Source organism: Dioscorea cayenensis, chromosome 9, assembly GCF_009730915.1.
Source record: "Dioscorea cayenensis subsp. rotundata cultivar TDr96_F1 chromosome 9, TDr96_F1_v2_PseudoChromosome.rev07_lg8_w22 25.fasta, whole genome shotgun sequence".
Taxonomy (NCBI): Eukaryota; Viridiplantae; Streptophyta; class Magnoliopsida; order Dioscoreales; family Dioscoreaceae; genus Dioscorea; species Dioscorea cayenensis.
The window spans coordinates 803,722-872,511 of record NC_052479.1 but is presented as its reverse complement, the minus strand read 5'-3'; the positions used below and the strand labels follow the sequence as shown (position 1 = coordinate 872,511).

The 68,790-nt window shown below is 36.1% G+C and overlaps 6 protein-coding genes and 1 long non-coding RNA gene across 13 annotated transcripts in view; 4 read left to right on the top strand and 3 right to left on the bottom strand.

Annotated features, from left to right (window-relative positions):
* The first annotated feature begins 9,123 nt into the window (after nucleotides 1–9,123).
* LOC120268809 (DNA damage-binding protein 2) lies at nucleotides 9,124–13,656 on the top strand. Its single transcript, XM_039276076.1, has 11 exons — nucleotides 9,124–9,551; nucleotides 9,652–9,742; nucleotides 9,832–9,959; nucleotides 10,250–10,372; nucleotides 10,485–10,573; nucleotides 10,653–10,773; nucleotides 11,734–11,825; nucleotides 12,259–12,388; nucleotides 12,541–12,789; nucleotides 12,907–13,103; nucleotides 13,224–13,656. Exons 1-11 carry the CDS (start codon nucleotides 9,288–9,290, stop codon nucleotides 13,453–13,455), a joined length of 1,716 nt encoding a protein of 571 aa, XP_039132010.1. The 5' UTR covers nucleotides 9,124–9,287; the 3' UTR covers nucleotides 13,456–13,656.
* A 1,516-nt stretch (nucleotides 13,657–15,172) lies between these two features.
* Nucleotides 15,173–27,045, top strand: LOC120268808 (ABC transporter G family member 31). 2 transcript variants are annotated; one of them, XM_039276075.1, is made up of 24 exons: nucleotides 15,173–15,554; nucleotides 16,037–16,157; nucleotides 16,379–16,467; nucleotides 16,901–16,985; nucleotides 17,850–18,012; nucleotides 18,263–18,336; nucleotides 18,446–18,590; nucleotides 18,708–19,009; nucleotides 19,088–19,369; nucleotides 20,015–20,331; nucleotides 20,410–20,570; nucleotides 20,701–20,804; nucleotides 20,899–21,055; nucleotides 21,214–21,312; nucleotides 21,414–21,547; nucleotides 21,634–21,966; nucleotides 22,040–22,330; nucleotides 22,440–22,523; nucleotides 23,357–23,490; nucleotides 23,582–23,803; nucleotides 24,254–24,425; nucleotides 24,507–24,594; nucleotides 25,400–25,566; nucleotides 26,357–27,045. In XM_039276075.1, the coding sequence occupies exons 1-24, from the start codon at nucleotides 15,229–15,231 to the stop codon at nucleotides 26,621–26,623; spliced, it is 4,317 nt and encodes a 1,438-aa protein (XP_039132009.1). In that variant the 5' UTR covers nucleotides 15,173–15,228; the 3' UTR covers nucleotides 26,624–27,045. The 2 variants fall into 2 exon arrangements, with proteins under 2 accessions (XP_039132009.1, XP_039132008.1); XM_039276074.1 differs by having other exon boundaries at nucleotides 20,896–21,055.
* Nucleotides 27,046–28,145: 1,100 nt separating this feature from the next.
* On the bottom strand, nucleotides 28,146–32,962 carry LOC120268810 (protein root UVB sensitive 5). Of its 2 annotated transcripts, XM_039276077.1 has the most exons (15): nucleotides 32,766–32,962; nucleotides 32,634–32,687; nucleotides 32,388–32,545; nucleotides 31,987–32,087; nucleotides 31,786–31,844; nucleotides 31,324–31,370; nucleotides 31,169–31,247; nucleotides 31,014–31,086; nucleotides 30,667–30,756; nucleotides 30,305–30,364; nucleotides 30,086–30,199; nucleotides 29,529–29,589; nucleotides 29,331–29,446; nucleotides 28,990–29,085; nucleotides 28,146–28,912 (listed from the first exon to the last, which is right to left on the bottom strand). In XM_039276077.1, the coding sequence occupies exons 1-15, from the start codon at nucleotides 32,918–32,920 to the stop codon at nucleotides 28,682–28,684; spliced, it is 1,494 nt and encodes a 497-aa protein (XP_039132011.1). In that variant the 5' UTR covers nucleotides 32,921–32,962; the 3' UTR covers nucleotides 28,146–28,681. The 2 variants fall into 2 exon arrangements, with proteins under 2 accessions (XP_039132011.1, XP_039132012.1); XM_039276078.1 differs by lacking the exons at nucleotides 31,169–31,247; nucleotides 31,324–31,370 and having other exon boundaries at nucleotides 28,147–28,912.
* A 13,504-nt stretch (nucleotides 32,963–46,466) lies between these two features.
* LOC120268812 (inositol 3-kinase) lies at nucleotides 46,467–50,086 on the top strand. Its single transcript, XM_039276079.1, has 2 exons — nucleotides 46,467–47,554; nucleotides 49,668–50,086. Exons 1-2 carry the CDS (start codon nucleotides 46,526–46,528, stop codon nucleotides 49,824–49,826), a joined length of 1,188 nt encoding a protein of 395 aa, XP_039132013.1. The 5' UTR covers nucleotides 46,467–46,525; the 3' UTR covers nucleotides 49,827–50,086.
* Nucleotides 50,087–51,899: 1,813 nt separating this feature from the next.
* Nucleotides 51,900–53,631, bottom strand: LOC120268813 (L-type lectin-domain containing receptor kinase IV.4). Its single transcript, XM_039276080.1, has one exon. The coding sequence runs from the start codon at nucleotides 53,334–53,336 to the stop codon at nucleotides 52,236–52,238; it is 1,101 nt and encodes a 366-aa protein (XP_039132014.1). The 5' UTR covers nucleotides 53,337–53,631; the 3' UTR covers nucleotides 51,900–52,235.
* A 474-nt stretch (nucleotides 53,632–54,105) lies between these two features.
* On the top strand, nucleotides 54,106–55,477 carry LOC120268814. Its single transcript, XM_039276081.1, has 3 exons — nucleotides 54,106–54,442; nucleotides 54,544–54,586; nucleotides 55,170–55,477. Exons 1-3 carry the CDS (start codon nucleotides 54,182–54,184, stop codon nucleotides 55,292–55,294), a joined length of 429 nt encoding a protein of 142 aa, XP_039132015.1. The 5' UTR covers nucleotides 54,106–54,181; the 3' UTR covers nucleotides 55,295–55,477.
* Nucleotides 55,478–65,232: 9,755 nt separating this feature from the next.
* LOC120268815 overlaps nucleotides 65,233–68,790 on the bottom strand; it is an 8,216-nt gene continuing 4,658 nt past the window's right edge. For 3 of the 5 annotated variants that reach the window (XR_005539040.1, XR_005539044.1, XR_005539043.1), the window contains 2 exons: nucleotides 66,688–68,790; nucleotides 65,233–65,395 (listed from right to left, as the gene is read on the bottom strand). The exon at nucleotides 66,688–68,790 is cut by the window's right edge and continues 641 nt beyond it. This is a non-coding gene — a long non-coding RNA (uncharacterized LOC120268815). The remainder of the gene's footprint in view (nucleotides 65,396–66,687) is intronic. The other 2 variants (XR_005539042.1, XR_005539041.1) reach the window with 2 other exon arrangements.

The following is a 68,790-nucleotide window of genomic DNA, read 5'->3' as shown; positions in this document are numbered from 1 at the left end:
CAACAGGCGTTATAGTCATGAATATTTTCTCCGGGGCCCCCCGGATGGCAGTCCGAAGGTTACACGATACAAGTTTCATATTTCAAACGAGATTTTTCGCGGGCCTTGCCGATCAGCCCCACAACACCAGCCATGATCTCCTGCCTGGCGCCCCGCCTCGATCGTGCCCGAGGCCGATGCATGGTTCTGCCTCCCACTGCTGGGTCCGAGCCTGCACCACCCTTAGCATTTCATCGAGAACTCCAGACCTGTGTAACATGGCCTTGCAGATTACGCCTCAACGACAATCAACTGGCCGTGCCAGATCACTATAGCCCGCACCCGTCTGAATCAACGACGTCGAGTTGATGTTATGAATTTAAAGTTTAGTTATATTTTTAAAGAATCGAGATTTTGTAATGAGCATATTTGGAAGCTGGACCCATGTCTCTTAATCACTGCCAGACATTTCCTCTCCCTCCACATCCACCCAGGCCCTCCCCACCTCTGTTCAGCCCAGCCGGAGTCATGAATGGGACTCACAGTCTTTTCCCTGTGACCATTTGCATTCCCCAGCGTTAACCTGCACCTTATTTCTTTATTTGCAACAAAGAGCCTTGAAAACAGCAGCCTGACCGTGAGATTTTGTAACAGCTGCAGGTTCAATCTTTGGCCGACAACCATTGAACTCAGACCTCACGCACCATAGCCTCCCAGTCTCCGACAAAACCGACCCTGACGCATACCCCAACGTTTGTTTTCCTCGATACTATTTCAGTAATTTCTATTTACACGATAAACATTTCCTCCACCGAAAAACTATGCTTTTTAGCGGGGTTCTTTGAGAACGTGAGATTTTTGTAACAGCATTTTTGTAGTGAGCCTAACGATGGGGTTCTTTTCACAAAGCCAGAGATTTTCCCTTGCTGTCTGGCGAAAATTTTCCCTGCCTCACTGACCCAGTTCGAGCCGAGCCGCGCCCAGCCCCAGCCTGTCACATTTCACAATGCCTTGTAATCATGGGCCCACTGTCACCTTAACGATACCCTCACTGGCTCCGGGCAAAGATTCCCTCACCAGAACCCATGGTACCCAGCAGTTCTCGACGATCGTGTCTGTCAGCACAACCTGTTCACTAAAGATAATCAATTCCATTCCATATCTGATCAGGCCCTTATTTCATTTAAAAAGAAACAGCCTGACGTGAGACGGAAACACCTACCATAGTTCCAATCAATAAAGTCAGATCTTCCATCATATCCATGATGAGTTTAGGCCTCGACATCAAAATCGAGTCGATGCCGCTGCAACCCCAAGCCTGCTCAAGCCCAGCCCAACGAGCGCGCCTGGTCACCATCATCAACCCAAAGCCAGATCCTCCCCTGTCATAGCTCACAAACCGCCCCTCGATCATAAACTGAAGCTGACACTGCATGTGTCCTGTGCCTGTCTCCTGTCACCGAGCAACTGATCTGGCACCCTTACTAACATCAATGCTCACTAAAATTCATTTTTTGTTATATTTATTGAGACTTGAGATTTTTTAAATATAGGGTTTCTTTTTGTAGATTGATTTTTAATGATAGCCACAAAGCCAGAGTTTTTGCCTGCCACTCCAGTCTCACCACGGTCAGGCTGGTGCCGATGCCTGTTAGCCTCGGGAGTTTGTTACAGCTCTTTTTCAAGAATTATTTTTGTAATATAACACTTTTGTAGGTTAATTTTAATGACAAATTTTCAACAACAAAACTACAGATTTTTTAAATAAAAATAAAAATTTTTGATCGTGTAAAAAATTGGAAATTGCAAATTGTTTATCTTTTTAGAAAACAAAACTTTAAATTTTTATACCTTTAAACTTAAATTTTGTTATCGAAATTTAGCGAAATTTTGATAGATTCTAATAAGTTGAAATTTTTTACTTTTGTTATTGAAAATTTATCATTAAAATTAACCTACAAAAATTATATATTACAAAAATATCTCATTCTTGAAAAATATATAACAAAACTTTCAATTTGTATAAACATCAACTTTAATTTTGTTATTGAAATTTGAAAAAAAAATTTCATAGGCTATAGCAAGGTAAAATACCTAACTTTTTGTGATTGAAAATTTATCATTAAAAATCAATCTACAAAAATTATATATTTAAAAAATCTCAAATTCTCAATAAATATATACTAAAAAAATAGATTTTTAAATGAAAATATTAACTTTTTATTGTGTAAAAAAAATAAAAATTGCAAATAGTTTATATTAACGAGAAAACAAAACTTTAAATTTTTATACATGTCAACTTCAATTTTGTAATCGAAATTTGAGAAAGTTTTTATAAGCTATAATAAGGGAAGATCTCTAACTTTTGTGATTGAAAATTTATTATTAAAATTTAACCAACAAAAATTATATATTGAAAAAACTTTCTCATTCTAAAAAAATATATAACAAAACTTAAATTTGTATAACTATCAACTTCAATTTTGTCATCGAAATTTCGGCATATGTTCATAGATTATAATAATGGAAAATCTCTAACTTTTGTGATTAAAAATTTATAAATAAAAATTAACCTAAAAAAATCTCACATCCGAAAAAACATATAACAAAAAAAAAGATTTTTAAATAGAAATAAAAATTTTGATCGTGTAAAAAATTAGAAATTGAAAATTGTTTATCTTTTTAGAAAACAAAACTTTAAATTTTTATACCTTTCAACTTAAATTTTGTCATCGAAATTTTGCAAAATTTTCATAGGTTCTAGTAAGGGGAAATCTTTTACTCTTGTTATTGAAAATTTATCATTAAAATTAACCTATTAAAATTATAAATTACAAAAATATCTCATTCTTGAAAAATATATAACCAAACTTTAAATTTGTATAAACATCAACTTCAATTTCGTCAATGAAATTTGGGAAAATTTTCATAGACTATATAGCAAGGGAAAATCTCTAACTTTTGTGATTGAAAATTTATCGTTAAGAATTACACTACAAAAATTATATATTACAAAAATCTCACATTCTCAAAAAAAATTTACTAAAAAAATAGATTTTTAATTGGAAATATTAACTTTTTATCGTGTAAAAATAGAAATTGCAAATAGTTTATATTAATGAGAAAACAAAACGTTAAATTTTTATACGTGTCAAATTCAGTTTTGTAATCGAAATTTGGGAAAGTTTTCATAGGCTATAGTAAATGAAAATCTCTAAGTTTTGTGAATGAAAATTTATCAATAAAAATTAACCTACGAAAATAATATATTACAAAAATCTCACAGTCGAAAAAACATATAACAAAAAAATATATTTTTAAATAAAAATAAAAAATTTTGATTGCGTAAAAACTTAGAAATTGCAAATAGTTATTTTTTTAAGGAAAAAACTGTAAATTTTTATTCCTGTCAACTTAAATCTTCTGAACAAAATTTAGGGAAATTTTCATTGGTTATAGTAAGAGAAAATATCTAACTTTTGTGATTAAAAATTTATGATTAGAAATTAACCTCCAAAAATTATATATTACAAAAATCTCTGATTCTTAAAAAGTATATAACTAAACTTTAAATTTGCATAAACATCAACTTCAATTTTGTCATTGAAATTTGGGCAAATTTTCATAGGCTATAGTAAATGAAAATCTCTAACTTTTGTGATTGAAAATTTATCATTGAAAATTAATCTACAAAAATTACATATTACAAAAATCACAAATTCTCAATAAATATATACTAAAAAAATTGAAATTGCAAATAGTTTATATTAATGAGAAAACAGAACTTTAAATTTTTATACATGTCAACTTCAATTTTTTGATCGAAATTTGGGAAAATTTTTATAAGCTATAGTAAGGGAAGATCGCTAACTTTTGTGATTGAAAATTTATTATTAAAATTTAATCAACAAAAATTATATATTGAAAAAATCTCTCATTTTGAAAAAATATATAACAAAACTTTAAATTTGTATAAATGTAACCTTCAATTTTGCCATCGAAATTTGGAAAATATTCATGAGCTATAATAATGGAAAATCTCTAACTTCTGCGAATGAAAATTTATCAATAAAAATTAACCTAAAAAAATTATACATTACAAAAATCTCACACCGAAAAAAACATGTAACAAAAAAATAGATTTTTTAATAAAAATAAAAATTTTTGATCGCGTAAAAAATTAGAAATTGCAAATTGTTTGTCTTTTCTAGAAAACAAAACTTTAAATTTTTTTACCTTTCAATTTAAAATTTGTCATCGAAATTTGGCAAAATTTTGATAGGCTATAATAAGGGGAAATCTTTTACTTTTGTTATTGAAAATTTATCATTAAAATTTACCTACAAAATTATATATTACAAAAATATCTCATTCATGAAAAATATATAACAAAACTTTAAATTTGTATAAACATCAACTTCAATTTTGTCATTGAAATTTGGGAAAATTTTCATAGGCTATATAGCAAGGGAAAATCTCTATTTTTTGTGATTGAAAATTTATCGTTAAGAATTAAGCTACAAAAATTATATATTACAAAAATCTCACATTCTCAAAAATATATACTAAAAAATAGATTTTTATATGAAAATATTAATTTTTTATCGTGTAAAAAAATAGAAATTGCAAATAGTATATATTAATGATAAAATAAAACTTTAAATTTTTATTCGTGTCAAATCCAATTTTGTGATCAAAATTTTTGAAAATTTTCATAGGCTATAGTAAGGGAAAATCTCTAACTTTTGTGATTGAAAATTTATCAATAAAAATTAACCTGTAAAAATTATATATTACAAAAATCTCACAGTAAAAAAAATAGATAACAAAAAAAATAGATTTTTAAATGAAAATAAAAATTTTTGATCGCTTAAAAAAATTAGAAATTGCAAGTAGTTTATCTTTTAAGAAAAAAAACTTTAAATTTTTATACCTGTTAACTTAAATTTTGTGATCAAAATTTTAGAAAATTTTCATAGCCTATAGTAAGGGGAAATATCTAACTTTTGCGATTGAAAATTTATCATTAAAAATTTACCTACAAAAATTATATATTAAAAAAATCTCTGATTATTAAAAAATATATAACAAAACTTTGAATTTGTATAAACATCAACTTCAATTTTGCCATTGAAATTTAAGAAAATTTTTATAGGCTATAGCAAGGGAAAATCTCTAACTTTTGTGATTGAAAATTTATCGCTAATAATTTACCTACAAAATTTATATAGTACAAAAATCTCACATTCTCAAAAAATATATACTAAAGAAAATAGATTTTTAAATGGAAATATTAACTTTTTATCGTGTAAAAAAATAGAAATTGCAAATAGTTTATATTAATGAGAAAACAAAATTTTAAATTTTTATATGTGTCAAATTCAATTTTGTAGTCGAAATTTGGGAAAATTTTCATAGGCTATAGTAAGGGAAATCTCTAACTGTTGTGATTGAAAATTTATCAATAAAAATTAACCTACTAAAATTATATATTACAAAAAAGGCAGACAACATCATACTACTAGCTGTGATACCACTACTAAAATAAAAAACACAAACAGCAACAACAGAAGGCAAAAACAACAAGAGTGCGTAAAGACATGCTTCCTCCAGCCCCACTCCAAATAAAACCCTAGCTCGTGCTCTAACCCTAAACCTCCTCTGATGTCGGAGCCCTACTAGCCTCCTCCGCTCGAGGTCCTAAAAACTCCAGGCTTTCGTATGGTCAAAATGGAATCCTCCAGCTTCACTCTAGGCCCCTCTGTCACTACTGAGAACCAGGACAAAATCATACAATTAATCTTCAAGATAAGTACACGTGTTGGCAAGACATTAGCATTAAAGATTTGATTATTTCTAAAAAGACAAATATTTCACACAAGCGCCTTTACAACTAAATGAAAAACTAGTATGCCCTACAAAAGCCAATTTTAGTTATTGTTTAATAATAAAATAGTTTTATTTTATTGTATACATAATTATGGGTGTTGTGTTATTCATGTTTGATGATATATTATTTTGTGCTTGCATTGTATAGAGTTCAAATTAATGATAGAGATTATTAAAGTGAGACATGATTATCTATGTTCCTTGCAACCAAAATAGTTCACAACCTATGAGATAAAATATAATTTTGTATTCATTATTGGTTATCACATGATGTACTATTATATGTGATAGAGTGGTATGTCTTAGCCACTAGAGTGGAGACTTTTAGTAACATTGTGGATATTTGTAGTTGATAAATATTAAACTGGACCATACAAAAATTTTAGACCAAACACTATCATAGAATAAAAGAGTTACTACAGAAAATCTTTATTACCTGAAAATATTATTAAATCTTATGTACAAATAATATTACTTTGATAGTGTCAACCAGTAAATTTTTTGAAAGTATTTTATTATATATAAAATATATATTATTATACATGTTTTTTAAAAATCATTTTATGTCTAATAGTATAAGGAAAGTGGGGATCCACAGTGTCATGGTGGTCTAATCATAACCACTTATATGGAATATTTATTAATAGAGGAACTAATATGTAAAATATTATATTGGGTCTCACTCACATATGAATATCTCTAATCCTTGGAATAAATTGCAATTTGCTGATGGACATGATTATGATTATTAAAATTAGTTTGAACTAATTTGCTGAAGATGTAGTGATCCTAAACGTGTCCCACGCTAAATGTTCTAACCTTATCTCAATATATACTCCCTAAAAATATATCTGATATAAGATTGGGGTTTTTGAACTAATTTGTGATTGCCACAAAGACGACTACGACAAAACCCCTAATATTCACATTAGTTTCTTGGAGCAAAAGAAGCCATCACTTCTTCCATATGATGAAAAGTTCGAGAACATTGTGTGCGCGCGTTGGAGGATTTTGCGCTTGTGAAATCTCTATGAGGCAACCTTGATCTATCACATATATTCATGTGTTCATGTGTTCGATCCTTGATGATTAATAAATTGTTGATTAAATTTCAATTAATTGTAATTGATAGTCCTAGTTTGATTAGAACGATTTTTTTTAACCCTAATTTGATTAGATTGATTATTACTAACACTAAATCCCCCATGTCCCTCCTTGACGGTCTCACTAGCGACCTCTAGGATCCCCAAATGTGGTGTATAGACATAGGCGGTTCAGGCAGCCAAAGAAGTCAAACACAATAATCTCACACCTGCCTAGTGAAAGAACACTGAATGAAAAGATGGTCAAAAAATTCTATCCCTGAGGGGCACATCACACACGTTGCTGTCAGAAGTCAATTGCATCTTCTTTTCTCGAGATTCTCAAGGAAAAGAACCTTTTTTTGCAGTCTTGATATTTGCTTCCAATAAATCTCTTCTTGTTTACGGAACTTCCCCAAATTCTCAAAAAGAACCTGCTCCGGTCAAGACTCCAAAAGTGTTTGCTTCTTGATTCCTTTGCGATGTCCAATGCTTCCACCTCTTGTAGCAAAACTAGATTCCTAAGCTTAGAAGAGCCGAAGCTAAATTTAGCCCACCGCCTTTTTAAAAAAGATAAAGGTGCCATAGCCAATAGGTGGTAACTCCGTCCACCACTATTACACTAACTCTTGAAATCCTTCCATTATGGACTAGGTCAATTCATATCGGAAAGGTTTTGGGTTAGAATAGTGATTGCCAACTTCCAGACAAATTGGCACATGGTCAAATCCTAATCTCGGAAGACTGTTCATAATCATTTTTGGGAAGTAATCCACCCCACGCGCTATTAACAATGAAACGGTCTAAGTTAACCCAAATCGGATCAGTTTGCACATTTGTCCAGAAAAATCTTTTACCAATTGAAAGGGACTCTAAGGCTATGTTTGATTGCCCTTTTTTTCCCTGGAAAAATTTTCTACGAGTCATTTTCCAGCTAAATAGGGTGTTTGTTTGCCAAAATTTTCCGTGGAAAATTTTTCCACAAACTCTGTCATGTGACCCTATTTTCTCTCAAATCAGCAGAAAATTTTTCTTGTCTCCACCCTGGGAAAAGTTTTTCAGGGAAAACGTAAGGGGCTATGTGAAAAATAACGTGCGATTGAAATATTTAAAATAACTTTTTTTTTAAATTTAAAAGAAAAGTTTTTTCTTTTCTTTCAAATTTTTTTAAAAAATAGATAAATTATATAATTTGATAATATTTTAAATAAATTTATCCAGATTAGTGAACAGATCCCGCGATGTTTTGATGGTAAGATTCAATTCTACTTAAAATAACTTTTCTTTTAAAAATTTAAAAAAAAAGTTTTTTCTTTTCTTTTAAATTTTTTTAAAAAAGATAAATTATATAACTTGATAATACTTTAAATAAATTTATCTAGATCAGTGAACAGATCCCGCGGTATGTTGATGGTAAGATTCAATTCCACATAGCGTTGTTTATAATTTTAATGATTTTTTAAAAAATTTCCATGGAAAATGTGACTTTTTCCAAGGAAAATTGATGCAATCAAACAACAAATGAGGGTTTTTCCATGAAAAATGTTTCATTTTCCGTGAAAAATAAGATCAATCAAACAACAAAATCTGAATTTTCTATGGAAAATTTTTGATTTTCTAGCTAGAAAATAATGCCAATCAAACGACTATTTTTTTATTTTCCATGTAAAATTTTTTCATGGAAAAATATTCCATAAAAATTTTTTTTTCCAACTATTTTTCATGTTGCTAATCAAACACAGCCTAAATGTCCTCCAGGTATGAAGTGGGGATTACATATGAAAAAAGAAATGAAACAGTAACCAAAAAAATGGTAAAAAAAAAAAGGGGTAACGTTGTTACCCTGTTTATGGGGGTTAGTGGCTCTTTTTTTTATTTTAAAAAAGGGAAAGCTCGAGATGCTCATCCCTTTTAGTATTTAAAAAATATTTTTTTCCGTTTTTTAAAAAAATGCGTATTTTGATCAATAATTTTAAAAATAGGTAATTTTGTAAAAAAAAAATTACAATATTCTTTAAAAAAAAAAAAAAAACCGCAGTACCACAGTTAATTAGGATAAAAAATGTGAGACTATGGATATGACACGTCGCGTGGCGAGTAATGTGGCCATCGTGACGCTCACATTTAGAAAGCAGAGGTAATTTAATGCAATGCAATGCGTCCCTTGGATTAATCTAATCTCCCAATAAAATGGCCACCGAGAAGAAGGAGACGGCAACTGCCAGCCAGGGACCAGGGTAGGGTTTAATTACTACTAATTAGTAGGGGAGAGTAATCTCTGTGGCTGTGTGCCTGTGTGTCATTGTTCCACTCGGCCGTTGCTCCTCCTTGGTAGAAATGGCCCCGCTTACCAGAGCCAAGGCATCCTCCTCTCGTGTTGCGCCAATCCTCATCCAAAGGGACTCCGACGACTCCGACCACTACCACTCTTCTTCCTCTGATTTTGATGACGAGGAACAAGTTGGAGCAGGAGACTCTTCCGACGACGAGGACATGGGAACCAATGGACTGCCTACCTCGGAGGAACTTCACCATGAACCTCCCAATACAACCAGCAATGCCCCTCCGCGCATCACCATCAGCCTCAAGAAAATCTGCAAGGTTTCTTCTCCTTCTTCTTCTTCTTCTTCTTCTTCTTCTTCATCATTCCTTCGGGGACTATCTTTTCCTTTAATTGGATTGAAATGGTGCCGCTTGGCAGGTGTGCAAGGGAACGGGCCATGAGGCTGGCTTTAGTGGCGCCACCTACATCGATTGCCCCAGGAAGCCCTGCTACCTTTGCAAGATGCCTGGTAATCTTGTTTTGCTGCACGATTGTCTTTCATGAGATAACCCTTTACCCTGATTGGAAGAAAAATACCATTTTTATTCCCAATTGCAGGCCATACAACCATGTCGTGCCCACACCGAGTGGCTATGGAACATGGTGTTGTCCCAGCTCCCCGAAGGAACACCAGCACCACTTTGGATTATATTTTCCAGCGCCAGCTCAATCCCAACATCCCTATGGTATGATTTCATCAACTCTTCTTCTTAAGCAGCCTTCTGTTTAATATGTGTGATTTCTAATGCCCTTGTCATTCTATTCAGTATTCTGTGATTTTATAACTTACCTTGTAATACTACTGCTGCAAAGCCTGCAATCATGCTTTGGAAGTTAGGCCACTAGACTTGCTCATTGTCTTCAGAATGCCATCCTTTTATTGCATGCAAGGGTGATATCGATATATTTATTTGTGGCTTACCATTGATTGAACTATGCTGCCAATGATATTGACAGGGTCTTGTTTGTTTTCTAGATCAAACCAGCATTCGTGATCCCTGATCAGTTAACTTGCGGAATTATCAGATTTCATAGTAGGCGTGTAACATGCTTGGAGTTTCATCCAACCAAAAACAGTGTTCTTTTGTCTGGGGATAAGGTATTCTACATTCATATCTAGGTCTCGAGCATTTAGTCCTCTGAAACATTACACCGAGCATTTTCTAGTCTTTGCTCACTGCTGGCCTTTTTTTTTGTGCCGTTTTGAGAAGAAAGGGCAAGTTGGAATCTGGGACTATAGCAAGCTGCATGAGAAGACAGTTTACAATTCCATACACACCTGCATAGTTAACAACATCAAGTAAGATATTCTTCAAAACTTGCTTGATACTATCAGATTTTCAATTAGCAGTAGATGGTGTTCATCCTTCTTCTTCCAGGTTTAATACTGATAATGATGGAACAATGTATGCTTCATCCTCAGATGGGACTGTCAGTTGCACTGACCTTGAGACTGGAGTCCCATTTGTTATGTTGGATCTTAATCCAAATGGCTGGATAGTAAGTATTTTTCCTCTATGTAGGACTAACTGTACATGCATGCTTTTATTCTGGTTTATCGTTGCAACTGAATTCTTGTGATCTCCATGCGTGTGATACTGCAGTCAGTGAGTGTTGTTGTAGATCATAGGTTCTAATGTGTATTCATTACTTCATAATTCTTGCTTAAAATTATATGTGGATTTAAGTTGCAGTTATTTTCTTTGTTCTTCCATTTCCATACCAAAGGCTTGATATTAGGAAGTTTTCCCCATGGTCACTTAATTCATGACATTTGGCAAGTTTTCTCTTAATGCCAATACAGCTTCCTATTTGTACGGGAAAAGATCTTGATGATCTTTTATGGTGGAACCTCTTTATTCTTCAAGTGTGTTACTACTCATATCTTGTTGAATACCTAATTGTTGTTGTTCTTGTTGTTGTTTTTACCTGTTTGTTATTAAGTTTGATGGCCTTATGATGTTGTTTGTTGATTTATTTTTTGTGTAGCTCTGTATTTATTTTAAGACATTGAGGATACTTCCCTCTTCTTATGAGTGATATTCTAGTTTCTCGTTTGATAATTCTGTTAAACTTTGATAAGTCTCTGTTCAAGCAGATTTCGTTTGGGACTAGAGGATTTTATACAGGAGATTTAATATGTAACTTAAAATAAATGGACAAGAATGATTGCTTTATCCAAAGTGTACCAATGTTTTGCAGAGTTGGTTTTGTTTCCACGGCGATGTATTCTTTTGTAAAGCGTTTATCTTAATTTTCTAAACAAATGGGATTCGAATGTTTTTTTTAGCTGCCAGACTAAGCATCTCATTCTATTTGATTTAAGATGGTGCAGGCTTTTCATGCCATGCTTTGAAGATTGAATACATGCTTTCCTTATGGCTATGTACTTTCCATATTTAATTTGCTGAAGATGCACCATGACTACTGTACTGACTCTCATCTAAACCTGGTTTGTAGGGCCCAGCAGCATGGCGGATGGTTTATGGCATGGATATTAACACAGAGAAAGGTCTCGTGCTTGTAGCTGATAACTTTGGGTGTCTTTACTTGTGAGAGTTATTTATATATGCATTGCTTATTCTTCTAATTTTTCTTCCTTAATATAATCGGCATCATGCTAAGATATGCTAATTGCTTGCAGTTTGTGAGCATACACAATTCTGAAATGGATAGATTTTTTTAATAAAAAAGCAATTGCTTTCAATGCAGAGAGGAGATAGCACCGGGATTCTTTTCAAGAAAAAGCAAGAATAGTCTTCTTTTTATTAAATATCACATCTCTGTGACTTTGTACATACTTCAGCAAACTCCCATATGCTGTTCCTTACATTTCTAATATTGATTTGTGTTAGTATTTTCTTTTGGAGGGCAACATCCAATGATCTTTCTTGGTTTTTCCATTCAACTGAATATTTATGAGTCCATCCGTTTCTAGTTTCTACAATAAGTCTAATATTTCTTTTACATTAATACCTTTTTAAGTTTGGATACACGGTCAAGGACAAGAGCTGGAGGACCATTTCTAATTCATAGAAAAGGCACTAAGGTCGTGGGACTTAACTGCAATCCTGTTGAACCAGGTCTTCTTCTGAGCTGTGGAAATGACCATTTTGTGAGTTCCTCAAATCAATGCATTTATATTGATATGTTTATGTCCAATGTAGATGAAATTGCTCTTCCCTCATATGTCCCTCAAACCACATGTTCTAGATTCTGTATCTTGAAATATTTTGAGACTTTACTTTTGTATTTTATGATGTTCAGGCTCGGATCTGGGATATCCGTCGCTTGGAGGCTGGATCTTCTCTTGATAATCTTCGTCATGGTCGTGTTGTCAACTCTGCATACTTTTCACCAAGAACTGGAAGCAAAATCTTGACGACATCTATTGACAACCGAATTCGAGTTTGGGATTCCATCTTCACCAATATGGAATCCCCCAGCCGAGAGATTGTCCATAGTCAAGATTTTAATAGACATTTGACTCCTTTCCGAGCAGAGTGGGACCCAAAGGTGTTTGTTTGTTTAAGTCCAACGCTCAGTTCCTGTATCCAGCAAGGGGTTTTGCCTTTTGCTTGGATGTGATTATTACCTTAATTCCTCTGTAATCGAGAAGAAAATCTTCTGCAGGATCCTTCAGAATCACTAGCTGTTGTTGGTCGGTACATAAGTGAGAACTACGATGGAGTTGCATTACATCCCATTGATTTCATCGACACAGCTTCAGGGAAGCTTGTTGCGGAGGTGATTGAGCCGGACATAACAACAATTAGTACAGTAAACAAGCTACATCCTCGGGATGATGTTTTGGCAACTGGCAGCTCAAGGTATGGGTGTTGGTGTTGTGTTGGCAGTTTGCTTTGTGAATTATGTGCTATTTAAATGAGTTTGTAGGCTATAATTTGTTTGTTCCACACAATCTTTTGAAGTCGTGTTGTTCTTTTCAGGTCATTGTTTATTTGGAGGCCAAAGGAGGACATTGAACGCATGCAAGAGCAGCCGGGAAGGAAGGCCAAGGAGTTCATCATCCGCATGGGCGACAAGAAATCTAAGGGCAAGGGCAGCATTGACAGTGATGACGATTCTGATCTTGGTTTCAAGGGGAAAACATCCAAAACCAAAAAATATGAAAAATCCTACACAAGTGGCAAGATCAAGAAATCCAAAGGAGTCTGTTAAAAAGGCTCATTTGCATGGTTTGCTCGAGTTTTGTGATGGTCAATGTATCAGATTTTGAGCACTCTCAGCAATGAAACATAGCCTAATATTCTGGGCGAGCTACTTTTCTAACTTTTTTTTGTTTGTATATTAATCGCTGTACATGTCATATATATATATGGCCTCATATATTTATACAGACCGAGTTTACAGCCTTCCTCATCTCGTTGCATGTGCCTTTCTCATTTCATGTGATTTGGCTGGTAGTTTGATTTCGTTATCAAGAAGTTGAATGGTTGTAGTTGCATGGGGAGCACGTTGAAGGTTCATTAATTTTTGGTAGAATTCAAAAAAACCTTTGGGAAGGAGTGTTTTGATTTGGTATCATAATTAATTTGATTTTATCTTGTTACTTGAAAGGGTTTCTCTGTATTTCACTTCATTATCACGGGATATACTATCCCTTCCGTCACTATAATCACGGAATTCACGCTGTTTGTATAAAAAATAATCATCTTATTTCTATTGAATAAACCACCATAATATCCATTATTTATGATAATTTCAAAAACCAAACGAGAAAAGTCGAGATAAATTAAATAAAGTGACCAACATGTGTTGAACTATGAACACGCTACGTTAGGGGTATTTATGGTATAATAAATATATATATATATATATATATGATATGATAGATTAAAGTTTTGTGATTGATTGATTAATAATTCTTTTTAATATTACCTTCATGTTAAAAAAATAGTAATTGTTTCTCTTGCTAGTGAAAGGTTGGAAAGGTTGAAAGATCAAACTTCTCTTAAAACATAAATATTCATTTTATAAAAAAATTATGTTAATTTAATCCATAGGTGGGGAATTTGGGATAAAATGATTCCAAACTTATTGTTAAAAATAAAAATAAAATAATGAAAAATAGATATGTGTGAACTGATAAAGTTATATTAAAATAAAATATTGTTATGATAAATATAAGCTGTCTGATAAACAAAAAGCTCATATATTACTTAATAGTGACTTTATATTTATTTCAAATGTATGTTACTTACATTCATAAAAAAAAACCAAGTAATATTCATTTATGCCAACGACCATTTTGAGTACATTGACGTCGGGCCTCACTGCGTGAGGGTGTTCGCTCGAGTGTCGGGCGTGGGCTCCCCGAGTTCGATCCCCGTCTCGCAGTGAGTGAGGACGGTTCGGTGGTGGCGTTCCTCCCACGTGTTCGTCCCCAGGTTTCGCGACTTTGTCGCCTTTTCTATAAAAAAGTAATATTCATTTAAACTATTTTTTTTTAAATATCCCATGATTCTATCTTAATCCTATATAAGAAAAGGCTCTAATCTTTAGTTTTTCTTTTTGAATAAAGCGGATAAAACACGGCAATCCTCAAAAATTTTTTTTTTTTGAAAAAAAGGATAAAGATCACATTTATTAGAAAGAAATTTAAAAAAAAAAAAGAAAATCTTTAGAGTTTGTAATGATTTTTAATTCCAAATCAGTTAAGAAATATAAAAAATAATTAGATAAAACGAGTGTTGAAGGAGATTGTGGTAATTTGAGATGCGTAAGATTCTGTTCCCCAGTTGGCGGGAGACCTTTTCTGTTTCTCTTGTTTCTCTTATTAATATTCATAACCGTCTCATCATCATCGTTCTTCTATTCCAGTCTCTCTCTCTCTCTCTCTCTCTCTCTCTCTCTCTCTCTCATTCGGATAGACCAAACCAAGTGCCTGAAGGACAACGGCAGCGAGCTCTCGATCTTGTGTTCTAGAAATCAATGGCCGCTCCGAACGGCAGTGAGTTCTTCGACATCGATGTCGAGCAAGGTCTATCCGACCCCTTTGGTCGGCCATCGAATGCCGAGGTCGTCCAGGAAGACGAGGATGAGCTCCTTTGGGCCGCCATTGAGCGGCTGCCCTCCCATAAGCGCCTCAACTACGCCATCGTCCGCCGGAACTCCACCCGCGACCCCGTGGAACCCGAGACCATCGACGTCACCAAGCTCGATCGTCAAGGTCGAGAGCGGCTTGTGCGCAAGGCTCTCGCCACCAACGACCAGGACAACTACAATCTCTTGTCCGGCATCAAACAACGCTTCGACAGGTGCCTCAATTGCTTTCCTTCTCTGACTCGCTCTTTGTGGAATTGAAATCACTCCTTTAGTTCCCTATGATATTCTTCATGAATCTTGTGCTTTGTGATGCGCTGTACTCTTTAATGTAGTCATGAGGACAACTGGTCTATGATTTTAATCTGCCATTGCTATTCATCACCGTCATGGTCATTTTAATTAATGGTTTTTATCTAGCAATCCAGTTCTTATGATTTTAGGGCTTTGCTTCCTCTGATGAATAATAATAGCCCGATCAATGCTTAGTTAATCTAATGAGTTTATGGGATTAGTATCATAGTTATGGATGGAGCTATTACTTTATTTATTTATTTGGTAGGTAGGATAATTGTCTCATCTTATTGTGTTCTTAAATATCTTGGAATGCAATGATCTTGAGTCTTGACTAATTGACTTGCTTCTTGTATGAATTAACTGCAATTTGATATCATTTACTGTTATTTGCAACAAACAGGGTTGGATTGGAGTTGCCCAAGGTGGAAGTGAGGTTCCGGGGCCTTACTGTTTCCGCTAACGTTCATGTTGGCCGCAGAGCTTTGCCTACTCTCCCCAATTTTGTCCTAAACACTGTTGAGGTAATACCAAGTTGAAATGACTGTTTATTAACCACTCTGCATAAGCCATCTCCACAATCGTCAACCAATCTTTGTCCATGTTTCTGAAGCCAAGTTCCTTCTTTTCTTTCCTTTGAGCTACTGCTGCAAGAGTTAACATCAAAGACCTACTCACGGAGATTACTAACTATTTTGATTGTTCACTTTTGATTTGTTGTTTTCCTTCTTTTAATGAATTGCAGAGATTGTTCACCTCCTTGAGGATACTTCATCCTAAAAAGCACTGCCTCACCATATTGAATAACGTCGGAGGAGCTGTGAAACCTGGAAGGTGGTATTAAAGAGCTATTTCCTTTTCTCCTGTGGTTTGACTTGCAAAAATTAAATTCAAGCGTTTGTTCTTAGTTGAAGGATAAAATTAAACAAATCTAGCAATGCTGATAAATGCTACTATTGCTATCAATCTAGAGTGGTATCAAAGAAGTATTTCCTTTTGCTTTTCCTTCTACATTTGATTTACAACAATTAAACTTAAAGCATCATTGCTTATCTTGAGGAAAGTAAACCAAATGTTCTGTTTAATTTCCAAACCTAATTCATCCTCCTATTTATCACTATTTGTTTCAGCCTTTTGTCGTGAAGTCATAGCAAATTCAATATGCAAATATATAAGGGTGTATTTCTGCTAAGCTTTTCCAGTATAGAATTAAAGATCATATATATATATATATATATATATATCTGGTTTCATGGTTTGTTGGCAGAATGACTTTACTGTTGGGACCGCCTGGATCTGGGAAAACCACATTGCTTTTGGCTCTATCTGGTAAACTGGATTCCAGCTTGAAGGTATCCTTTTCTTTCTTGTTCTTCATTTTGTATTAAACACCGAAAGAGCAAAATAGTGCATGCGTGTTGCATGGTCTTAGTAGTTTCTTGATGTTCATCCCTTTGAGTTAATTTATTTTATCATAAGTACATATGCCACTTTCAATCTAATCACCGTAGTTGAAAGTATGGAAAATAAGGATGCTAGTAGATAAAAAAGACGAGGAAATTGAAAGTGAACTTGAACTACTACTTTTGAGACACCCATTTTCATATGTGATTCCAAAATATATGACAAAATGTGTCTGCAGCGAACATTTCACTTTTCTTCATATCCTTGTTGATAAATATTTTTTATATCTCAATCTACAGTGTTTAGTTTTTTTTTTTCTATAAAAATGTAAACAATTTTAGTCAAAATAATTATAGTGCAATTTCCTTGTTAGGTTTTGACCTTGGATTGGATGTCCTTAAACTTGTATGCCTGACATCCAATTGAAAGTGTTTGTGTTCTGGGTTTCTTTGATGTGCTAACATATCTCTGATTCTATAGTTTTTGTTTTACCATTTTGTTATTAAGAATTCTATTACTTAATCTCCAGCCACATATTAGGATCACAGAACTTAGAAAAGAAACATTATACCATTTTATGAGTCTCTGAATATCCAACAACTACGACTATTCCTCGAGTAACTTACCACTTACCACTTATTTTGTGATCTTTTTTACTTTAATAATTAGGATAAATGCTGAAAACGGCCAAGATAGCCACCATACGTATATGTATACACATAAATATGTATAAAAGCACCTTGTTGTCACAAGGAACACACCAGTCTGCTCTTGCAGGTCTCTGTTCATATCCTATGAATTATTTTTCTCAGGTAAGTGGACAAGTGAGGTACAATGGCCAAGATCTTGATGGATTTTACGTTCATAGAACATCTGCATATATCAGCCAGACAGATAATCATATCGGAGAGCTAACTGTTCGAGAAACATTAGATTTTGCAGCTAGATGCCAGGGCGCAGGCAGTAACTTTGCAGGTTTTTTTACGTTACCTACTTGACCACTTATTTATTATAATCTTAGACAGGGCTTACCTATGAAGAGAATTCTAGTTCTTGTTTCCTTTACGAGTTTTATCTTGTGACAAGATTTTATACTTCTCTCCAAATTCATATTTACATAATATGTAACTGATGCAGATACGTATCTGCCTCTAGATTATTCATATACATTAAATGACGTATATGATAATTTGTTTTTACTCTATTCTTTTGCTTCTCATTTTAGATTTGGAAAGTCTGGCAAGGCTTGAGAAGGAAAAGAAAATACATCCAAATCCAGAAATTGATGCGTTTATGAAGGTTGAAAGTCATCTCCTTGCATTTGATAAACATAAAATCCCTATTGTGGGAATGTAAATGTGTTATGTATTCCTACAAGTTCTTAAGCTTGCACATTTTGATTGAACAGGCAAGTTCTGTGGAGGGTAGGAAGCACAGCCTAATCACAGATTACATCTTGAAGGTGCTGGGCCTTGACATATGTGCGGATACTAAGGTTGGAAGTGATATGGTTAGGGGTGTTTCTGGTGGTCAGAAAAAACGAGTAACTACAGGTAACCATTCCTTTTGGTGTTTTAACAAATCTGCCAACGTCCCAATGATGGTTTTTTTGTGTTAAAAAGTCGTAGATTTTCTTGAGCACTGTCCCAATGAATATTTATTTTTTCCAGGGGAAATGATTGTTGGGCCAAGAAAAACTCTTTTCATGGATGAGATATCTACTGGTCTTGACAGCGCTACAACCTATCATATCGTGAAGTGCATGCGGAATTTTGTTCATGAAATGGAAGCTACAACGCTGATCTCCCTCCTGCAGCCTGCACCAGAGACATTTGACCTTTTTGATGACCTAATACTATTATCTGAAGGTCATATCATTTATCAGGGGCCCTGTGTAAATGCCCTTGAATTCTTTGAATCGCTAGGTTTTTCATTGCCACCTCGCAAAGGACTGGCTGATTTTCTTCAAGAGGTGTGAATTTTTTGAGCCATAAGCATTTACTGGTGGTTTTAAACTTACACTGCCTAAGCCTGCTATCTGTACTTTCAGGTTACTTCCAGAAAGGATCAGGGCCAGTACTGGTCCCATCAATCAAAGCCATATGTCTTTCTTGCTGCTTCAAAAATCGCCGAGGAATTCAGAAATTCAAGATTTGGAAAATCTATAGAGTCTGATCTCGCTGCGCCTGTTGATGAAGCCGAGTTTCTTCCAACAGCGCTTGCAAGAACCAAATTTGCTATATCAAAACGGCAACTATTTAAGGCTTGCTTTTCTCGAGAAGTTCTTCTAATCGGTCGGCATAGCTTTTTATACATTTTCAGAACGTGCCAAGTACTACTCTATCATCTCATAGCACAACTTCTTAAATTTTTGTCTGATATTGACTTGCTGAAAGGCCTTACTTTTTAAGGATGTTTTCCATATTATCCAACTTTCCGCCTAGCTGTTTAGTTTTAAGCTTTGAATTAGAATGGATTTCATTAACCATTTATATATACAAAGGCATACATAAGTTTTGATGGATCTGCATGAATTTTACCAACATGATCATTATTTCAGCCCAATGGCCTTATTTTTTTCAAGCTGATTTATGGCATCATTTTGTTTAAAGCAGGCGGACCACATACATGGGATCTATCATGTGGATCCTTCAGAAAAATATCCGTCACTTCCATTCTTGTCTTCTTTTGTCCCATGGCAAATGAGGAGATTCCATTAAGCAACACCTAGGCTGTTAAATTTTGGCACTATATTTGACTCTGAGGAATGATTAGTCAAAATTTTGTCACATGCTTGTTTGAAATTTTCTTTTCCTGTAAAATGAAACTTAAAAATTATACAGCTTTACACATGCGCACATTAATAATCCTACATAATCAAGTTTTTCATAATTGATAGAATGAAAAATCTAAATGATTTTGTTTGTTTCAAGTATGCATTTGTTGCATAATATGAACTTTTTTCGCCCTCATGCAGGTAGCAATCATTGGAATTATCACATGCACAATATTTCCTCGAAGTAGGATCCATCCCGGTGATGAGATAAATGGGAACCTCTACCTTTCTTGTTTGTTTTTTGGACTAGTGCACATGATGTTCAATGGGCTCACTGAGCTACCAATAACAATTTCTCGTCTGCCAGTTTTTTATAAGCAAAGAAACAGTTACTTCTATCCTGCTTGGGCCTTTTCCATCCCTAGTTGGATTTTGCGCATTCCCTACTCCATTGTTGAAGCTGTAGTATGGTCATGTGTGGTATATTATAGTGTAGGTTTGGCCCCTAGTGTTGGCAGGTATGCATTGACATATTACAAGAATCTGTTTATTTATTGGAATTGAAAATATACTGCTAACTAATTTACTTTTTCCAGGTTTTTCCGCTTCATGCTGTTAATGTTTTCTATACATCAGATGGCTTTAGGTCTCTTCAGGATGATGGCTGGTGTTGCACGAGACATGATTGTAGCCAATACATTTGGATCTGCGGCACTGTTAGCCATCTTTCTTCTTGGTGGATTTATTGTTCCTAAAGGTTGGGCCCCTGAATCTTGCAAACTGAATAATTGGAATATTACCTAGCTTAAGCGCATGATCTCATACTTAAAAGTATTACTCTGTCCAAGTTGTAAACGTCTTGATCTAGATTGTATCTTTGAAAACAGATATGATAAAGCCATGGTGGATTTGGGCCTTTTGGATTTCACCATTAACATATGGTCAAAATGCAATTTCAGTTAATGAGTTCACTGCCACTAGATGGATGGAGGTATGTTTGCATTCTTTTCATAATTATATTATTAGATCCAAAAGGATATTTTCTCTGGATTGATGTTCTGGTTTTGTATGCTGTCGTGTAGCAGAAATCTAAATATGGAAATTATTCTGTTGGGAGCAATGTTCTCCATGCACATGGTCTACCTACATCGAAGCACTGGTATTGGCTCGGCATTGGTGTTCTATTATCTTATGCTATCCTTTTCAACATTTTGTTCTCCTTTGCCTTGGCTTACCTTAAACGTAAGTTTTTTGAATAGTATCTGTTCTATTAAATTGACATTCCTTGGTGATATGGATGGTAAAATATATCACTATATCTCTTCATCTGCTTGCAATTAGACCTTTTTTATATTAACTTCCGGTGTCTAACAAAATTTTAATCGTCAATCTCATTAAAGCATTAGGAAAGGCCCAGGCAGCGGTTCCAACCGATGACATAGAAAACACTGCTGATGATGCAAGGGCTCAAGGAGCTCTTTCTGAGCTCCCTGTCCATGGTATTCCATTAAACGCAGATGATTCCTGTACTGCTGATCCATGTGATATTTCACAAGGATAATCAATTTGAAAATCCATGACCTTATTTTTCCTTTCGCAGTTAGTACAGAGAATTTGGAATCACATCAGAGGAATACTGTGAAAGAACAAAATACAAAGAGAGGAATGATACTTCCTTTCACACCATTGACTATGACATTCCATAACGTCAATTACTTTGTTGATATGCCAAAGGTATATAACTCAAAATAGCTTTTTTCTTTTTCTAAATGTTAGGCAATCATTTGTGCCTTCTCATTGTGTCCTTCATACAACCTTAGGAAATGAAACTGCAAGGAGCTCCGGAAAAGAAGTTGCAGTTACTATCTGATGTGAGTGGGATATTCAGACCAGGAATTCTTACAGCATTGGTCGGTGCAAGTGGTGCTGGGAAAACCACACTCATGGATGTGCTTGCTGGAAGAAAGACCAGTGGATACATAGAGGGTGACATTAGGATTTCCGGACACCCTAAGGAGCAGAATACCTTTACTAGAGTTTCAGGATATGTTGAACAAAATGATATACATTCACCTCAAGTGACAGTTGAAGAGTCCCTATGGTTTTCATCATGCCTTCGCCTTCCAAAAGAAGTTAGCAAACAAAATAGACGGGCAAGTTGCCTAACATATTCCTTATTTCGCTGATTATTGTGTTTGGTAAAATAGATGACAATTTACTCTACAGGTATTTGTCGAAGAGGTGATGGCATTAGTTGAGCTTGATACTCTACGGCATGCATTGGTTGGTTTGCCAGGAAGTACTGGTTTATCAACTGAACAAAGAAAGCGTCTTACCATTGCTGTGGAGCTTGTTGCTAATCCTTCAATTATTTTTATGGATGAACCAACGTCTGGTCTAGATGCCCGTGCAGCAGCAATTGTGATGCGTACTGTTCGAAACACTGTTGACACAGGAAGGACTGTGGTTTGCACAATACACCAACCAAGCATTGACATATTTGAAGCATTTGATGAGGTTTTTAACAATTTAGTGTTTTCTCATGCATCTTATTGTATTTTTACACAAACATGTCTTTCCACTGAAAAATGATCGGAACGCATATAACTGCCTTTTTTCTCTGCAGCTTCTCCTTATGAAGCGAGGAGGAAGGGTGATATATGGAGGCTTGCTTGGTGTGAACTCCCAGGTTATGGTTGATTACTTTCAGGTATGTTGTATATATATACATATATTGTTGAACATTTTCAGTTGTGGTGATGTGGGTCATAAAGAGAGCAAACATTCTCGACATGCTATTGAGAAGTACACACCCCCATTAGAACAGACTGCTTATGTTAGTGATTTGAATAAAGATAATTTTTCACTATCTTTATATTTTTTGTTTTAAGAACTAGTATTCCTGAAGCAATGGGTTGGGATAGTGCACTGGATCATTTAACTAAAACAACACACACAGAAAAAGGTGGTGGATGGAATCGATTGTTCTTCTACTAGTTTTATAGTTGGGATTATGAGTTATATACTCCTTAAGTCCTTAACTCAATATTTACTTGAGTTACTGGTACATTCTATTTTAGGACTTTGGTAAGAAACAAGCCACCGCTGATATGATTTCTTTCCTATGCTCATTGCTCAAAGCTTAAGCTGGTTGGGGCAAAGTTCAGTGCAATTTCTTGCTTCTTGAGTTCTCCACACTTAAAATTTACTAGCACGACGGTAGTCTTCCATTTGCTCACCCTAAGATTTACATAATTATGTGCATGTTTTTTCTGCAACGTTGCCACAGTTGTTTATTATTCTATGGATTTGATGATGCTATATAGTTAAACGACCTCTAGAGAGGGAAATTTGTAATTCTTAAAACGACCTCTAGAGAGGGAAATTTGTAATTCTTTCACTGTATCACTACAGTGGCAGTCACGTTCACAAATGTGAACCAAGTTTGTGTGCGTGTGTGTGTTTGTATATATAAAGTGGATATTTGGGCTCATATATAAAACTAAAGCTTTATGTTCCTCTGTCACTTGTAACTTCATTTAGAGAATAGATGGTGTTCCTCCAATTCCCGTTGGTTATAATCCTGCAACTTGGATGTTGGAAATTAGCACTCAAGCTTCTGAAGAAAGGCTGGGCCAGGACTTTGCAAATGTGTACAAGAATTCACATCAGTTCAGGTGCAGCTTAACCCTATAATCTGACAATTATGTTCTTTCATCTCATGTTATGATACATGAAGACTAGACTGGTAATTTGTTTGCTTTCCAGGGAAGTGGAAGAGTTAATTCAACAAGCAAGTGTAGCTACCATGGAGCCATTGAAATTTTCATCAAAGCATCCTCAAGACAGTTTAACACAGTTCAAAATTTGTTATTGGAAACAGAATCTTGTCTATTGGAGAAGCCCAAAATACAATGTTGTGCGGTTATTTTTCACTACATTTGCTGCATTTATATTTGGATCAGTGTTCTGGAACGTTGGTTTGAAAAGGTACTTTCTTAGTTATAACATGCTTGATTATGCCATGGACAAATTTTGGCTTTCTGTTGTTCTGCGTGACCACTATTATTTGCTGAGCTATTTCATTTATTATTGTCTTTTCTATTGTATTCCTACATATCATATGATTAAATTCTTATTCATCAATTTTTTTATTTTTTAAATTGTCTGAATACTTGCCAACTTTAATGTGAGATTACCACTTTCTTCTTTGTTGCCCTATATTTTTTAAATATTTGTATCCAAATTAAACAGGTTAATCACTAAGTTGTTAATTAACAAGTCATTCTTGTTCAGGTGTATAAATATTTAAACAAAAAATCTGTGAATTACTATTCATGTTTGACGCTGCATTAAGCATGTGATAGATTTTTATAGAAGATAAATTTTATATATTTGGATAGTCCATAATAGTTCGTAAGAAATCAAACTTTTGTGCAGGGAAACAACAAAAGACTTGTTTGTTGTTATGGGTGCTCTGTATTCTGCTTGTTTATTTCTCGGAGTTAATAATGCTTCAACAATTCAACCTGTAATTTCAATTGAGAGAACTGTGTACTATAGAGAAAAAGCAACTGGAATGTATTCCGCATTTCCTTACGCATTTGCCCAGGTTTGTTTTCCTTGTTTCTTTCATCTATCATGCGTTTGTTGACAAAAATTTCTTATATTGGTTTACCTCTGAAATTTGCAGGGCCTTGTAGAGCTTCCATATATTGCCTTGCAAGCAATTTTGTATGGTTTAATCACTTATTTCATGATCAATTATGAGAGAACATGGGGTATGCCATATATCTTTATTTGTGTTTTTATTTTGTCATTCTATGTTCACTATTTGAAAGAAACCAATGGCATTAACCACTACACGTTTGTTATAATTGATTTAAAAAAAACTGCTTTGATTTTTTGCATTTCTTTTTTTTTTTCTTGATTGAAATGTTGCATAAAAACTAATGGTGCATTAAAAAACTTTAGAGTTGATGACATCATTTAATTCACTTTATTATTTGTATTAAACTATGAACTAATAGGTCCACCATTTGTGTGGATCCTCTTTTTCTCATGGCAATTTATGTAATTGTTTTTTAAAGATGAAATATGAAGCAAATTGAAAGTGAAAGAAAAAGGCAGAATGATTCACAACTGAAACTCATCTTCGTTGGTAGATTGAAAGTTAATTTCACTGAAACAGTTTTGACATTGAATATGGACACTAAAACATTGCTGGCCTGAGAAATAAGCAAATAGGAATTTTAGACATTGACTGCATGTTATAATAAGGCTTCATTGTTATGTGAAATATTACATTAGCTGACTACAAATAATTTTGTCTGTTCAAAATGCAGTAACAAGCATATCATATTGTAAATCATCAGGTTATTCATAGGTTCTTGTGCTACGTCTATAAATGAAGACCTGACATCTTTTCTATTGTTTGTTTTGGGCTAACCCTCCTCTTGATTTGTATGTCTCAACTTTGTTTTAATATTAATGGAATGATTTATCTATTTTACTAGAAAAAAAAAAATGTATACCTGGTGTTGATGCAAGACTCTCACAATTTTGTTTTTAAATTTTTTTATACAGGGAAGTTTCTATTATATCTTGTCTTTATGTTTCTCACATTCACATACTTCACCTTCTACGGCATGATGGCAATTGGTTTGACACCATCTCAACAACTTGCGGCTGTTATATCATCTGCGTTCTACTCTCTGTGGAATCTGCTTTCTGGTTTTCTGGTTTTGAAACCTGTAAGTAGATAATTTTATTTGTTTCGTTTCCCTCCAATCCTACGAGGATAGATAGTCCAACGCACTGCTCTAGGGGTTAGGCTTGGAAGTATGAAGATAGACTCATGCATAATAGATGTCTCCTTTGTAAAGTGGTTCTCCTGCAACCAATTTTAAGATTGCTTTTGGATAGCCTCTCATTTATAGCACATCACTAGTCATGTACCTTACCGTGTTTGAGTTTAATAACTATGATAATCATAGAAAATAAGTAGATATTCTTCAGCCTGTTTAGTGCTATGGCTACTGAGTCAATTAACTTGTCCAGGTAGCGTGTGATTTTAGCTAATGTGTTTGCTTACAATGAGTTTGTATACATAAAAATAAGGCGCACCCATGCAACCACTCACAACTAGGTACCACTGAGCTTAATCAGATGACCTTAATGAAACACAAGGAACAATAGTAATTGATCAAACACACTAAGAGTCCTTGGGCTCATCATCACCTAATAGATTCACAAGAACTGTGATGATGATCATCTAATGGTAGGAATAGTGGTCGACATCTCAAGCCCTGCTTTGGGGTCGCCATCCTTCTTTGGGGTAGAATTGTAATAGGAACCACAGAGAACAACAAGATGCATTATACCCAGCAATGTTCCAAATCAAACCAAACACAACCCAGTTGTGTTCAGATAATTTCAATATAATATGCTAAGTAATGTATCACAGAACATCGAAAATCAGTATAAAAATTCTTTGGTCTTTACATGCTCCGTTCAGTCAATAATCTGTGTTTCTCTTGACAGAGCATACCTGTATGGTGGCTGTGGTTCTATTACATATGCCCTGTGGCGTGGACTCTTCGAGGTATCATAACATCACAACTGGGGGACGTGGAAACCCAATTAGTTGGCCCAGGTTTTAACGGTACTGTGAAGGAATATCTGGAGACGCAACTTGGCTTCGATGCTGGAATGACCGGTGTTTGTGTAGCAGTTTTGATTGGCTTCGCCATGCTATTCTTTTTCATCTATGCCTTCTCTATCAAATTTATCAACTATCAACGACGCTGATCAGTATCACAGCAAGAATATTTTCATTTTTTTTTGTCAGGCATGTGGCTAGTATAGAAGAGTTTTTTTTTTTTTCATAAAATCAAACATGGGTCCCATAACAATGAAACTGTACTAAAAAAAAGTAGTCGATGTCCAAGATTCTTAATTGCTTATTTCTCACGCCAGTAATGCTTTAGCGTCTAAATTCATTGTGGAGACTGTTTCAGTAAAATTCCAGCTGCCTTCATCAGCACGATCCTCAGAAATGTCAATCAGTTTGCAGATACATTGGCCGACTTTGCCCGTAGGTTTCCCTTTATCAAAAAGGAATGGATCTCCTTAGTTAGTTAATAGAAGTTGCAGTTGAAGTTGGCTTCCTATTTTGAGTTGCTTGTCCGTTTCCTGAGTCCTTTAGTGTTGTCTTTCGAGTTTTTCTTTTGTTGGATTAGCTTTTCTTCTGTTCATAAATAATAATAAAAAAGTAAAATTAACTTCCAATCTACAAACAAAGATCAGTTTCAGCTGTCTGTTATTCTGTTTTTGTTAAAGAACATTCTATTTACTCAGATTTCATCTTTAAAAAAATCACTCTAGTTGTCATGAGATAAAGAGCATTAACACAAATGGTGGATCTACTAGTACATAGTTTAATACAAACAATAAAGTGAATTACTTAAATGATGTCATCGGACTCGTAAGTGCTTTTTAGATTTTAGGGGGAAAAAAAGAATTGCAAAAAATCAAAGCAAAATTATTTAAATTAATTATAGCAAAAGTGTAATATTTAATGCCATTGGTTTCTTTCAAATAGTGAACACAGAATGAGAAAACAAAAACACAAATAAAGACATATGTCATACCCCATGTTTTCTCATAATTGATCATGAAATAGGTTATTAAACCATATAAAATCGTTTGCAAGGCAGTATATGGAAGCTCTACAAGGCCCTGCAAATTTCAGATGTAAACCAATATAAGATTTTTTTTTTTTTTGTCAACAAATGCATGATAGATGAAAGGAACAAGCAAGGAAAACAAACCTGGGCAACTGCATAAGGGAATGCTGAATACAATCCAGTGGCCTTCTCTCTATAGTACACAGTTCTTTCAATTGAAATTAAAATTTGAATTGAAGAAGCATTATTGACTCCGAGAAATAAACAAGCAGAATACAGAGCACCCATAACAACAAACGAGTCTCAATATTTATACATCTGAACAAGAATTACTTGTTAATTAACGAACTTATAGTTTAACCTGCATTATTTTGATTCAGATAATGAGAAATATAGGAAATCAAAGAAGATAGTAGTAATCTCACTTTAGAGTTTCTAAGCATTCAGACTACTTTAGAAAAAAAAAAAAATGATCAAGACTATACATTGTATATAAAACTGGTGCACTAGAAATTGCTGACATTTCTATTTACATGGTTGCTACTCCAATGTGTTTCTTTATAGCTTCATTTCCAAGTATATTTTAATTTTACTGGCCTTTGTTCGACTGAACAGAAGAAAATTAATGAGTATTATTTTTAATTAATGTGATTTTTCAAGGTTTAAACACAATATCTTCTGTTACATTACCTTGACATTCAATTTACATTAACCACCACATATGCAGAAAACACACCATAAGAATTATATATTTTTGATACATGCGTTGCTTACTGCTAAACAATTATAAACACAAGAATTTGGCAAGACAGACTTTCATCATCGCTCAGCATAACACAAGTCAAGCGATGCTGCAAGACAAATACTGCATTTGATTTTTCCTTTTTTTCGTGTTAAAAACAAATGTATATGCTTGACCAGCACACCCTGACTAGCAACGACTTTGAGTTCCAGATGCATGCGGATACCTGGAAATCTATTTGTGATAAGCAGGTTCAATCTCTCTTAGAAGCAGCCCACTGCGTCCTTCATCCACCTCCAAAAGCGAAGCACATCCATCTGGGTGTGTTGCCACACCTCATAAGCGACCCCCAATCAGCACCAAATGCAAATTCCACGGAAAACTTAAAATGAATCTACCGACAACCTCAAGTGTGCTTCATCAATAGTTAAATGCTAGTCACTCATCCAACAGTAACATGCTTGGAACCCTAAGATTGATTTGGTTATTATTCCATCCACTTTCCTCCAGATGTCCAAGAAAATCAACAAATCCATCTTCCATTATTACAAGGCTTTCCTCTAGCCAGGAGAAGATGTCATTCATGTTATCCAACCATCTTTCCCTATGCTCGTGGAGCCAATACACCTGCCATAGACTTCTCAACACTGACAGACCCGTGGCGCCAACCTATATCATAGCAAATCAGATAGATTATCACACTTTTGTATGATGTAAATTATAATGTCCAATCACCAGTGCACCACCTTGAAGGTGACAGAGAATTGTAGTTCTCTTGGTTCCTGCTTGTTCACGAATAGAACATATTGTTCTTTCGAATACAAGGTTAGAAGTGCCCTGACCTGTGAGAATCAATAAAATAATAAAATCCAAGACTCAAATAGATAAATAAAACAATGTCTACGACTTTCAAGCAAATCGCATGCGATGGAAGTGGAAAATAGCTGCAATAAAGGAAGAGCAAGAAATGTGGATAACCAAGATTTAGACATAGCACGCATGAAACTTGACAAAAAATTCATGACCTTGTTCTTTTGGATGGCTGGTCAAGATATGATTGGTTAAAGTAAAATTTTGAAAACATTACCATCTGGACAGACTTGCTGCCTATCATCTTCTCCAAGGATACACAGAATGTGACTTGTGGCCGCAAGAACTTTCCCAACAACAGGATATCTTCTTCCATGTTACAATCACTAATCCCTGGTCCAACAAATTAACATAATGTGGGCAGTGAATCTATCATCATCAAACACAAGCCAAACCTAAGTGAAAGAAATTGTACCAGGAACTTTACAATGTAGGACATGAGATTTAACAAGAATCCTGGCACGCTTAAGATTTATCTGTCAGTAAAAACGAAAGGCAAATTGTAAGGTTAGAATATTAACATATACACAGCAGAGAGCATTAGTAATGTAGCTATTGCAAATTTGGTATGAAACTTTCCCACTCCAAACAGTGCTCATGGATGCTGTCCTTTAATACCTTGCAGACACAAGCTACCTGGTCCAGAATACTAACTGATACACAGTAACTTGGGTTATAGACTGCATAGCATGGCACATACTAATGGATGCTGTCCTTTACTACCTTGCAGACACAAGCTGCCTGGTCCGGAATACTAACTGATACACAGTAACTTGGGTTATAGACTGCATAGCCTGGCACATACGTGAATGGCGAACAAAAAATATACCCCACAACACAAAAAAAAATAAAATAAATAATAATAATAATAATATAATAATAATATAATATAAATATAAATATAAATATAAATAAAAAAAACATAAAAATGAAAATAAATAAATAAATAAAAGAATCAACTAGAACCCTTACTGTGTGAAATTTGAGAACTGATAAGGATTGAAAGCGTAACCAAAGGTGCAGAAGGCGCACAATCAACCATGTTAGAGCAAGCATAGAGTACGATGTTTGTAGTCCAGGTGTATCCTGCATAATCCATTCAGAGAAAGATAAGCATAATTAATATGATTTGCAAAGTGGTTTGATTCAAAATCTTAAGAGATAAAGTTCAATTGCCGCCTTTGTACATACCATAACCAATATACCCAACGCAAGTCCCACAAGCTGCGCTGTTACTTCCCATACTTCCTCCTGAAAATTTGAAGTTTAAGACACCAAGAAAAAAGCCTAATCAGAGGAAGCTGGTGTTCAGGAGAAAAAGGATGGGCTGTAATAAACAGGAACCATTGAAAGCGCCCACCCCTGCTAGCTACCACAAACAATAAATCAATGAACAGGCCAAAGCAAAGCAGTGCTTCCCTGAACGAATGCTATTACATAGAGAACCATATAATTGCTCAAAATCTACACTGAAACAAAGGATCTAACATCTAGGCAACTGATACTGATCATGGTGAATTTAAAAACCAGCATTATCAGCTTGCACCAACTACCTTTGCCACCACATCTCCAAGATTTGAAGAAATAGCAAAATGGCTTTGGATCACTCGAAACGCTGGATCTTTTAGTCCCCTTGCGACAGCCTGTTTAAGAAAAACATATATATAATTCCATTATGAATTTGGTATGAATAATGGTGGTTCACATCTCAAGCATCAACTAACAAATCACATTAATGAGACGGCAAAGTGAAGATTTGCTACATGTACATAGTCAGATACACAAGAAGCTCTGCATACAAAGACCGATAATAGAATGCCAAAAGATTACTAAGAAAAATTCAGTTATTCAGCAAAAGCTGCTTACAAAAATTGTTGATATAAGTCCCATAGCTAGATACCTTGGTCAGATTTCCTAAGGAGGCAAGCAGGAGGAAATATTCAGGATACAGTTGTGTGCAAAGCTCAAAGATACTGCACAGTAGTTAAGAAAGAAATGGTCACACCAAATATGATTGGAAAGATAATAGTTTGAAGATTAATAAGCCTTGTAAACCTTCCAGCACTTCCTATAAAATCTGCATACATGCGCCACTGCTTTGGGTCATCATCAAAAAGATTCCCAAAACGTCCACCTATAAAAGATAAATTATTTCTTAGTTATAGAGTGTGGGATACTTTGTTTTTCCATTTATCATCCAACTTCCAAACCAATGAAAAGGCGCCCAACAGCTCCTAGGCCATCCTTCAAAACCCATCTGAGGAAAGATCAGTAATTGATATCTCAGTCAGGGGTGAGGGAGTTCACAATACAAATGATGTCCGGAAGAGCAAAGACAGACTAAAGAGATAGTAATGATAGTGGTTTTGTAGGGGGCAAGAGAAGCTAAAAGGCATAAATGAATAACTAAGATTGGTTTTTTAGGCACAATCTAACAAGTAGACACAAGGCAAAATGATAGAAGATAGAGTGGACAACAGAGAAGATTAGAAAACTCACAACATGATATTAGATCACAGCACGCGCATTATCAAAAGCACCTAGGAGATGCTTATTACAAGATAAGAAAGTACAACAGAGTAGGCACAATGATGCGTGCAGGAAGGTTACTTCGTAAATAAGCTAAATTTGTAGCACGAGGATTGTTTCTAAAAGATTTGCATGCAACTCACTTGATTGCAGCAGCAGAAGCAGCAGCACCAGCTCCTGCAAACGAACCCACACCAACAGCCTGACAAGATTTTGTGGTCTTCAGTGTAGGCAGTTCATTTGTTTAACCATGAATAAAAATAACAATTACATGCATTTTTCTAAAATTGCAAGTTGCAACCAACCAAGCTTGAATAATTAGGTAAATGACAACAATAAATTACCTTAAGAAGACTTGATGTAACTAATGTGTGACAGACCCATCCGGTTACATTTGTAGGAAATTGCAGCAACATATAATCCAGATAATCATCTGAGACGGATTCTAGAAACATTTCAAAGGGTTACACGTATTAGAACCATATACATGACGCGGAGCAAAAACGCTGCTTCTTACTGAGATGCATCTTTTTTTGGGCAGAAGACAAACAAAAATCACACAAGTTCTTTTTAAACTACATCAACTCTACAAACTAGAAAGTAGCAGTAGCTTAAATACTAGCGATTGTGGATGCGGCAAAATCATGAGAACAAGGAGATGCAATCCAAGCAAAGAACAAGTTAGAAAGGCCAGGGAGATTGATGAATTGCTAACATGAGAAGCCAACTAGAATGACTTGTATACCAGGGAAACCTGCGGGTAGTGCGAAATTCTTGATGGAAGAGGGGAGCCATGCTAATCTTGGTGAATGTTGTGGTAGTGTAGTCATCGCCGATTTGGCGAAGAATCCATGCCCCTCTGAAACACAATGTAGCTTCGACTCATTATCCGATAAGAAGTACCTGCAAATGGGAAAACCAAGGTGAAGGGAAGACCAATGTTGGTAATAAGGAATGGGGACCGTGGAGAGAGAAAGAAAAGGCGAGGGACCTCTTAGCCGTGCCGTCCTGGTACCTCTCCACCAAGAGTAAAGCACCTGGCTTTCTGTGATTGTGACGACAATCGAATCAGGAGAAGCGGTACAAATAGAGAAGGGGCATACTATATTATATACTATATTACGTGGATACGGCGCTCTCGCTTTCATCTTCGCTGCAACCATGCTCATGTTCTTGGCAAGCAACAAGGTTTCGCCGGCCGCAGGTGGGAATTGGGACGGGAGACGAACTAGAAAAAGAGGGAGGAGGCCGAGGCATAGAAAGGAAGAGTAGTAGCATCTTATCGATGCGACTGATTGTTCAGAGGCTTCAAACCGAGCCTTTATGAACCACACCAAAAAAAAAAAATAACAAAGAGGTAAATAGACAAATAGGAAAGAAGGAAACATATAGAAAAATCCATTGTGGGATCTCACAAGCTTAGATTTTTTTTTAACTTTATTGATCTTACTTTGGGTACTGGAAACATGAAAAAATAAATTAATTAATTTTGATAATAATTGAGATTGAAAATTATAAATGTGTTCATCCAGTTCTAATTAAATTTTCCAAATGATAGCATTAAACTAGAGGTCTCAAATGTTCTATGATTACACCTCCAAAAGTCCCACAACATATCAATGGTACTAGAAAGTTGAATGAGCTTGAAAATACGACCGAAATAGTTCCAAGTAAAGATGTTTTTTTTTTTAGAGAAGAGCTCGGAGAGCTTATTTTATTAATAAGGGGAAAAAATTACAAAGAGTTCATTAGTACAACCAAAACCAAAACAAAATAAAACAATACTCAAAAGAAATACAAGGACTCAACCAAAACAACAAAAGCTTAAAAAATAAAACCCTCGCTGCAAAAAGCTTTCATAACCCAACGCGGCAACTCACGACCCTGGAAAAATAAAGTGAGCAAATGCAAATTGGAGCCCAAGGATGCAAGCTTGTAAGCGGGTGAAGCCCAAGACTTGGGAATGAGATGTATGGAAGGACAGTTAGCCCCTTGAAGTATGGAGTTGATGCTATTAATCCAAGTCCGAAGCCTGTAGTCAGGTGTAGAGCTCTGCGAAATAATCCTGCTGGAACCTGGGCTCGTGATGAAGCAGTGCGTGAGAGATAAACCAGCATCCACAGAAACCTGAAGAGCAATGATGATCGCCTGTAGATCAGCTTCCTCAGCACTCCTTGTATGCACTGGACCAGCACCTGCCAACACCACAGAGAGATTAGAATAGACACAGTAAAAACCCACATTCCCTACCTCTGATGCCTAAATCCATTGGCTGACCACGAAAAGGAAAAGTCCATCCCTGAAAGAAAAATTGTTAAGAATCAACCGGGATCCAAATTCATCAGCATGGGCAAAGGAGAAGTCCCTTGCATGGGAGAAGGCTCGGGAGACAATGACCAAGCTAGAGACAGAAAAGCTCCTGAAAATTTTGTCACATATATTCTTCCACAAAAACCAAGCTGCAGAAGCAATGACTGCCTTAGCGAATGGAGAAAGTAAATCACAGATGAGCCATTCGCCAGAACAAAAACCCTCAGAAAAGGGATTTGGAATATTAAGCTTAGTGCAAACATGACCCCAAACAGCTTGAGCCAAATTGCATGAGTATAAGAGATGCTCAATTGATTCATGCATTAAATTACACATGGCACAAAAATTCCTGGGACTCAGATTAATGGAATAAAGATAATCATAAGTACTAACCCTTCCCTTAAAAGCTAGCCACAAGAAATGTTGGACCCGAGGAGCCACATTTAAATCCCAGATCCTCTTCCAACCCGGCCAACCATCAATCCAACAAGAAGAGCTATTAAGATACTGATATACAATAGCTGAGGTGCTTTGATTCACTGATTTAGAGGACCAAACCCAATGATTATTGCCATTAGAATCAATAACACCCAGCTTAGGAATAAAGCAGTCCAACCAATCACCAAATAACAGCCCAAGCTTGTCTAAATCCCAGGACCCATTACTACAAAAATCAGAGACAAGATTTAACTAAATAGTGGTGTCTACCATTGCTGAGAAACCTATAAAAAGATTTAACTAAAAATCTACCATTAGAGACAAGATTCCATAATTTGAGATTGTTACTATCCATAGAGGAGGTTCAAAAGCCTATTAAAGATATCAATCATGGGAGGATTAAACGCTATGCAAATGGAGATAAGATCCTTGACTATGCCCATATGGTGTTGTAAATTTCTGAAAGCCTCAGGCTATAGATTTAATTGCAGACAACTATTTACATAATGATCAAACCAAAATGAATGTGGAGGCATCAATTTTGATGGAGAAAATCACACATGTCCTGAAAAGTGGGGATGCAGATTAAAGTTTTATATAAAAAAAGGGTTTTCTTTGGGGATGCTACTAAAACAGATTCTATGTAAGGTTATTCTGGAAGTAGTTAAACTAGATGGTTTAGTTACCACATCATTGGGTACAAGTTATAATCTTTCACCAGCACTTGCGCTAAGGAGTGTGTTGTTGAAATCTTCAAGATATATGACACCTCATCCATTTTGGTCCAGAGATTTGCAAAGACGCTACCAATTAACTAGCTGACATCTAGTTTTCTCACTATCAAGTTCAAGTTATAGAAAATCTCTCCAAATTTGAATGATTAATTTACAAGCCCAATAGGGAAATTTGAAGTAGATCGGTGTGCAAATAAGGATTGAATATAAAAGAGTTAGTCCACTGTTAGAGGAGAGGAGTATGGTCTTCCGGAAGGATAACATTGACCTAATTGCAGATGATTTTCTCACCGTCTTGATGATGCGGTTGTTAGTGTAAGCCATAACCCCAATACATTGTATGAACTCTTATTATTTGGATAATTATTATGAGGCATCGTTTTATCTATTATTATTTCTGTGCATAGTTAATAAGATAAATTATCCTTGAATATTGGTTCTGCTCAAGTTATCAAATGTGTGATTTGGATAGTAAAACCTTGAAGCATAAACTAGAACAATATTATAAATGCCCCTAGTCGATTATTTTCATGGGAATGAAAATAAATTAAGACTAGTATGTCTTTCATGAGATGGCCTTGTTTTACGGGTCATAGGATATGGGATATCAATCAAGGACATAGATACATGTTAGGGAACAGTGTACCTGGATCGATCCGCTCTTGAGAACACTACATTGTTGTAAAGTCATAAGTGTTTTTCTTAAGAAATTCTTGTACTCGAATCCTTCAACCTGAAATCACTATGGATCTCGGATAAATTCTAACATGCTTTAACTTACGCCTAACGTCATTCGTAACTGAGTGGCAAGTACGGGTATGTTTAGGCATGTCGCGGTTCATGCTGAGAGACATGAGTGAAGTGAAGGGATTGTCCCTCTCTATAGAGAGAGTGAATATCACCGGCCACTTGATTAGTGAGACTGAGTTGTGTGTGGCCACACCCAAGGGAAATGATAAGAGTTATCATTTATTCGACCTAGTCAATTCACTAAGAGATCAAGAAATTAATTAGCATTAAAATAAAGGTGACTCGCTCCATGCCTTATGATAATTAAGATATTTAGTGGCAAAGAATTGTATAAGGTTGCAATAGATTTTGATAATTTTCAAAATTGACCTTCATTTAATATTAGGTAATCGTATTATCTTGTTAGAGAATAATTATGGTTTATGAGCATTAAAATTGTTTAAGTTCATTGCTAATGTTAAGTGGACCTACAAAATCGTACACTAAGATGCTGGGATCAAGGTTCAGTATTTGTTACTTATTGGACCACCTATTTAGGGTTTTGGTGAAAAACCTAAATTAGGTGGAGTGAATAGCTTATTCGGGTTGTGTCTTATTAAGTGTTAATCCAATATAATCAATTTAGTTAATTAAAATGGTTTAATTAATCAAGTAAAGAAGAGAACTAAGAAAGAAGAGAGAGAAAGAAAAGATAGAGGGATTAAGAGATTCTCTCTTAAGAAACCCTAGCAGCCACCCACTCTTCTCCCTTGGCTGTCGCTATTGGATCCCGCCGCCAGAACCCGCCGCCGCCATGCCTACAACCCCTTTTCTCTTGAATTTCGGGTGCTTGCTATTAGAACCAAGAAACTAGTATTGTTTCTTGAGGTACTAGCATACCTGCTTAATTCTTAGAGGTGATCGTGTGTACGTGATAGTAGAGGGGAGTCGCGATTTGCAGTCCCTTTCGATTTCGAGGAAACAAGGGTGCAATGAGAATCGTCATCAAAAGAAAGGTATAACTTTTAATTATCTTTTTGTATTGAATTTAATCCTAGTTCTGGCATGCACTAAGGTTTTATCATGTTTACTTGTTGTTAAAAGTTTTGTTAACCGCTGCGTTTTGGCATGTATTTTTCGCATGATAATTCCCTTGTTAGAGTAATAAGATCCCAACAGCGGCTTCTACCCAAAATGGGGACACAGAGATAAGTTATGAGAATGAGTCCATTTAACCAGTTCCTGGTCTAGATGATGGAAAATTCAGGGGCTTGATCCAGCCTAGTGGAAAATAAACATGTTTTTTTGAAAATTGATGACTAATCAATACATACTCACAAATAAGTATAGGATGAGTTTATATTCTTAAGGTCTTGATCCCGCTAGTTTTGAAAATAAATTGATCATATGTATATTGAAGGTGACACATTTTCCAAACCTCCTTAGTGGAACCCTTTTGAGCACCCCATGGATAAAAAGCGTTAGAAAAGTTATACTAAGAACATCGGCAACTAACCAAACTGAGTGTAGAGAGAGGGTCGCCCTACCTTAGTCCATAAAGACACTTGATAAATCTACTCATAGAGCCATTGATTAGAATTGATGTTTTGGAAATGCTCAAAATAGTTTGAATTCAACCTACGTAACATGTTCTAAAATTACAAGCAGTCAGAAGGTTAAATGGGAACTCCCAATCCATCATATCAAAAGCTTTGGTAAAGTCTACTTTAATGATATTGCCAAAAATCCTAAATTTTTATAAGCTAAAAACTTAATTCTTCCGATGGCTTAATATTGTCCATAATGCATTGTCTCTTAATGAAAGTAGATTGGGTGATGCCCAATATGAAGTTCAACACTTGACTAAGATGTAATATTAAGATCTTGGAAACAATTTTGGGAGATAAATCGATTAGACTAATGGGTTGAAAATTTAAAGTACATTGGGTGGCTTCCAACTTTGGGATCAGGGAAATGTTTCCCTAGTTGATTCTCTCCAATACTACAACAAATTTGAGTTATATGATTAATATTTTCAACAGATTTTTTAAATCCATGCTATAAGTCTATTTAGAAAATTTCTAATGATATAGTTTAAACTTTAAACTTTCACCATGTCAAAGCCCAATAAATATTTATTGAGTTAGCTCCAATAAAGAGACCATGAAGTAGTGGGGCTTATAAAAGGGATCCTTCTATCTTTCTTTCTAAAAACCCTAACCTAAGCACTCAGGGGAGCCGCTGCCTTGATTCTTCCTAATTTTAATGCCAATTAGGTCGTCGATGATTATGTCGAGTTACTAGCAGTAAGGTCAGAGCTGCGATTTCTCTCGCCCGAAAGATCGGCCCCCTTAGGCTCTTAACGAAGAAGATTAGAGAGTAATCATTAAGGAAGTCACTAAAGATTAGAAGGACACAAATCTACCACAAACCCTATACCAACTAAGGATTTTATGGTAGACTTAATATCGTCCCCTAATGAGATATAACATCAAAAATAGACCCTGTTGTGGCTAAAACATCAGCCTCTATAAGGTGTTTTTGTTATAGTGCAAGTTGGCACTTTACTATAAAAGTTCTTGCAATGCTTGGTGACGTTAGAAAATCATCAAGACAAGGACTTTTTCTACCCCTACCTGTCACGGCCCGACTCGCAGACCTCGGGACACAACAACCGCCGTGATAACCCGAGGAGGGACACCTCACCATTCTACCTGATGTGTTCTCCGCAAGTGCACGGGTCGCACACAAGTAATACAGTGGCACTCTGTGAGGGGCAGGGTTGTCGAATCACAGGGACTAGACTTAAAGTACTAATTTATCTACTGATGTTCAATTAAACAAATATTGGATTGGGGTTGAATTAAAGGCAAAAGGAGAGAAATGATGGTAGTGACAGGGGGATTAGGATTGAGATTTCAACAACAAAAGAGCAATGCCCCTGGATGATTCCTATGAGTTATAGCATGCTGACTTGATTCTAAAGCCTACCAGGCACATTCTATAGTTCAGGTGTGTGCTCAGAAGTAATGTTGCATTTATGGTTCTCAAATACACCAAGTTTTGCTAAGATAACTAGATTGCCTAAGCAACTGTGCAAATCAAACACATCAAGTTATGCAAACACAAGATTAAACACAAGAAACCAAAAGAACTCCGTAAGCATTAAAATCAAGTAGTCAAAAGCATACAAAACAACATATTCACATCCCAGGGCACCGTGGATGGTTAGTCCCTCATGGATGGGTGCAACGAGGAAAACAAAGATGAAGAACTAGAGAAAGAATACATGATTCCCTTCTTCTTAAGACAATTTCCCTCGCCCGAGCTCCGTATGCTAACCCCACTTCTCTTGAGCCTCCAACTCATCCTTGACCTCCGTAGAAGGTGTGGTGAAGCCTGATCTTTGCTCTCCTCAAGGTTCTCCCGGTGGAAATTAGAATCCCCGAACAAAGATGAGAGCAAACCCTAGAAATTGGATTTAAAAAAAGCTGCCTTCAAGCTCAACATGGGCTAAGCACGATCGTGCTTAGACCACCGTGTTTTCATAATTAAGGTTTTGAGTGAATAGGCTAAGTACTCATCTGGAATTTACAGTGGGAGGAAGCATGGTCGTGCTTAGACCGTGCTCCGTTTGAGCGTGATCGTGCTAGGAGCATCTAGCGCGTGCTTCCCCTGTTGAGCAGAAAATACCTCCAGCCCGAGATTTCCAAGGGGAGGAGCACGAGCTTGCTTTGACCGTGTTTGGCCTGGTAACACCTCCTTGCAAGCTTTATCACTCGGTCATCATAAGTCTAGGATATTCAGGGGGACATAGCACAATCGTGCTATGTCTGTACGGAGCTTCAACACTAAGCAATTTCTCCAATCTTCACTCGTTTGGTATCCTGATTCACTCCTAATTGCTTCAAGCTCCCCAATTCCTATATCATTAACAAATATACCCAGAAATAGCACCGAATGTATACAGAGATGTGCTAAAAGGCAAGTAAAAGCATGAATTGAGGGTAAGAAAACATGATATAAGTTGCACTCATCACTACCCTTGAGTTGCCGCAAGGCTAACACAAATCCTGGAATAACAACACTACCCAGAGTATACAAACAAAAACTCAAAGGTATGCATGGGAAGCATCAACAACATGACCTGATAAAAGAGTTTAGGGGAACTTGCTTGTCACAAATACAACAAAGTGTGCAAGAATTTAGACAAGCATACAAACTATGCGAATAGAATACCAACATGCTAGTGGATCCATCTCTTTATACAACATACTCATGTTCAAGAAATAACATACATGATACCGAAATGAACAAATGAAAGAAAGATAAGCAAGAGTATGCACAGCACTCCGCCTCGTAGTAATACCACACGATGCATAAGCATGAAAAGAAAAGAGATGTTGAGTAACTTGAGTCATTCAGTGAGTGGATTAACACAATTCTAGAAGAATATCAAAACCAGAAGAAGAAATAACAATGCCCAAGCTTTTACAATAGAAATCCAACAACTAAGAATGATACAAGTTTTACATAACATAAACATGTAGGTGAAAACCTTAACATCATAAATTATTCACTTGATTCACAACATAATAACATACAACAATATACGATCAAGTATAACCATAGAAAGCATCAAAGAAACCTTTTTCTCAAAAGAGTATTTCATCACTCAAAACTCCTGAATAATAACAATACTCGAGTTTCAAACCATAAAACATGATGCTTGTTATCAAATCAATTTTCTAAGGAATAAAATTTTGTAAGAGACTTCCCCCTCAAGAGCAATAGCTTGGCTTCACCCTTTCGTGAGAAACTACCTCTCAAGAAAGACAGCTGGGCTTCGTCCCCTCATCACAATCCAAGATAACAAAAATCTTTTACAACAAAAAAAGGGATTTATATCTCAATCAATCGATCAATGATCTGGAAAAATCTCTAAACTCTGGCCGTGGTTGAGCCTAAGTGCAAAGTTGTTAAGGTACACATGCCCCTGATGTTGACCTATCAGTCCACGGTGTGGTGACTCCAGCTTTCCAATGATATCCAATCAGGGCTCTACACTTCCACATGAATAGGGCAATAAACTTGGGTCTTCACACCCCCTCAATAGTGCAGTTGTGAGGATCGTCTATTGTAGTAGGGTAGGGCTCCGCCCCGGTCACTATCAAAATCTGTGGAAGCTCAATAACACAATAAATATATAATGAACATGCAGTCCAGATCCAGGACACCATCGAAAAACCTGGGATGAAAACCGATTCCACAAGTCTCAATGGTGAAAGCTCAACAATAGGTAAACATGCTCACAAAGATCATTTTAATTTCCCAAATCATGAACCAATAATGGCATAATACTTTTGATCAACCAACAAGATCTTTCCAAATATAAATCAAAGCCGGGAAGTTCCATCCAAATAAATTTCTTTTTGCCAGACATCAGATAGAATCAATTAATTTCCCAAAATGTAATCGTCATCAGTTCAATGGATCCCTCATCAATAAATGAATTTAATCTTCAGTTTAAGATAACATGTACATGGTAAGGTATATGATCTCCACTATATTGATGTAGTGCTATACATTACCACAGAAGAATATATGTCTAAAATCACTTCCTGACTAATGAAGAGACATATTATCCCCCTATTGTCATTTTTTTCTCATATCATCGACATCATCTCAATTTCATGCTTAACACCCATAAATATCTTACCTTAATCTATCTAACCATATCCACATGCATGATATTCACCATCTTTCCACTAATATCAAATACACACCTCAAACTTATGAACTTCAACTAGAGGTGTCAATTCGGGCCGGCGGGGCGGGCCGGCCCGCGGTCCGCCAAAACCCACCATTTGGCGGGCGGGGCGGGGCGAGCCCCGCCATTTTAGTGGCCGGCCAAATGCCAACCCAACCCGACCCACTTTGGGTTGTGGGTTGGGCCGGGCTCCACTAAAAAAATATAAAAAAAATTAAAAAAATTTTAAAAAAATAATTATATTTCATAGTTCTCACATATTTATTTTTTTATTTTTGACATAATCTTTGCCACAATACACAAAAAAATATTAACAAAATCCAAAAAAACTAATTGCAAAAGAAAAAACGCTCAATTACTATTAAAAAAATCATCAATTCATCAATATTACCTTAATCCTATTAAATTTGTAAAGTTTAACAAAAATTTAAAAAAATCAAAAATGTTAAAAAAATCAATATCTTTCGCGATAGAAACCCCTTTAGAAACATGTATTTATCTTTTCTAACTTTGTAATTAATTTAATAATTTTTTTATTTTTTTAAAAATATAATTTTTTTAAATTAAGGGTGGCGGGACTAGCCCACGCAACCCATGGGCCCGCCTCGCCCCAACCCAGCGGCCAGCGGGTTGGTCCCGCTTTTGACCCGCCTCCAAACGGGTCTATATAATGCCAACCCAACCCACTTATTTTAGTTGGTGGGGCGGGCCGGCCCGGCGGGCTTGGCCCAAATTGACAGCTCTAACTTCAACTCAGCAATAATTATGTTTGTTAACATACATCCTTTAGATTATTACAACATCCAACTATATTCAAGTTATATGCATTTATTCATAATTCCATTCCTCAAAACTTTGGCAATTCTACATTACAAGAGTAATTAAATCATTCGTAGTTCACATGCAGTGCTAAGCAAGTTCAAATTGAACCATCACAATCCAAATTCATAACAAGATATTCCAAGAGCTTAAGACGTACATCATACCCAAGTTATTCTCCTCACATCTATAGTCTATAGCGACCAAATTACGCCATTTTAAACCAAATGTCAATTTAGAATACGATAAAACCAGGAAAACAATTTTATCAAACAAATAAAACTTTAAGATACTCAATTAGAACCTTGTATTCAACATAACCAACTCACAAACTTAGGCGAGAAACGACCCCAAGAAAATTAATTCTCCGCTGGCTCTTTGCCTCGAGCTGAGATCTCACCTCCTAGCCCAAGTAAACACACAAAGAACAAACAAGAATTAAACAAGGCAAACCAAGAAAACAAAGAAACAAGTAGGATTTGCTAGTGCTACATTAACTCCGAAAAACAAGCAAGAAGAAGGTTCAAGGACTAGATCGAAGCTATTCAATACAATCCAAACATTCCTCTCAAGTTCAAACCATAATAAACATGAAGAAGAACAAGGATTAAGCTCTTATTTAAACTTACAAACAAACCCTAGCTCCATTCATTCAACAAAGAAGAAGGAAGGAGAGAATGAGAGCTTACCTTGAGCAAAGAATGGATTGATCGGAAAGCACCACAAGCAAGGCCAAAAGATCAAGTAAGCCAAATCCTAAACCTCCAAGAAATGACAAAAGATGAGAGGGGGAGATAACGGGAGAGTTAGGGAGAAGAAACCCAAGAAAAAGGCATTAAAACTGGCTTAAAAGGCACTTTACGCGCGTGTGCTGCTTGGTGTGCGACCCGCACACCCCACAGCCTGGGGTGTGCGACCTCCTGTGCAGCTGCACAGGAAGCCGCACTGGGGCTATGTAGCCTGTGCATAGCCTGTACACGCTCTGTGCGGCTTGTGCATAGCCCATACATCTTCAAAACTTCAGAAATCACACTCCAAAGAGCCCGACAAGACACCCCAAGCAACAAGAACTTGACTAAACATCGAGTTAACACACAAGAAAAGACCAAAATACACCACTCTACACAAGAAAGAAACCCGAAATACCACACTAACTCTAGTATAGCTTTTTATATTTCATCTTGGATGGAGGGGGTTTTCAAGGTGAAAAGGTCAACTCTGGGTATAGATGCTAACTGTTTGGATTAATTAAACTTGAGCAAAGGTTGACATTTAGATCCAAATCACCAATAGAAACAAGTAGTAAAACCTTCCCAATGTTATATTTTTCTTTTATTATGATAGCTTTCTACCTGATACGAGGTATATGATTCTGGTTACTACGATCATAGCTACTATGTGGAAGAACTTTGTATTTTACATCACCTTCTTTCATCCGTTGCTTCCGGTATATTTCTTGTTGTTGTAGTAAGGGGTTAGGCACCAATCGCAACTCAGATTCCTGTGATTGTTCCTTAAAGGTAAGCCTTGAAGATTCTTTGGTTGTGTCTAACTTCTCTACCTCTTGAAGAATGGCTAGCTTGCGTAATTTGATAGGGCCAAAACAAAACTTGGATGATTGATGCATGAGTTGGGTTAAATTTTTTGGGTGAAACAAATGTATCACACTTGTCTAGAGGACTCTCTTACCACAAATCATAGATTAGCTAACTAAATTTTTCTACCAAGCATTAAGAAGGTTCAGACATGAAAGGATGCAATCTAAAGACATAATTGTCAGACTTTAGCCAAATTAGGATGTTGTCTAAGCTGACTCTGGGTAGATATTGGTGGACATTATGATGAAAGCACAACCACTTTAGGTTGACAAGAAAATGATCCAACTTTACCCAAATAAGGTTAGTTTAACTATTAGTCAAGGTGAATATTTGGCAAAATACTAGTGGTTTAGGTAAGTTTAGGCCACGAATGAGTTATTGAGCATAGTATATGTCTTCCAGAAAAAGAATGCCACTATTCTTAGCATAAATTAAAAACATAACATTGAAGTCTCAGTAGATTACTCAATGGAGTGTATTTTGATAATTACATGCTCATATCTCATTGAATTCCAACTTGAGGTGTTTAGAGTCTTGGTCATAATCCGAGGTGTTCAACTATTTATATTTGTTAAATATGTTAATAAATTCCACAATTAGACAAAGGTGCCTGAGTGAATCATGGCCCCTTTAAGAAGCATTACATTAGGTGACTTTTCTCCAATGAAAGAGGGACATGCCATCACTATTACCCCAATAATCTTGGACATGTGATCAGAGTGAGTAATCTGTATCTTGCCTAGCACATGGTAAGACTCTTTGGTTTGTCCGGATTTTCCCTACTGACTTGTAGTCCCTCATGAGCAGGTGAAGTGGGTAAGATCAGTGGTGAGGTCTCTCAAGGTTGCTGAGAGAGTTTATGACCTTTATAGCATGATCAAAGTTCACTATTATTGGCTGAGGTAGAGGAAATCCTATGGTTGCATCGATGAATGGTTCTACTACTGTAGGAGATCTAGGTGCAGAGTGTCACCAAATTCCATTCTTGCTTTGCCTTTCGATTCCTTTGAGACCTTGTGAGTATAATGAGGTTTGTTTTGATGAGTATGGTAGGCAAGTTACGCAAGTACCTCGACCACATCAGCAGCCGGAAAAAGTATCTTTGTGGAGTGTATTTATCCAAGGTGTTGTGGTAGATCATAATTGGATCTCAAGAGTTGACTGGAAGGATGCCATACTTTTTTTAACCTACACTTATTTTTGACCGGTTTCTCCTAGACTGGCAGCAGACAATTGACGTCGATGACGTGCATAAACATCTCAAGCAGGTAAACAAGTGCTTGCATTTTGAGTCATGATAATTGGTCTTAAGTAGCGGGGCAAACTAGTTAAATACTAGGCATAAAATATGCCTTGTGTTCAAGTTTGAAAATGCCTTCCTCGAGCTGGTGGTGAAACACCATTCCCTTCGGTGATTTCCTTTGGCCAGCGATATTTTTGAAATTTCTATTGATCATCTCAAGGGATTTGCCTAAAATGCCCTCAAACATATTCCTATGTTGTTGTTTAATTTTTTTTAGTAACATCAAGAAGAGTTTTTCATCATAATCTTTTTTTAAATATATATTTTTTAAATATTATTGGTTTTTATTCCAAGTTCTTCAGCGAGATTTTCCATTAATGGATTTGTACAACAATTTTTTTTTAATTATATCGTGCCTGATAAATCAAAAGATATTTTATAATTTCAAAAATAAATTATCACTTCCGTGGCAAGCCATTAGCAGAAGGGCGAGGCTAGGGGTGTAAATGAGCCAAGCTACTCGTGAGCTACTCGAGATCAGCTCGGTCAATGCTCGAATCCGATTTGATTTTTCACTAGCCGAGCCGAGCTCGAGCCCAAACATACTCAGCTCGTGAGGCTCGCAAACCTAAACGAACTTATATATATAATATTAAATTATTTATATATTAATTATAAAAATATATAATTATATAACTATATTAAATTGCTTAAATTATACATATATTATTCTAACTCGAGCTTAAACTCGCCGAGCTCGAGCTACTTGAGATTTTTAGAGAGCCGAGCTCGAGCACAAAAAAAAATGGCTCGAACAAGCTTGAGCACAAAAAAAAAAATGGCTCAAACAAGCTCGAGCCTTCGAATAATGTATTCGAGCCGAGCTCGAGCCTAGTGATACTCGGCTCGGCTCGTTTACAGCCCTAGGCGAGGTGAGGTGTTGGAACGGTACATGGCTTCTGATAGAGGTGTCTGTTTGGCTGCCACATCACACTGCAACTTGGAGGGTGGCATTGATTCATTTTAATTTTGGACGGAAGAAATGCAAGTCAAGAGGTCGAGTCTGAACAAAAAAAGGTGATTCGAAATTGATATTTTTTGTTTTCTCGTTTTTGTTTTATGTCAGATGTATATCTAACATATAAAGAATAAGGAGGGGAACGAGTCGAGGGAGGGAGGGAGGGAGAGAGATCGGGTGGTATCAGTGTCATACTACCGGTGGGGAATCTTATTTTTGGAATAATGGGAACTGAGGAGGAGACGACTACGCTATTCCAATCCGTCTCTCCTCTTCCGTCCCCTCTGAATTCAAGATCATCAGCTTCATCGTCCTTATCTTCGACCGAGATCGATCTACAAAACCATCAGCATCAGGACAAAGATGATGATGATGATGATGATGATGATGGTGATCCCGGGCCATGCTTTTTGGTCGTTGGGAATTACTGCCATGATGTTCTGTTCCGAGACGGTGTGGTGGTCGGGGAGGGTCTCGGTGGGGCCGCCTCCTTCGTTTCCAATGTATTCAATTCCCTCTTTGCTTCTTCTTCTCATCTCTTCCACTCCTGTTACGTCTCCAAGGTCGGCACTGATTTCGCTTACACCCATACCCTCCCCGGACGCCACCCTCCGCTCGTCTCCCCCACCGCCGCCACAACCCTCTTCCACGGCCACTTCCCTTCTCTCGCTAGTGCCGACCTAGCTGATCGCGTCCTCAAGCGCGTGCACTCTTGCGATCCTATCCTCCCTTCCGACCTCCCCTCCTCTAAATTCCGCTTTGGCCTAGCCGTTGGGGTCGGAGGGGAGATCCCTCCCCTCACCCTGGCTCGCTTGCTCGATCTATGCGCGTTAGTCTTTGTGGACGCCCAATCACTAATCCGCACCTTCGATCCCTCAGACGGCACCGTCGGGCTCATCCCGCTCAAGGACAGTGAGTTCTCCAGCCTGGTCTCGCGGATTGGGTTCCTTAAGGTCTCTGCAGAAGAGGCTCCTTTCCTGGATATCGACGAGGCCCGTAAGTGGTGCTGCGTCATCCTTACACAAGGCAAGGACGGGTGTAGCCTCTTCTGGAAGGATGGTCATTCACAGGTCTTGCCTTTCCCCACCGTCCAGATCGATCCTACTGGCGCAGGAGACAGCTTCTTGGGGGCATTTGTCGCTGGCCTTGCCATGGGCTTGGGGGTTCAAGAATCTGCTCTTCTAGGCAATTTCTTTGGCTCGCTCACCGTTGGTCAGATTGGCATTCCCAAGTTCGACCAACAGATGATGCAGGTTTGGACATCTAGATTGTATCTCTGTGTGTATTTTTTTTTTCTCTATCATCAATATCTTCATCATCATCGTTATCATCATCATCATCATCATTATCCATTTATGCTTCAATTTTTGGTACACATTGGCATCATGGTGATGCCCTGTGTACATTAAACAATTGTTGCTATTGTTTAACAGCACATAATTCTTCTTGTTGTTCCAAAATGCAACTTCTGGTATAAGGCTTACTGTCATGCACTGGGGTGAATCACACAGTACATATTGGATAGATATGTTTGGCTAATTGGCATATGTATCAAAGTCCACATATTAGAACCTGTGTTTGAGGAATTTCATAGCTGTGCAAAACACAAAGTTTAGACTCACATCTGACTTTGGATAAATAGGGGAGGTACTTTGGGGCATGCCCAAGAGAGTAGGCCCAATAGGAGATAAGATGGATATATTCTTTACTTGTGCTGCATGATCTCTTTGTACCCAAATCATTGAGCTAATATACTTTAGCTTTGTCTAGATACCTTCGGCTTGCAAAGTCAGGACCAAGGACGGTCCTTCTCTTTGTCTAGATATACTACTCTCCATCTAAATCTCTATGGAGAATTTTGTTTAGATTAAGAAGAAAGAATCTTTTTGCATTCATGAAAGAGAATGCTTCATTTGATTCTAAATTATAAGAATATAATGCAGAATTCTTCTAGATCCATTTGAACGCATATTTTCACAATTGGCTGACTACTATGGATGCTAAGACAATATATTTGTCATCCTCTGCTTTGCTCGCTGTGGAAACTAAAAATGAAAATCAATGCTTATCTTTAGCAATAATAGGAAAATTAAAGTAAGATCGCAAACCACTAGTTTTAAGCCCTCCTTCATTGGGCATCAGGAGTTTAAACAGGTGATGAGCCTGTATATTTTTCTTTTGACAAATGGTGATTGTCTTTGATTTGATGAGTGTATTTACTAAGCTATTTATTCAAAAGGCAAACTAATATAGGAAGGCTGGTAATGTTCTATTAGTTGTGAAGGGAAAGTGTATTGTTGTGGATGAATGTCTAACAAAACACACCCCATAAAGATCATCTAGCTAATGTCTTTTTTAGCCAAAAACGTGTTAGACGCACCCCATAAAGATCATCTAGCTACATCTTTTTTAGCCAAAAACGTAGCAGGATTGATCTCAAATCTGAATCTTTATATAGTCTTCATACAGGAATTATTTTATTGTTGATTAAATTAGATAGTATGTAAATATTTCTTGTTATCAGAGGTTTTCATTTATGTACTTATAGTCCACGTAGCATTAATCTTCTCCGAGGTCGTATGTCTAGACTCCTGTGCTATTATTATTATTATTATTATTATTATTATTATTATTATTATTATTTTCTCTCTTATTTATTTATTTTTTTTATAATCCAGTCGGTTCTTTCATTTTGCTTTGAAAATATCTTCGTCTGAACAGTGTAATCTTACGTCTCCTTGTGCTTGCACATGTGCATCCATACCTGCACTTCCCAACTAGCTGAGAAATGGGATCTTGCTGTGTCTGCAATGCTAGGTAGATAAAATCAACTACTGATTAGCCATTGGTATTATTGCATATCTCTCATGCTCTATGAGAGATAGAAAAATGGTTTTGGTTTGTATGGCGTGGCACACTTATATTGTTTCATTGGGTTGTCTTTAATTAAGAGACTATTCCTTGTTAAATTAATTGTTGGTATGCTTTCTCTGGAAGAACGAGGTGGGGGTTTCTTTGTAGAATCTATAATGGTGCAGTTGGTTGTTGATGTAGCTTAAGTGAAAGACTGGCAGAACTCTACTGGTCCTCCTCATTTTTCCTACTATCTATCTTCATAAAACAAATTTCGTCCTCTAGCTTCTTCTTCCTGTTCAAAAGAGATCTTCTTCTGATCTCAACAAGTAATTTGTTCTGTTTTATACCAATGGTTTGTTTAGTTTTTATTCCCCATCAAACTTATGATTGAATGCTTTTCTTTACTAATTAGAGGACCTCTGATCATTCTATCATATTAACCATTTAGCAATGCTAAGATTTGTCCTTATTCTCGGGGGCTTGACATTTTTTTGTGTTCATTTCTGTTAGAAAATCAAGCAAGAGTTGGAGAGAAATGCAACTTCAAATGATGGCCTGTGTGGCAGAAATGACGCACCTAAATTTCAGAAGTCACTTATGCATGAAGAGCTCCGAGCGTTCCTCTTGGAAGTTGCTAGGTTACAGAACACAGACGGTGCAACCTACTAAAATGATGGCTGGGATGAGTGTTAGCATAAAGCCATGAGCTGATTTTGCTTATGAAGTAGCCTGCCCTGGTAGGAGATCGGGCAAACAGCTCCGGAATAACTTCCACTAATTATACATTGAAATCTCTCCTAGCATTGTCATTTTTTTTAGAGTACATGTGGACTTTTTTGAAACCACACATTGCGGATGGAGAAAAGAAAGATCCTTGTCATATGATGCGTGTTACTCTTCTGAAATCCCTTGTTAATCCCGTTTCCATACTTTCTTCCACGTCGTTGGTTGGCATATGCTCTAGGCCAATAATAGGCCACACAAATTTTGCCAAGGAAATAAGGATTCCATTGTCGTAAGTATATATTACTATGCGTTTGTTTATAGTATGTATATGTATATCTTATATGCATGTGTTTATGTATACTGTAGATATCTCAGGGGATTTTATTATTATTTTTACAACAGCCATTTATCATTATATAATGGTATGATGTTTTTATTAAAAGTGTCAAAAATATAACTTTTTTTTTAAAAAAATTTATATAATCATTGATCAAGACAACGTGCGGTTACTCAGAACAACTACTAGAGAGAGCTTTTTATATGAGAATGAGAGGTTGAAGGATAAGAGCAAGTTTTTTTTAGTGAGTAATTAACTTTGATCTTATTTTAGTTGAGCATTTAACTTTCAATTTGTATCAAAATGAGTATTAAATTTTAATTTCATTTTTCCGGCGGGACAATTGGGGATTTCACGTCATAAAATCCACCGAAAATCCTCATTTACCCCACCGGAGAATGAAATTAAAAATTAATGCTCATTTTGATACAAATTGAAAGTTAGTGTTCAAACTGAAATAAAACCAACGTTACGTACTCACTAAAAAAATTTACCCGATTAGATGATTTGTACGATAAATATTTTTTAACATTTCAATACTGATAAAACTATTATGATTTTTTTTTCTTTATAAACACCCTTGAACGACGTGGCAGTGAACCCTTGAATGACTAGACCACCATGTTGTTTCAAAATTAAATTTTCAAGAAGCCCCCTCCTTATTCACAATATTTTCATTAATTCTCTTCATCAAAATCTCTTTTATATCTAGAATATTATCATAAAAAAACCTTGTGTCGTTTAAACGAATTATCATAAAATCCCTGAACTATATTCACCTTTATCAAAATGAATAAACACATTAAGCCCAGCCAAAATTACAATGAACTCAGCATAAAGTCATAACTTCAAAAGGTCTATGATAGTTAATAACTGGTTTATCCACACTGTCAAAATAAAAATACTCAAGATAATGATATCTAAAAACACCCTTTGATGAGGAAAAGAAAGATCCCTTAAAGAAATAGTGCCTTCTACAACTGCGGATCAAGCTGGCACCATATTCTCTTTTGCATGAGTTCTTATCTATCAAATGAGCATTCCTGCCACTAGAATGAGTCCGGCATGCCACACAGCCGCCTATCTTCTATGTTGTGAGAGTTAATACATCAATCATTTCTATGCAATTGTTCGATATATCCTGAAGAGGTACACTGAGATGTGAAGCAGTCATACTCTGATAATTTTAAAAAGAAATTGTTTCAATGATCAATTCTGGCAACAAGAACACGATCAACAGCTATTCTCGACTTCGATAATAAAAAATTGCTCTTCTTCCAACAATACACTTGGCAGATATCATAATACTGGTCTGAGAGCACTGGCAAACCAAGTATATATGCACAATAACACAGCAGCCAAACCTCAAGGTCCAATTGAAGAGCCAAGCAATGATCGTTGGTTATCAAACAAAACAGCTTATCAATCAAATTCAAGATGCATTCGAAGAGCTCATTCTTCACGTTTGACAAATTATTAAGGATGATGCCATCAACACACCTCAATTCCATTGATACTCTTAATAAGGCAAGGCAAGATCATAGAATACTGAATTAAAAAGTCATAAACAAGACAACCGTGATAGCTCCATGCCTCAATAACAACTCATAAAGCGAACAGTTCCTTTTCCCATATGATAGAATAAGGAATATCAAAATAGAAGTTAAGTAGAGACAAACTGCCAACATAAATGTGGGGAATCATATTAAATTGTGCAGTGATAGGATACATACATGTCTTTCCATAAACATAACTTCCAGAGTGAGAGGAGAGGAGAAAAAAAAAAACACTTGAGACTAAACTCCAACAAGAGATTGCACTCAGAATTGCAACGAGCGTAATAACATACACCCGAATTCAGTTGATGGAAAGGGCGGCCTTTGAGGAGGTTTGCAACAAATGCTACTCTTTCCATCAGATTCACAACATGAAAAATATAAAGTGGGACAACATGAAAAATATAAAGTGGGACAAGATGTGGAGAAATGTACATGGCAAACCTTAATACAGCACACCTACTGGGAAGCTTCTCCTCCTCCCTTTACACCCTTGGCATCTTCCAGCACTAGCACCTTTTCATATCCAAACTCAATGGAATGCACATCCTCCAAGGGCGCTACCTGCTGCTTATCCACAATAGCAGCGCGTATTAACATCAAGGTGAGCATCACCAAGGCCCCAAAGGCAAAACTTAACACCACTGCTGTGACGAGTCTCCATTTACCACTAGTTCTTCTGAGTTGAATGAAAGTCCCATTCCCATTCCCATTCCCATCCTTCGATCGCACAAGCACTGACTGAGGATTCAGAGGTTCTGAATGCATCATGTAAGGTGCTCCATTTATACTTGTGAAGCTCCAAGAATAGAGACAAGTTGGCAAAGCAAAACCACCAGAAGAAGAATTTATATTGTTATCAATACCCACAAACATTACGTCCCTCTGCAGCATGTCTGAAAGATCAATGGGACAAGAAGATACGGATGAGTTAAGTGGCCGCAGCTCCCCAGATTTGGCCACCCAAACTTGCACCCTCTTGAAATCTCCGTCATAATCAATCCAAGACTGCAACTTTTCACCAACATCATCCAGGACCAGATTGACATAGGAAAAATTAGTGCTTTCAGTATAGGCTTGACTAGCAACAACAATTTGGACGTGGTATTGAGATTTGGATTCAAGTGGCACCATTTGAAAGGTGATTGTGAGGGCAGTGAGCAAGAAAAGAGCATCCCCATTTCGTCCATCCCTGGGTCCATCAGGAACATGGGAGGAGGAGGGGGAGGGGTAGGGTGTCACAAAGAAGACTAGATCGTGACTTGGCGATGGAAAAGAGAAGGTAAAGTTGGTGGAGAAGGCGGGTTTTTGCCCCTGAAATTTGATGGGTTTGCCGTACAATATCCGAGCTCCTGTCATTTGGATGGAGGAGCCATCACTGGAGACATGGGCGTTGCCGGAGAGGCTAATCTCCGAATCCGCGCTGAAATTGCTCTCGTGGAATCGCCCAATGGAGAAGGAGAAGGAGGGCACCCTAGGGTAGCACCCAGAAACGAAGAAGAAGAAGAAGATGGCGAGAAGGAAGGAAAAGTACCTGCAGATAATGAGGGAGGCCGCCATCCCGGCTGTGGAGACTTAGAATACGACTTCTCTTTGCTTACTGGACATGTTACTAGAATGCTAGGGTTGGGGATGGAGCTCGGGCTCCTCCTCTGTTAGAATGGGGAAGCAACTAGCAACTAGCAACTAGCAAGAGCTCTCCAAGCATTCATTATTCACTATTCTGGATATTGAACTGCTAGATCTCATCTCATTGTAATGGTTGTAAATATGATTAATGTGGCTAGGGTTTGGGTTGGGATGGTGGGTGGAGCCTTTGTCTCTCTTCAGAGGCTCCAGCGCTGGTATTGAGAAGCAAAAATCCGACTGACAGAGCTGCAAAGTTGACTCACGACAGCGAATTAAAGAAATTGTAAAGTAAAAACAGTAAAATGGATACCAAGAGAGAGCGCACCACCAACCAAAGGCCTTGTGTGTGACAACTGGGTGTGGCCCCTGGGCCTGAGCTTCTTTCTCCTCCCATTTTTTAAAACGAGGTGCTCGCAAAAGAAAGGCGCACTTGCATACCATCACTTTAACTTTAACCCAGACCAATGAGTCAATGACCAATGTCCAATGACAATTCTTTAATATTTATCATTATCACCTTTAGATATTACTATTTCCTGGTATTATTATTAATACCAGGAAAGGAAATAGTATAATTCTTTTATATATATATATATAAAGAAGAGTTGTACTAGTGGGCTTTGGGCCTTCACGGTGTCTGGGCCGTCTAAAATAAATCGCAAGGCGGCATACATGAAAACGGGTTGGAATTACGAATCCTTGGGCTTGGTCGAGCCCAACGTAGCAACGCCAAAGGGCAGGGCAGTAGGCGTATCCTTGAGAGGAGTTGTTCTCTAATGGCGGCTGCCTTGGCGAGCAGAGCGACGGTGGGGCTGGCATTGCGCTCTGCTGCACTCGTCAAAGCTCTAAGCACGTCCACTGCTACGCCAAGCCACACCGTTATCGATTCGGAAAACACGACCAAGCTTAGGAGGAAGAAGAAGAAAAACCTATTTGAGGTTGCACAGTTCCTGCCCAACTGGGGGATCGGATACAAACTCGCCAAGAGCCACTGGAGGGACGTCTCCTACCAGCTAACCAAGATCAATCTCTACAAGGTCCCTCGTCTTCTCGTATCACTTGTTATTCTTCATAACCTTGCCCAGCTTCGTTTCTTTTTATTTATTTATTTATCCTTCGTGATCAATGATGATGACAGGATGGCCGGCATGGTAAGGCTTGGGGGATTCGCTACAAAGCTGGTATTTCTGTTCAAATTTTCGTTCTTAATTTTTTTTTCTTTTATTGTAAATACTATTTGGAGGTCTATATACTATCATTTGTCCCATTCATTTCTATGTCTATCAGATTTAATCCATTCACTTCCACGATAACGCAAGTGCTGAAACTTTCTTCTTGTAGAAGTGCAATTTTTATCAAAAGTCTCTTCCTTTATTAAAGTGTGAAATACCAATCTTTGTATCTTATACGCGACTGGTATGAGTTGATTTGGTTCCAGATGATTAATGAAATGCAAGCTTTGACCCTTCTCCCGGAGCTTCTTAGTTAGGCAAAGCAAACAAAGCCAATAAGATGGTCTGCGTTATATACTCAACTTGCTCAATCACTCTAATTATTTTGGCACAGATGTGATTCATCATACCTACAATGTAATCACATTCTCCTGTCTTTCATTTTTGGAGACAGTCCAAATTTACATAAGTTTTTTTATGAGCAAGCAAGATCTGTTGCTCTTTGTTTATTTCTCTCTCTCTCTCTCTCTCTCTCTCTCTCTCTCTCTGAGATCCATGTCATTCTGTTTACTCTTGTCATTCTGTTCTGCAGGCTTACAAGTCACAAATGATCCTGTGAAATTGAGTGGTGTTAATAAACATGGATGGAGGTACATCCCAGAATCGAACGAGAAGAACACAACTGTTCGTAAAGTATCTGAACAGAGCCTGACATAGCTTCAAATCTTGCATTATATAGCACCCCGCTGAGTTTTTGTATTCGCCGAATCCATTTATTTGCTATTCGGGAGGAAATCCAGGCCACTGCCACGTAGCACAACTCTTGTTTATTTGCTTAGCCTTAGCCATGACTCTATTGGTGGGATGGCCTATAAACAATTGGTTTGCCTCTATAATTCATTTTCAGGTTTTGCTGTTTCAGAACAACAGATGATATCAATAATTTGTTAAAACAACTGCTAATTCATGCACATATTTTAGGTATTAATAATCGTTGATTATTTGGTAAACAATTTTGAATAGTTTATATGATGAATTACGATCCGGACGAGATAATAGTACAAGTGCCACACGACATTTTTTGTGGACAGACTTTTGTGGACTGCGTTTACATCATTGATTTGCTTCGAAATTGTTGAGTGGCACCAAACCGATCGAGTGATAAGACAATTTGGCTTCGGCCAAAGTGTTCCACTTGCTCCAGTTTGCATTGGACCGGCCAATGATCATGATCTTCGAGGTAGAATCAACACAGATTGGGCACTTGCGCACAAGAGATGGATTGGATTTGAGTATCAACCTCATCCACCTATGGAACGTGGACAATCTAGTTGTTCAACTCCATTTTGGCAACAGGACTGGAATCACCTCCTAACCTTTCGTACTTTGTTGCAAACTTGAACACTCCAGCTTCAGCAAATACATGATTCGGACGAATCATCCGATGATGACTCACCAGCCGAGCAAGCACGAAGACCTAGGCCACGGGAATTGCATGACAAAGATATTCATCCACCTCAATGTTTTATTAGAGAGGTGACAACGTAGACAATAGATTAAACTGTCGTATTAGATGTCATCTAGTGTTTTTTTTTTGCTTGGTATTCTATGTAGTGTGTTTTTTTTGCATTTGTTTTTTCTTCATATGCTTAAACAAAGGTTTTAACGATAAGTCTTTGCATGCTATAAATATATGGAAAGCTTACATCATAAAACATTACAACAAAGAAGACATTTAGAGTACATTACGACCGACTACTTGAACCGGCAATGTTGGGACAATTTCGCCGACTATGTCCTTCATTGCGACAGAAACCACAACGTTTTGGCTGCACACCTTCTCTAATATCCATCTCGTTGTGAATCCTTCTAGATTTTGGTCATCCTTTCGTCGGTCTTCTCATTGTAATATCAAGATGTAGACATGGACCATTATAAGGGTTCCAATATCCCTCATTTGATACTAGCTCGAACTTTTTACATATACATTAAAAACCGTCTGAAGCCTATACACGTTGTCAACATATTTCTCCCAACAAGGGCATTGCGACATAGAAAATGTAGCATTTGAAAAAACACTGCAGTGACACTAATGCGATCTTAGATTGATGCGAAAACTCCTAGCTATATCCCACATTGCGGGGGTGACATCTCAACTATGATAAGTCGCTGGTTGGTTTGACCAAATTCGTGATTGATAATCAGCAACTTGATATTGAAAGAAAAATTGTACAATGAAATTACCTGTAATATGTGTGATATAAAATAATTGAAAAGTTCAAGAGTTTGAATGGATGTGAAATTAATATTAACTAACCAAAAATAAAAAACGTGCCTTAAAAATTGATCTACAAGAATCAAATGAAATGGACAATCCAAGATGCTTATTGTTATATAAAACACATAATCACAAGGAGACCGGATCAGAAATTAATCATGAATTACGTGGCAGACAAAACTATGCCATACATGAATATCAATTATGAAATATTAATATAAAAGGCTGAATATGTGATATTTTCAACATAAACCATGATGCCATGAGCGCAAGTGTAAACCGTTAGGATATATGCACCACTTATCACTGACATGTGTGGATGAAGAGCAAATTGAATGTCATGCTAGAAATACAAGGAAATTTAAACTATAAAATTCAAAAAATTTAAACATTAAAAAATAACTTTTATACTATATGCACGCAAATAAGATAGATATTCAAGTTGTCACTCTATACCTTGGTTCATGTTGAGTTTCGCATTGACCTCATCAATCAGGCAGTCACATATCATCAAACTTCTTCAATAGATTAACTCATGGGTCAAGCCCTTGCAGGAATGTTCATTTTTTTTTTCCTGTACCTGATTTCATTAGGAAGCTAACAAGCAAGGCAAGGCAAAGTCAACACTATTTGCCTGAATCTGATGAAAGTACAACAATGTTCTCCACAATATAGTTCCCATAATTATATGCTTACAACCCAACAACATTATAAGTATACCAACTAATGAAAAAAACATAAATGTATCAAATATACAACATTAAATACAACAAGCAAAGTAATCAACATACGAAAGATTTTGTTGAATCAGCTCAACAGCTAGATCATACAGCTATGGGGAATAATCCCCAGCGAGAAGCATAATAAATTTTGAGAAATAAAGAACACATCAAAGATTCAACATTATCTAAAACAAACCTAGTAATCAACATAGTCTAGACCTGTTTGAATTTTCAATTAGGTTTGTAGAATAATAACTTTCGTGGAATATGACATGCATCAAATATACAAGATTGCGTCCACTAAACCAGGCGATCAACATAAACTAAACTCGTTTCAATAAGCCAGATAATATGTGAACTGCCAAGTCTCACCAATAACCTTTCGTAACGTAATAATATAATCACTTCAGTCGACATAAAAGCAGTCAAAAAAACTTCGAAACAACAAAATTGTTGTTTGGCTAACATGGTGAAATAAAAGAAAGTAAGAAGTGTTAGAATTATGTTATAGTTTATATTTGGTTAATGGGCCATATTGGGCCCATACCACAAAACCATAATATTTCTCTATATATATCCTTGTACTCCTTTACTAATGATATATACAAACTATTTCTCCTATCTTCACATGGTACTAGAGCTCTCGGTTAAACCCTAGCCGCTGCCACTGCCACTCCAAATCCTAGCCTTCCACCCACCGGCGCCACCTCTACCGCCAGCCGCAGTTCATCTCTTGCCGTTCTCGTTAGTCTATGGGCACCTGGTGATGTTCCTCAGCCCTCACCAGTGATGCCCTTGTTTTGTTGCTTAAGGATTTGTCTTGTCGTCGTCATATCTTCGTCTCATGATTCTTTAGTTAAGAATCTCCATTGTACCTCGCAAGAGTTGGATGGGAGGAACTATGTTTTTTGGGAACAGAGTTTTGAGCAGTTCCTTATGGCTCATAAGAAATCATTGTACCTCACAACAGATCCGCCGGACTCGAAGGATGCCAAGTATGCTGATTGGCTTGCTGAGGATGCTGCAGTGCGCTCATGGTTGACTGGTAGTATGGAGCCAGATATTGCCCGAAGTGTGGTGATGTTAACTACTGCAAAGGCAATTTGGGAGATGTGCAGATTGACATATGGAAATGAAAATAATATCTTGTGTTTTTGAGTTGTATGAGCAACTGTTTACAGCCCGTCAAGGCGATCGTACCGCCCCTCAGTTCTTCACTCACATTCGTAGCCTGTTGGATGAGCTAGATATTTACCAGCCATTAGTTCTTGATCTGGCCACCCTTCGTCGTTACCGGAATGAAGTTGCAGTCATCACATATCTTTCCGGGCTCTCTCTTGAGATGCAAAACCAGGTGAAGAGCTCTATTCTGAGTTCTGAGCGAATGCCTGATCTTGCTGCTGTTTATGCTCGCGTGCTTCGCCTGTCTTCTACATCCACATCTCCATCGCCTGCTGTGTCCTCCGATCAGTCCGCTTTGCTAGCTTCTCGTGGGCGTGGTGGTAAAGGCTCCTCTCGTGGTGGTCGAGGAGCATGGTCGCCGGCAGTGACCAATGCTAGTACCGAGGTGGTCGATCCGTCACCCACTTCTAGTGCTGAACAGTTTTTCACTATCTCTCAAGCTGACTTTTCACGGTTCCAGCAGCTACAGGGCACAACGTCTCACACCACAGTCTCTTCTTCTGTTTCCTCAGGTAATGCCTTTCTTGCTTCCAGGGACAGTTCCTGGATTATTGACTCTGGGACCTCTTCTCACATGATAGGTACAAAATCTTTTTTTCAAAACCTTTCTCCGTCTATTTTTCGTTCTGTGGTAATTACCGATGGACGATCGTGCTTAGTGTCCGGAGAGGGAGTTGTGCAAGCTTCCTCTCAGCTTAGACTAAATGACGTTCTTTACGTACCTGAATTTCCTGTCAACTTGCTATCCGTTTCTGCGATCACCAAACATTTAAATTGTAGTGTAACAATTTTCCCTTTTCACTGTATTTTTCAGGATCTGCAGACAGGGAAGAGGATTGGTTTGGGGCGCAATCGTGGTGACGGCGTGTATACTTTGGTGCGTGATGACATTCCTCGTGGTTTAGCAGCATCTGTTTCTGACTTCGAGTCATCACTCATATGGCACTGTAAATTGGGTCACCCTTCTCTTAGTCATCTTCAGCAAACTTTGCCTTGGATTCGGGTCGAGTCGTTTCAATGTGAGTCGTGTCAGTTGGGTAAACATCATCGTGCTACCTTTAAGCGTTCTACTCTAGTGTCTAGTCGGTCATTATTTGATTTAGTTCATTGTGATGTTTGGGGACCTTCTAAGGTCACGTCTATTTCAGGTCATCGTTACTATGTTGTGTTTGTTGATGATTTTTCCCTAGTGTCTTGGGTATATTTGTTAAAAGACCGCCGGTCTATTGCTGATGTCCTTCAAAAATTCATTTTGGAAATAAAAAATCAATTTTCCACTGTTCTCAAATGTCTCCGCACCGATAATGCTTTAGAATTTGTCTCTTCTGCTGTAAATTCTTTGTGTGCATCCTTTGGGATTATTCATCAAACCACCTGTCCACACACCTCTCAACAAAATGGAGTTGCTGAAAGAAAGCATTGTCACATCTTGGATGTTGCACGCACTCTTAGTAGAGCGTAATGTTCCTATGTATTTGTCGTCTGATGCTATCTTAACTGTAGTCTATCTTATTAATCGTATGCCTTCTGCACCCTTAGGGGGAGAGGTTCCTCTACATCGTCTTCTACCTGATACCAAGTTGTTTCACTTATCCCCTCGTGTTTTCGGTTATGTTGGTTTTGTTCAGGATTGAACTCCTTGTTTGGACAAGTTGTGCCCTCGTGCGCTTAAATGTGTCTTTGTTGGTTATTCCCGCACCCGACGTGGATACCGGTTGTTTCATCCGACTAGTCGGAAGTATTATGTGTCTATGGATGTCCCCTTTTTTGAGTCTCAATCATTTTTATTTATTTATTTATTTAATTTTTTTAAGTTAGGATTTTTTTAGACACACTTGCTTTAGATAGCCTGTTGAGAATCATTAAATAACAGGATCTAATTTACTCTTATAATTTCAGATATTGCTAGGAAAAAGGGATCCTTCTAATTTTCATTAGAGATCTTTTGGTTTTAAAAAACTCTTTCACAATATATAATGTTAGTAAACTACTTGGAGTATTAAAAGACAATTAATATTTACAAGACAGCTATTATACTACTGCTAATATGATAGAAACACTTCAACTTTTGTGAGGAGACAAGAAATTTGATGGAAATTAGACCAGACACTTGAGTTAAATAGCCTATTAAGAATCATTAAATAACATGCTCTAATTTACATTAATAGTTCTAGATATAGTTACAAAAGAGAGATCCTTCTACTTTTCATTGGAGAACTTTCGTTTTTAAATCTCTTTCACAGTAATATAATGTATTTGTAGTATTAAAGATTTAAAATTATTAGACAAGTATTAAGCTGCTGTACGTATGACAAAAACATTTCAATCTTTGCTGGAGATGAGAAATTTAATGGGAAATAAGCAAATTAACTTAAAATTCATAAAAAAAAATTGAATTTTTGGTGAAGTTTCAATGATATAGATAAATTAAAGACGGAATCAAATCACACAACAGGGATGACGAACAATGAGAACATTAGATATCAAACTCACTGCCAAGTAAAATTAAGCTATGAAAGAACTAAAATACCAAAACCATTATATATCAAAATTCTTATCTTTCAAAAAGAAAATGGAAATAACCATCAAAACAAACCATCTATCTACACCCTAAGCCCAAGCATTTGAAGAAAATTAAAGCTCAGTGTGATAAAAAGACAACAAACATAACAAAACATTACATTGTATTGCAAAAACTATATGCACTACAAGCTGTGTAATTTGATCCATCATAAAGCTTGACTAAAAAGAAAATTAACAGCTTTTTTTAGCTAAGTTTCAGAACTAACACAAATAAAAAAAACTAAAGAAACATTAAAATTCGATAAAACACCACTCAGCCCAAATACCAAACTCATGGTGCATAAGAAATATTGATGGTTTATATTCAATATTCAATAAGGTTTTAAGTAATCAAAGCAATATCACATTTTGTTTTGTTCATATTACACATAAATTGGAATCCAATAAGGCCCGAAATCATATCACATCATAAAATTAGAATATCTAGAACAAAAATATTAAAATTCAATATGTTGGTTTGAATGACAATTATCAACAAAGCAATTGTGCATACATGTTCTAAATATTGAAGAAAGATATATGTTACAATATTTTCAAACAATCATAGCAACTTGTAGGAACAAGAAATTCATCTTCTCAAGCCTTACCTTTGACACAAGTTCCAAGCATATTTCCTTATATAGATTTCTGATAAAAAGTTTGAATTTTGAGTTGGTGGTTATAAATGATGAAAGCAATTCATTTAAGAGCTATCAAAGAAAAACTTAAGAGCATGAAATACATCACTCATGTAAGGTGCAGTTTCATGGAGCCCTTACCCTATGTGATGAACAAAGTTGATGGAAAGATATCATCAAGCTATCATTAATAATAAACAATGAATAATAAGTCAACACAAATAATCTATATTAGTAGTCAAGTCTTGGACAATAAATTGCACCAAACTGCACCAAATTTCTTATAAATATCTCCTCAATATATTTCATCCACAAAATAAAAGAAAAAGTAAAATGCTATAAGAAAGCAAAAACATGAAATTCTTTATTAAACAAAGAAATAAATATTTCCTATTAATGCTTAATAAACCTTATATGCAAAGAGATAATACTACTCACATATGATCAAAAAGTAATGGGTAAATAATCAAGTTCTTCAAATTATGTACCACAATCACAAGTTGTGAAATAACCAATGACTATTTTCATACAACTGTATAAAGCATGATCGAGCACAAATACACATTGGACAGAACGCACTGAAAACATGTAAATTTAGGTTGACCAAATGGCCCCCGTTTAAGTTCAACCCAAATCTTGACACTGATAAAGTTCATGAAAAATATGGCAAAACCATGTGGCCAAATAATGTCACAACTAACTAGATAGTTTATGGCCATAAATAAAACCAACAAACAGTTCTTTAAAAAAAAAAACCATGTTAGCATAATTGAACTCTATTAAAACTAACTGAGCTCATATTAAATGAACTTCCTCACTTTGGGTAGGTTTGATGCAATATCATGTGATACTCAAAAAGCCCTAGATCAAGGTTAAGACTATGGTCAACTGCTACATTTGTGTGGGTTACCCTAGCCATTAACCTACATTTACATCAAAAGACACTTCAACGAAAAACATAAACATGACCATAGAAGAATATTTTTAAATCCTACACATTTAGTGGACAATCATAAGAAGAAATATTGAATCTACTCCTTGAACTCAGACATTATTTCATATAATTAACTACAAGCATATCCCACAAATAAGGCTAGTAAACTTCTAGTGCTGCTAATAACCAATAGTATAAAAGATGCTGAATATCAAACTCAAGTGAGCATAACTTCACATGGAAGATAAAAAATATCATTATGTTGGAACAAGAAAAAAGGCATGGATCATATACTAAAAACCAGGTTTCACATAACTCAAAAGCAATGATACATTAAAACTCAATAGAACCTTGCAAATAATAGCAACAAAATTAATAATAAAAAAATAATAATGTCTAAGCGGCTGATGTAGCAACCAAGTGAACCACAAAAAATAAAATAAAATAATAAATAATAATAAAGCAAAAAATTGGAATGACAAGTACATGTTAGGCCACTATTTTTGCCAATGCCAAGAATGTAAAAAAAAAAAATTAAAAAAATAGATACCGATAGGTTTGATCGAATTTGTGACTAATAACCATCAGCTTGAGACTAAAGAAAAATTGCATGATGAGATTGCTAATAATATGTGTGATAAATAAAACAATTAGCGGGTTTGGGAGTTTGAATGCAAGCAAACTTTTTATTAACTAAAAACAAATGTGCCTTAAAAAATTGGTCTACAAAAATCAAATGAAACACAGATTTCATTAGGATGCTCATTGTTATATAAATTTCAGGATCACAAGGATCGCATATCAGAAATTAATCATGCATTATGCAGTAGACAAACTTGTGCCACACATAAATATCAAGTATGAAATATTAACATAAAAGACAGAACATGTAATATTTTCAAGATAATCCATGATGCCATGAGCATAATTGTAAATAAGTAGGATACATACACCACTCATCACCAACATGTGTGAATGAAGAATAAATTGAATGCCATGCTAGAAAAATAAGGAAATTTAAGCTATAAAATTCCAAAATTTAACCATTAAAGAACAACCTTATATCATATGCACACAAATATGATAGCTATATTCAAGTTGTCACTCTAATACTTTGATTCATGTTGGGGTTCTCATTAGCCTCATCAATCAAGCTCCGTTATATATCATCAAACAACTTCAATACATTGACTCATGGGTCAATCCCTAGGAGGAATGTTCATCTTTTTTCTACACTTTCTTGATTTCCTTAGGTAGCAAACAATAATGATAAGCAAAAATCAGCACTATTCGTCTGAACTTGATAAAGGTACAAAAATGTTCTTCACAATATGCAAAAAAAGCAATATGTCAAATATACAATATGATATATACAACAAACCAAGTGATCAACATAGGAAAGAATTTTTTAAATCAGTGAGAAGTAACCACCAGCTATAAGGAGTAAACAACAATGAGAAGTATAATAAATTGACAAATAAAGAACCACATCAAAGATTTAATATTATCTACAATGAACTTGGTGATCAATAAAGGGTAGGCCTTCAATAAGGCCTGTAGAATAATAATAACTTTTGAGGAATAAGACATGCATCAACTATTACATAAAAAACTCCATAAATATTACGGTCATATATTTGATATAACATTGAGCATACCAAGAAACTCCGTAAATATTACGGTCATATATTCGATATAACATTGAGCATACCAAGAGGCTAAATCCTAAGTGTCGTACTTATGCTTCTAATCTTACACCAACCAATCAAAATATATTTTATGAAATAATATTTAATGTAGACTATTGTCAGCTAACACTGGATCGGAATTTAAGGTTAGCATGGGCAAGCATGTGTGCAACTTGAACCAAACAATGCATTTAAAGATCAATAATAATATTTTAGATGCATGAGATAAGACTACAAGACAACACATTGGGTCTAACAAAAAATTACTACCTTATCAAGTTCAAATTGTTCAAAATGCTGAAGAGGATATTAAGAGTTGTTCAAAGTATATATATATATATATATATATATATATATATAAAAGAAAAAGAAGTTAAAAAAACGGTTGAGAGGTAAGAGCAAGAGTAGCAGAAGGAAAAGGAGAGAAAAAGAAAATAACATACATGAGAACAAATACAAGGCCAAAAACAAAAAACATGAAAAAGAAAGGTTGTTGGGATACCACAGACTTAAGTACAAACACATTGGCAACTTTTGGAGTTTTTGGTGATGATATTGAGGCTTACAGATGACTCATATTCCTGCCCACTTTAAGTATTTCTTTATTTTCAAACAGAATATGTGAGGCAACTTGCAAGAAAGAGATTTGAATGCTTCCAACAACCTTTCTCAGCCACTTTTTAAATAAGATACAATATAAAACAAACATGGTGGGAAAAGAATATGCCCTTACATACACAACACCTCTGGAAACTCCTGCTTGAAATTATCTCCTCCATTCTTCAATGTTTATCTAATAGACCCAGATAAATACCTGAGAAGAAAACTCCAAATATAGGCCAGATACATTATTCATTGATAGTGCAACAAATTGGGTATACTACATGAACTAGTAATGCACATAACCATGAGAAATAGGATGGGCAAAAATATGTAGTTTGACTAGAAATGAGGCCCATCATATGACAAAGTTTGAACCCTAAACATTACAGTTTACTCTGCTCATTCAAGGCATTGAACAATTATAGGAGTATAATAGTTGCTCCATAATCAAAATTTGTAAAGCTTTACCTCTCATAAAAGCAACATGACATTCAATAAATGGATAATAGGCTAAAATTATCTAGTATGATTGTTGCATGTTACAATAAGGTTACCAAAAATAGCTGTCATTCAAGATATGCTGGAATTCTCACAAAAGTTGTGTATGCTGAATTACTTAAGAAGGCAAATTTTAATGCATATACTAAACATTTTCTCCATAAATTCACCTATGCCAATATAACCAATCGTCTCTACCTCATACTTGAACTCTTTATCAAAATACATGATCTGCATTCACAACAAGGTCCATGCGATAAAGGTAATTTTACAAACTAATAAAAAAGAAATTATAAAATGAAAAAAAAACTTATACAAAAAGGGCACAAGGCAACAGTAATTGGCAATATGTACGCTTTCTTCATAAAAGTTGTGCATGCTGAATTACCTATGTCATTCAAGACATGCTGGAATTCTCACAAAAGTTGTACATGCTGAATTACCTAAGTCTTAAGGATAATCACATGCATTCTCATTATTTTAAAAGTGCAAGTAAAACCAATGATGTCCTAGATGGAAGTAGATAGGCCAATTGGGCACCAGAAGGAGCTGGACCAAACAGTGAGGGACTAGAAGAGCTAAACTACATAACGAGGAACCATATGGCCAATGAAGAAGACATGAAGCTAGGCCAACAAATGAAGGTGATATCTGATTATAGGATTCAACAAATTGACATCCTCTGACAATTTGAACATGATCATAGAGGACTGTTGTTGTGGACTCTTTCCTTGTCAAGAGTTACCATAGGTGAGCCCACAAGAATTAAAAGAAATCTTGCCTAAGCGGCTAAATAATCATCCTGAGGAAAAAAAACAATTCAGTTGACACAATCACATCTTCTGTTTTGAATGCTTAGTATTTTTCTGTTTCTATTTCAGCAAGAAAATTTTCATTATTAGCAACCTTCCTATTTGACATCACTTTGTTATGTAAACCTATTCAAAGCCAAAGTATGATGAAATAAAAGGGAAATTATTCAACCAAAATTCTGTCAAAATGTACCTGAGCTGTTAAAGGAGCTTCCTCTTCTAGAGCCCCAAGGTGAGTGCTCCACCCGATGACCCTATAACTAAGAACAACAAGAACAGATCTATCAGTTTTGAGAACATCCAAGTGCATAGACCCATTATGAAAATGTAAGTTGGGCATGCAACAGAGACTTGAAACACTACTTAAGAACTATACCTAAGAAACCACAATTTGACAACTATTAATATTCATAAAAAAAATGCAAACAATTTTCAAGAGGAAATAAACATCATTTGTGATACCATTACATATCAAAATCATTAATGTAAAGAAAACAAAAAACTGTGCATTCAAGGAGTGACAAACAGTTTCAATTGATTAATTCTAATATAATAGCATTAGATGCGAAGAAAGCAACAAATAATCTCAAATTGCTAGCCAAATATCATGATCTAACTGAAATAGGCAACTAAAAGAATTCTATTAAAAGTTCACCATCAGATAACCTGTAAAAAAAAAAGGTTATATAGAAAAAAGCAAAGAACATGTTTCACTCATATTAGGTAAAATAATACAAGATTTCCCTCTAACATAATGAAACATTAACATGGTAAAGCAAAAGAAAGTAATAATAATAATGCCCTTCAAATTTGTCTTTCTTAAATAACTCGTTCAATATTGAAAAGATTTAGTGAAGGAAGATTTAGGCCAAAGTTAATTCAATAATATAACATTATCAACCAGGCACAAAGACCTAATGAATTCAGTCCTAGAGAAAACTCTTATGGTTTCAAAAATTACATTCAATGCTTCTAACAAATAGGCTTCATCCACATAGTTTAAGGCTATGATTTACATGCAACTTGAGTAATTCTAGTAATCATAAAGAGTTTCTCCGAGCAGGCAGGCAGGAGCATTGAACACATACATGCGCGTAAGAGCACGCACAGATGCGCGCACACACAGGCAATGGGAAACAATGCCTAGTACTTGAGCATAACAAATCGGACTTGTAAATTTGCAGATTACAATTAGAAATGAGTTTTATTACATATAGATGCAATGCTAATAGATAAAACCATCATAGCAAAGACCATAAATTCAAGCGCTGAAGGCTGAATACTTGGAATGCAATACTTAACTATAGGTAAACAAACCTTACCTCATCATTATTGACCACTTCCTCAATGCATGGCCTGTCACTAAAACTGGGAGGAACTAAAGATTCCAATAAAGCACATGGACAGGATAACATGCTGCCATGATGATGGTTTAGACTTGAATTCAATTTTTTTTAATTAGACTAATTTATTAAGAAACAAAGACATAAAAGAGATTATGGATAGAGATGTGGCAAATAGCTTGTATTACAAGTAAGATCAACTGTGAGCATTCAATAAAATCACAAGAGAGAGTTCAAAGTACCAAGTTATGAAGAGCTACAGTGGATTGCCGAAAATATTTACAAAATTGAATAAAACATTTTCTGCAACCTACTTGATGGGCAATATCTCCACAAAACATTAATCACACATTCCCCATAACCAAAATTAAATAAAGAACACGGATCAAAGGTTATGATGTGAAGTTGGTAGAGAAACAACAAAGTTAGTAGGATGTGTAGAAGGTTTTCACAGAAGAGTGTATGTTACTAAACAAGCGCATATGTATCTCGTGAGCATCGCATATAATATAAAAAAAAAAAAAATTAAGTGCATGTTTAATTCAATTACCATTGCTAATAACTTTATGTTTCCATTAGATTTAATGAATTTTAATATACCAACAACATTATCATGCATTTTGATTTAAGTGGTAAAAAGAGTTAATAAAGCCAAAATCGAATTCACTAGCATATCAAATACATATTAATACATGATTAACAAAAACCAGGCCGAAGTAGGTTGTTGGTAAAAACTCATTAACAACAACAAATTGAATAAATGATGATATAAATACTGGTTCAATTAAAACCAAACTAGATTAGCCATGCTCAATTCAAGTGAGACAAAAGGTGATATAGAGACGTGTAATGTATATTATTAATGATAAGTAAAATAAAATCAACAAACTGTATATATAACATGGTTAATGAAATCAAATAAAATTGATGAGTAGCATGAAATATACTAATAA

What these genes read in the sequence shown, in the direction of transcription:
- LOC120268814 (XM_039276081.1), top strand. Translation starts at nt 54,182, where the DNA reads ATGGCGGCTGCCTTGGCGAGCAGAGCGACGGTGGGGCTGGCATTGCGC. An exon ending in CCAAGATCAATCTCTACAAG is followed by an intron (nt 54,443 to 54,543) that starts GTCCCTCGTCTT and finishes TGATGATGACAG; the next exon opens with GATGGCCGGCATGGTAAGGC. An exon ending in GGGGATTCGCTACAAAGCTG is followed by an intron (nt 54,587 to 55,169) that starts GTATTTCTGTTC and finishes TCTGTTCTGCAG; the next exon opens with GCTTACAAGTCACAAATGAT.
- LOC120268813 (XM_039276080.1), bottom strand. Translation starts at nt 53,336, where the DNA reads ATGGCGGCCTCCCTCATTATCTGCAGGTACTTTTCCTTCCTTCTCGCC.
- LOC120268810 (XM_039276077.1), bottom strand. Translation starts at nt 32,920, where the DNA reads ATGCTACTACTCTTCCTTTCTATGCCTCGGCCTCCTCCCTCTTTTTCT. An exon ending in GCTTCTGCTGCTGCAATCAA is followed by an intron (nt 31,371 to 31,785) that starts GTGAGTTGCATG and finishes ATCTTTCCTCAG; the next exon opens with ATGGGTTTTGAAGGATGGCC. An exon ending in CGTTGGGTATATTGGTTATG is followed by an intron (nt 30,200 to 30,304) that starts GTATGTACAAAG and finishes TGGATTATGCAG; the next exon opens with GATACACCTGGACTACAAAC.
- LOC120268809 (XM_039276076.1), top strand. Translation starts at nt 9,288, where the DNA reads ATGGCCCCGCTTACCAGAGCCAAGGCATCCTCCTCTCGTGTTGCGCCA. An exon ending in TTCTTTTGTCTGGGGATAAG is followed by an intron (nt 10,373 to 10,484) that starts GTATTCTACATT and finishes CGTTTTGAGAAG; the next exon opens with AAAGGGCAAGTTGGAATCTG. An exon ending in GAGCAGAGTGGGACCCAAAG is followed by an intron (nt 12,790 to 12,906) that starts GTGTTTGTTTGT and finishes AATCTTCTGCAG; the next exon opens with GATCCTTCAGAATCACTAGC.
- LOC120268808 (XM_039276074.1), top strand. Translation starts at nt 15,229, where the DNA reads ATGGCCGCTCCGAACGGCAGTGAGTTCTTCGACATCGATGTCGAGCAA. An exon ending in GGAGCTGTGAAACCTGGAAG is followed by an intron (nt 16,468 to 16,900) that starts GTGGTATTAAAG and finishes GTTTGTTGGCAG; the next exon opens with AATGACTTTACTGTTGGGAC. An exon ending in TATTTGAAGCATTTGATGAG is followed by an intron (nt 22,331 to 22,439) that starts GTTTTTAACAAT and finishes TTTTCTCTGCAG; the next exon opens with CTTCTCCTTATGAAGCGAGG.
- LOC120268812 (XM_039276079.1), top strand. Translation starts at nt 46,526, where the DNA reads ATGGGAACTGAGGAGGAGACGACTACGCTATTCCAATCCGTCTCTCCT. An exon ending in TCGACCAACAGATGATGCAG is followed by an intron (nt 47,555 to 49,667) that starts GTTTGGACATCT and finishes CATTTCTGTTAG; the next exon opens with AAAATCAAGCAAGAGTTGGA.